General features: G+C 51.5%; 1 protein-coding gene across 1 annotated transcript; it reads left to right on the top strand.

Moving 5' to 3' along the window:
• Positions 1-20,628: 20,628 nt before the first annotated feature.
• TENT4A (terminal nucleotidyltransferase 4A) lies at positions 20,629-63,288 on the top strand (the record flags this gene model as incomplete). Its single annotated transcript, XM_082835923.1, has 13 exons — positions 20,629-21,341; positions 46,778-46,901; positions 47,694-47,740; positions 48,616-48,736; positions 51,078-51,185; positions 52,179-52,307; positions 54,876-55,089; positions 56,993-57,119; positions 58,076-58,176; positions 58,767-58,939; positions 59,389-59,547; positions 61,412-61,576; positions 63,094-63,288. 13 exons carry the CDS (start codon positions 20,629-20,631, stop codon positions 63,286-63,288), a joined length of 2,376 nt encoding a protein of 791 aa, XP_082692049.1.
• Between the last annotated feature and the right edge of the window lie 7,375 nt (positions 63,289-70,663).

The raw sequence follows: 70,663 nt of genomic DNA, 5'->3' as shown, positions 1-70,663 counted from the left end.
TATTTCTTTATAATTCTCTTGCCTTTTTTTGCTTGGCTTGTCACAAACGGAAGACCTACCATATAATGATGAATGTGTACCAATGGACACCCTTGTCTCATTCCTGATTTTATGGGGGGAGTTTCAATATTTTATCATTAAGAGGTTTACTTCAAGGTTTTTGTTGATGTTTCTTATTAAAGATGGCCCATTATATTCCTGGTTTTCAAGAGTTTAGTTTTTTGGGGATTTTTTGTAATCATGAATGGGTGTTAAATCTCATAAAATGCTTTTTTTCCCTGAATCTATCTAGATGATCATATGCTTTTTCTTCTTTTTATGCTAATGTGGTAAACTAGGTAGATTGATTTCAAATGTTAAACCTTCTATTGTAATCACCCCAAACTTGACCTGACGTATCATCATGTTTATATATTGCTAAATTTTGGCTCTGGGTCCAACTTGTGCTCCTGACTCCTGGTCCTGCTGAGAAACCGTGTCCCCAGGCCACCACCAGGCAATTGGTTGTAGACCTGTACAGACGGCTGTACTCAGAGGCAGCACCTCCCTTGAGGCAGAAGTATCCCTGGCCCTCACCAAGGACTCGCCCTTTGTGGTTTCACTTTGGAAGCAAGACCTGCAAGCCCCCGTATGTCCACCAGCTTCAGATGAGCTGGTGAGTGACCGCTTCTCAGATCCTTCATCCCCCTTCAGTGCCCGAGCCTCTCCCACACCTGTCAGCCCTGGGTCCTAAAATAAGTCCCTCATTCTCATAATGCTCACAGTGGCTCTGTTATCCTGACAGAATGCTGACTCACCAGCGAGAAGAAGCGGATTGAATGGAGCACAGGGGTGTCATTTTACATTGTTAGATTATACAGTTCAGAACAAATATATAACTTTAATGACTCTTCAGTGACCAAACAACAGAGCTTAAAAAAGGCAACAACTATTTAGAACTACAAAACAGAAATGGATAGAAACACAACTTTATGCTATAGAAATGTGAAAACTGATGTTTTGCTAGAAAGATGCAGATAACTCAAATGGATTCAATAAGAAATAGAAAGCCAGCAAAGAACTCTGGAAATTTTAAAAGTCTTCAGTACATTGCTGTCACAAGATAATTTTACAAATCATTGTCATGAAATCCTTAAGGAACAAATGTCACTATTTAAACTACGTATGAGTCTCACAGATGCAAAAACTTTAATAAAATATTAATGTCTAGTGGTCTATTCCAGTAATAATCCACCATGTCTAAGTAAGATTTAACATAAATTAAGTTGTTCTACAATTCTTTTTTTTTTTCTTTGTCTGCGTTGGATCTTCGTTGCTGTGCACGGGCTTTCTCTAGTTGCAGCGAGCGGGAGCTACTCTTCATTGTGGTGTGTGGGCTTCTCATTGCAGTGGCTTCTCTTGTTGTGGAGCATGGCCTCTAGGTGTGTGAACTTCAGTAGTTGCAGCATGCAGGCTCAGTAGTTGTGGTGCACGGGCTTAGTTACTCCGTGGCACGTGGGATCTTCCCGGACCAGGGCTTGAAGCCCTCTCCCCTGCACTGGCGGGTGGATTCTTAACCACTGCACCGTGAGGGAAGTCCTTGTTCTATAATTCTTGAATGAATAAATAGGTCAAAGTAGAAAGGCTTTGGGCTTCCCTGGTGGCGCAGTGGTTGAGAGTCCGCCTGCCGATGCAGGGGACGCGGCTTCGTGCCCCCGGGAAGATCCCACAGGCCACGGAGCGGCTGGGCCCGTGAGCCACGGCCGCTGAGCCTGTGCGTCCGGAGCCGGTGCTCCGCAACGGTAGAGGCCACAGCAGTGAGAGGCCCGCGTATCACACACACACACACACACAAAAGTGGAAAGGCTTTATGATTTTTTGATAAATATAAAAAAGGTGTTTGATAATATTCATTTCTGAATTAAAAAAAAAAAGCTTCTAGAGCCAGAATGCCATTTTCTTAAAAATCTAAAAACCTATTGGAAATAAGCAGGTAAATTTATTTAGCAGTGAAAAAATATGGGCACTCCCATTAAAATCAAGAAAAGAAAAATGCCTACAATCACTGTTATGGTTAATCATTCATTTGAAAATTTTAGACAATGAAATAAGATGAAAAAAACACGAAGCTGCATATTGCAAAGTAGGAGACAATGTTATCTCATTTTACAGGCAATTTGACTGTCTGCCTGAAAAGCCCAAGGGAATCAACTTATTAAAACTGTTTTAATTAATGACAAACTCAAACTGAGTGGTGGTTAGCAATCCAATACACAGAGATCAATATCTTTCTGAAATAGCAGGAATAGCAGTAAAGTTAAAAAATCATCTACATATTTTCAATAAAAAAAATAAAGATGCTAGTAAACACAGAATGTGCAGAGTCCCTGTCAAGTCGCTACTAGCACTTTACTTCAAGACATAAAATTCTTTTTTTTTTTTTTTTGCCCGCCTTGCATCATGAGGGATCTTAGTTCCCCAACCAGGGATAGAAACTGCACCTCCTGCGTTGGAACATTGGAAGCACAGAGTCTTAACCACTGGACCGCCAGGGAAGTCCCAAGATATAAGATTCTTGAATAAGTGAAGAGACATAACATTCTTCAGGGTGGGAAGACTTACATTAATTCTTATATATATTTAATACAATGTAATAGAATTGATTTATAGGATCTAAAAATGTAATATAATTTAATACATTTGAATTTATAGAACTCTATTGGGTCTTTTTTTGACCTTGACAAAATTATTCTAAGATTTACCTGGAACAATACCTTTACTGAAACATACAAGATAATTTGTTTCTTGTAAAGTAACATAAAACTTTGGAGAGGAACCGCCCCTCTTACCAGACATTAGACATACCAATGTACAATCTAATAATTAAAATGGTAATTTTCTGGTTTAAGAATGGACAGACTAATTATCAATACAGAAAGAAACTTTAGAAACATACTCAAGTGTTTGTAGAAATGTAGTATGTCACAATCAGAGTAGTCAGAGAAATATTGGATTGTTTTTGTTTTTGCTTTTGTTTTTGCGGTACGCGGGCCTCTCACTGTTGTGGCCTCTTCACGTTGCGGAGCACAGGCTCCGGACGCGCAGGCTTAGCGGCCACGGCTCACGGGCCCAGCCGCTCCGCGGCATGTGGGATCTTCCCAGACCGGGGAACGAACCTGTGTCCCCTGTATCGGCAGGCAGACTCTCAACCACTGAGCCACCAGGGAAGCCCAGAAATATTGGATTGAATGACTAATTATTTGGAAAAACTAAATCAGATTTCCTATCTCACAGTTTACACACAAATCAATTCAAATGCATTAAAGTTTTAAATGTGAAATATAAACGCATATATTTATTTCCATTGTGTATGCATAATATAAACGCATACATATATGGTGGAAATAAATATATGTATTTGAATGGGTGAAGAAATTCTAAGTGTGACTCACAGTCAGAAAAAGTATTTTATGAATTGTTTATCCCTTCACTGTGGTTGGTCATTATTCTCAAAATATTATACTAACCCATTGAACCCTTGTTTTATTTTCATGATCCACCAGTTGAAATCAGTATACGTGTTCTTCTCTCGAATTACTTTTTCATAAAAAATTCACAAATGTAGAAGATATTTTTCAGTACTGGGCTTAACTTTACCATAAGTATTTTTTCTCCCATGAAATTATATGTCACATTTTAGACGTCAGGAGACTGGGTTCTAAGGGGTCACAATTTGGATTTAAACATGTCTAGCTTTCAAAAATTTTAACTAGCAGCTGTAAGTAATGTGCCAGTGTTGGCAATAATTCTTTACAGCAATTTAAAATTTTTGAATTCTGGAAATGTCTTTGTCTCCACAGCATGTTTGTTTTGCTTTAGACATTTTGCAAACAAGATGGTTTTGGAATAAAACTTTCTAACTCCCCTGGAAAAAAAAATGATTTTATCATTTTATTGTTTAGACATGAAATGCGTTCACCTGTCTGTTACTACACAGGCCTTTATTAAGTAATGACCTAATTACAGGATTTGTGCATATATTTTCTATGACACTTCAAATTTTCACAAACTCATTCTTAGAAATTAGTGGTAAAGAAACGAGGTCAAAGTTTCTCCCATCTCCCTCCAATAGCTGTGTGCCTGGTGGAAAACACACGCTCTGGTCTGTGTCTCTAAAACATGCTGAGTGCATTGTCCTGAAAAAGAGCCAGCTTCTTTAGGAAAAAACTTAGCCAAGATCACTTGCTAACTTTATGATAAAATGTAGTGTTTCATTATAAAGCACATATTCTGTTTCAAAAGGATGGGAAGCAAATTTTTAAAAAAAATTTTATTGTTGTATAGTTGATTTATAATATTGTGTTAGTTTCAGCTGTACAGCACAATGATTCAGTTATATATATATATATATATATATATATATATATATTCTTTTTCAGATTCTTTTCCCTTATAGGTTATTACAAAATATTAAGTATAGTTCCCTGTGCTATACAGTAGGTCCTTGTTGGTTATCTATTTTATATGTAATAGTGTGTATCTGTTAATCCCAAACTCCTATTTATCCCTCCCCCACTCCCCTTTGCCCTTTGGGTAAACGTAAGTTTGTTTTCTATGTCTGTGTGTCTCTTCCTGTTTTGGAAATAAGTTCATTTGTATCTTTTTTGGGTTTTTTTGTTTGTTTTAGATTCCACATATAAGTGATATCGTATATTTATCTATGTCTGGCTTCTGGAAGTGAATTTTAGAAATATTATTTGATTGAGCTAAGGATGAAAACAAAATAAATTGAATATCTCCCTCTACTCTGGGACAATTTTTTGGAATTTTAGCACCCAGATAATCCATGTCAGCAATTGTGCTGAGTTCACTGAATCCTACAAGCGACCCGTTTCAATCTTTTGATTTTTGCTTAATAAGAGCTTATGTTTTCAAACCAGTGTGGAAAAACTTCTCTCTTGTCCACTAAGTTGAGGTCTTCCGGATAGTGGGCAGCTCAGAGCCTGGCACCCTGATGTGCGGTGATTACTCCTTAAATACTTACAGATTCCCCCTTTTGCTGCCTGGAGCACTTGCAGATGAATGGTGTCTGTCTTCTGTTAATTTGAAACTTTTGTAGTTCTTTTAAAAGTTCTGTACCCAATTGCGGTTAAGGACATTTCCTCCCCTGTGATACTGGGTTATCCCAGGCAGTGTCAGAAGGACCTGTGCCTGTCCCGTGAGTTACAAAGGAGCAGAGAAGCAGCTGGAAACACGTCACGCCTGCGTGGATTGAGCGCCTCCTGCCGGCCAGCTGAGGGGCTGGGGCCAGTGCAGGGCTCAGATGCTCAGGAGGTAAGACTCCTGCTGTGATGAAGCCTATGGTCCACCTGGGACACCAGGTAAAAGGGTGAAAAATCAAGGGATCCCACAGTTGCCAGATTCCAGGCAGTGGGAGAAGCCCATCACTCCTTTTCAAAATCACTACAGTAACGTTCAGAATGACTGTAAATCTCCACTTCCTGATTCCATCACTTTGAGTTAATGTGGCCAGGAAAGCCTTGCAAAGGTTTTGGCTGGACCTGGGTCTGGGAGGTTTGAGTTGTACTGGGAGAGGGAAAGATGAGGTTGAGAGAAACTTCCAGAAAATTGGTGCACCTTGAACGCAGGTCAAAGACAAGAAAGACTGCGGCTCGCTAAGCTCAGGGGCTGTGAGCAAAGAACTCTGAGACCCTGGGCACCAGCAAGTGGCAGAGTGCCTGGCGGGAAGCTGGTCTGGAGGTTGAGGTCCGGTTGGGAGGATCTTGAATGTCGGTTGCTTTATTCAGTTGACAACTGTGTATGGGACACCCCGCTGAGCTGTGCCAAAGGGTGCGCAGGTTGGCACTGTCCCTGTCCCCAGCCGGGGTAGCAGAAGGGGACGTCACCAAGGTCACGTCACTCTGACATGGCTCATGGCCCATCTCCTGTGCACAGAGTCGGTCACACTGAAACTTTCTACCCAGAACTTTGACCTCCTTTTCCCAGGCATTTGCCTTTTGCTCACGGGGGGTGGGACCTTCCCCAGGACTGAGGAAGGTGTTTGACCTCGAGTCCTCATTCTGACTTTCTGATGGGAGGATGATCCCTGCGGTATTCCCTGCTGTCCATCCTGTACCCATCCCATGGGGGCAAAAGGACTCCACATAGGTCTGTTCAGTCATTGCATAATGAATGCACAAGTGGACGAATTTATCTACAGAAGAACCGAGAAAGACACGGCCACAAAGACAAAGCAAAGCTTTGACAGTTGAAATGGTTTCGTTCTTGTTTCCAAACATCTTGAGGTCAGAACATCCACTAGTCTTAAATATTTTTAAGATAAAAAGAAATGGACTTGTTAATGGCTGTTTTTAAACTTAGCCAGACTGAGGCAATGAACAGCCCTGCATTTATTAGCCCAGAGTCTGCAAATTCCAGCGCCACCTTGGAACACAGAAGCATTGTCTATGAGTGGGGTGGACCACTGGTGAGATGTGGAGCGTGCAAGGTGACATCCTCTGTCCAGAGGTGGTATTGGATCTCCATTATCCCTGATTGTTCTCCGTCCTCTGTCAGAGGATCATGCATCCCATCCTCTCCCTTGGGCGTGGTTTCAGCCAGTGGGGTGTGACTTGATGTGGCATCGCCACATCCCAGCAGAATCCCGAGAGCCAAGGTGCGGCTTGGCTATGTCTTCCTTTTCCCTCGCCGTGTGCCTGAGTTGGGGACTGATCCTCCGGCCAGGGTCCCTGAATGAAGAAAGTATGATGTGGAACAGTGCTGGGAGGTGCTGCCGAAGTGTGCCGTGTTATTCCTAGAAGCCACTGAGACGGGGGCTGGGGGTTGTTACTGCAGCATAAACGAGCAAAGCTGACTAATCAAGTGAATTTTATTTTATTTTATTCATTTTATGGTATTTTATGGCCACGCTGCTCAGCTTGCGGGATCTTGGTCCCCTGACCAGGGATCCGGCAGTGAGAGCGCTGAGTCCTGACCACTGGAAGGACAGGGAATTCCAGCGATTTATATTTTAAAACGTTGAACAACATAGTGTAGGCCAAAGGGAGCGTGTATCAGGCCAGCGTGTTCTTTGCAGCTCGATGCCCACACCCTCCCCTCCAGGAAGGCTAAAGTGACTTCCGGTGATGCTGGCCCATCTCTACCTTAGGGCACGGTCCTCCTTCAAAGCGTCTGTGCCAGGACAGGCAAATGCATCATGCAGAGCCCCCCAGGCTGGAGCACCCTCCTTCCAGCCCCCTTGTGTAGGGGTATTTGATAACCCTGCCCACTCCCTTCAAATCCCAAACTCTTGAAATGCAACTGTAAGTCCAGAGCAGGAGTCCGGCCCAAAAATACTTCCCATAGAATGACCATGTTCTCTCTGAGCTGCACTAAAGCACCTCATGGCTAAAATTAAACACTCCTCCAATTCAAGAGAATTAATAAATGGAAAACGACAATGATTAGCATCCTGTCCTATACATTTTTTTTTTTTTTTCCCCAGTATGTGGGCCTCTCACTGTTGTGGCCTCTCCTGTTGCGGAGCACAGGCTCCGGACACGCAGGCTCAGCGGCCATGGCTCACGGGCCCAGCCGCTCCGCAGCATGTGGGATCCTCCCGGACCAGGGCACGAACCCGTGTCCCCTGCATCGGCAGGTGGACTCTCAACCACTGCGGCACCAGGGAAGCCCAATACATTTTTTAAACCACGGTACTTGTCATCGTTTCTTTGCTGGGGGTGAAACCCATGCCTTTTTCACAACTTGTGGTCTGTTAAGGAAGCACTGCGGCATCGTGTACTGGTTTGAAACTTCAGAAACGGATTCATTTGATTACTCCCTCATTTTCGGGCAGGAGGGTGCCCTGTGCTTTAGGGAAGGTGACCGTCCTGTGTCCTGTGACCGTCCACCTCCCATTTTCTTTCATGAAGGGCTGTGGCCCTTCGTGATGGGGGACTCCAGCCATGATCCTGTCATGGCTCAAGTTCAGAAGGAAGGCGACGTTAGGATGAGAATGTTTTTCTCAACAAGTAGCGGGTTGCTGGACGAGGAGATCCCCAGCACTGCCTGCATCTGCCCTCCTGGCAGCATGGAATTCACCAGAAACGCCTCTGCCGACAAGTCTCCGGGCCCAGCTGTGCCTTCACCTCCAGCACTGCTTGGCTGGGCCCGCGAGGCCTCACAGTCAGGAGAAGAGAACCCGCAGGTCTGTAACTTTCTATGTTTAGGCCTCGGTGGACCTAAGCCAGTTACCCGAGGGTATGTAGTAATTGCTGAAATATTATATTGAATACGGCCTTGAAAAGTGACAACACACATCTTAAATCTACTCAGAAATTTGAACAGGTTTAAAACGCCATGCAGCGAATTCGCACAGTGACACGAGCTGCCTCGCCCTGTGCCATCAGGCTGGTCCCATCCCCCCTTGGCTGCCCTGCCAACCACACCCACGGGGCTGAGCTCACCCATCGGCACTACAGGCCAGCAGTGAAGCTCCCTCCCAGACACGCCTCTTCAGCCCAGCTTCTCTTCCAAACACAGCACTTATGTGGCCAACCGCCTCCTGGGTATCTCCCCAGGACGTCAGGCAGGGACATCTCAAACCTAACGTTTCCAAAAGGGATGCTTCTTGCTTTCCCTGTGTCTCCATCTGGGAAAGGAAGGCTCTCAACTGCCCAGGCCACCAACCCGGGCGGACCCTTTACACTTCCCTCTGCCTCACTCCTCAGTCAATCCTAATAATTCTACCTTCAAATTCCATGCTGGATCTGCCCACTGGTCCCCGTCAGCCCCCAACATCCTGGGACCAGCGCCCGTATCTCTTCCGTGGAGCTGCCGTGGCGCCAGACTGGTTCCCTGCCTGGATTCCTCCCTCTGCCCGGTTGCCCGTCACAGAGCATGCGGGGCGACCTGCTGGGGGTGTAGGCGCCGTCTCCATGGCTGGGCCCAGAATCCTGTCGCCCTGGCCTGTGAGGAAGGACACGTGTCTGTGGGTCCTGAGGCCCCTCTCGTCTCTAGCTATTAAATGTCATATACAGGAGATCTTGACTCAAGCGATGGTTTAGCAATGACTGGAAATAGGGATGCTTCCATTCCACCCGTCCAAGTCCTGGTTTGTACAATAGAACAAAACAGACAGCCAGAGGGTTTGTCTGGGACTGAAGAGAAATAGAAAAATGAATGAGTTCTTCAGACCTGCAGAGCAATAAACTCTTCTCTTCCATCACCAGGGATGTTGGATCCTGACCGAGAGCCGAAAGCAGGGAGCATGGCCTTTGACTGCATCTTCCCCTCAGTTAGAGGAGGAGATAACTAGGAAACTAAGGATGCCAGGAAAATTCTAGCTTCTTTAAGAATCTCCGCGAAATAACATTGCGAACACACATGTAGCACCTGTGCTCTGTGCCAGTCACTCCGGTAAGCACTTCACATGTATGACTCTTTTAATCTGCACACAATCCTACGCATAGGTTACAACTATTGTCCCCATTCTGCAGATGAGCAAATCAGGGCCACCAAGGTTAATCAGCTTGCCCAAGGCCTAGCCGTCAGGAAATGGCAGAGTGTTTGCAAAGTGAGCTGGCTCCACAGCCCCTGTTCTTAACCAGAGAAACAGATCTGGGTTTAAGAATGGGCTGTATGCCCCATTACAGTCCTAAAGCACAGGGAAGTTTCAGCAGACTCCGTGAGCCAGAGCGTCTGGGTTTACTTGCCTACGACTGCCTCCCTGTATGGAGCCGTAGCTTACGAACGCCAGGGGCTGTGGCAGTGACGTCTGGACCTGGCTGCCAGTGACCTCTGTCAGGGGCGGGGACAGAGCCCCTGGTGACTTCAGCTGCGGGAAGTGTCTGAGACTCTGGTGTGTAAAATAAACACTCAGTGGGTGCTTCTGGTTGTAAAGGCTTCTCCAGGGAGTGGGAGAAACAACGAAGCCAAGGGGCCTCTACTCGCTAAGAATGAGATACTGAAAAACGAGAGTTTTCCGGTTTCACATGCAGGTTGTCCTTTACATCGTAGATTTACATGCATTTATATCCATATTTCTCCTCCAATGGGATGCAGGGCACACAGTAAAACAGGAGGTGCCTGTTAAGTGTTCTGCGGTGCTTTTAGGATCGCCCTGGTCAGACTCGTCGTTAGGGCCGGGCTCCCGTGTTCTCCGTCAGCGGGTCTGTCCTCAGGCTCCTCGCTGGAAACCTGGAAGCTCTCCGGCTCTTCCCTCGTCCCTTCCTCCAGGTGGAATCAATTACAGGGCCGAGGGTTTTACCTCTGAAAAGTATTCTATGGCAGAGTCAGTGCCGTGTGTTTACCAGACCCGTTTCCTTTCGGTTTGGGGCTCTCGGCTCGACTACACTTTCTAGACTCCCTCCGATTAGGTGGGTCCGTGAGCCTGAGTTCTGGCCACTGGGATGTGGGCCGAAGATGCGCCGGCCACCCCAGGCCTGGCCCCAAACCTCCTGCAGGACCCGCCATCCTGCTTCTTCCCTCTCCTGCCGGCCCACTGCCGAGAACCAGCGGAGCCTGCCAGGAGCCAGGGAACCGCTGCACTCCTGAATTAGGCAGCCTGCATCCTTGAGGGACCCCGTGAAGTCCCTCCCCTCCCGACACCCAGGCCCCATCAGGCCCAGCTGGATGGGGATGTGAATGAGAGAGAAACTCACTACGTCCTTCCGCTGCGATCTGAGGGTGTTTCTTACACCATCTACAGCTACTGACCCGAACTAGTTTATCTTCTCCTAAATATTCCTGTGCAAACCTAATACTGTGCCCATTACTGACTTTCTAGTTCTCTCCCCAGGCCACGTTCTCCTCACCTCTGTCCCTCGTGCATCACAATTCCATCTCCTAAGGCAGAGTGAGCCTCTTAAAACACAGCTCAGACCCTGTCACTCCTCAGTGCAAATCTTTTCATGGGGACTCCGATAGCCTCCAAAGTGCTGCAGCGTGGAATATGGTCTTCCCAGGCCTGGCCTTGGTCTACAGCGCCAGCCTCGTGTTAGATTTCTGTGGCCATCCCCTGGGCCCGGATGCAGGGACGGCAGACGTGTCTGTCCTCGGGGCTGTTTCTCTCCCCAGGCCTGGAACATCCTTCGTCTGCCTGCCTCTACCTCCCTCTGCTGGCTTACTTCTCTGCATCCCGCAGGATCCTCTGGCAACTCCTGCTCCAGGCTCCCTTTTTCTGTATCCCTCTCAACAACCTGCACGCCATGCATATCACTGTGTTTCCTCCACCCAGAGCATGTGGTTCAGAGACGGTGCTGGTCATCTTTGTGCCTGACACACAGCAGAGGCTCAGCAGCTACCCCTGAGACCTGACAATCACAAGTGTCTGCAGACGTTGCCAGATGTCTCCTGGGAGGCAAAATCCACCCCACTTGAGGAGCCCTGCCTTTGAGTCAGGCGGGAGAAGGGACCATCTGCTGATCCTGACAAGAAATCAGAGGGCACGTTATCTCGGTGGGGTCACCCCGGTCAATGTTGACCTGAACCTGGATTTTATCAAAACAAGCTCTCAAGGGACCAAATTCAGAAGAGACTGGGGTGGCAGACACTGGGCTTACACAGTACCCACTGCCTGCTTCTTCTGGGCTAACAGACCCCGGTCTTTGTCAACACGGCCATACGCCCAGCACAAGCAATGTCTCACGATTAGTCTAGGCCTTTCTTGATCATTCTGTGTCTCAATATAATTTCCCAGCTTTTCTTGCAGTTAAGGGTGGCCTTATAACTGGTTCTAGTCCACGAGATATAAGGCAAAATCTAGTTTCTTTTTAGAAATTTCTGCTTTTCTGATAAAAAGGGCCGCAAGCAGGAGACACCTCCCTGCTTCACCTCCCTCCATCCTTGACTGTGAACATGACAAGTGGGCCTGGGGCAGCCCTGGAGCAAAGGCCAGGGGAGCCACGGGCGGGTCAGCTCGGACATCCTCGGACACTGAACCACCCTGCCAGGGGTGCTTTTTCTTCTGACTCTTAGTTATGGGAGAAAAAGAACTCTTTGTTTTCATGTAAGACCCTGCAGTGGGTTGAATAGTATCTTTCCCCTGACCCCCAAATTAATGTCCACCTAGATTCTCAGAATATGACCTCATTTGGAAATAGGGTCTTTGCGGTTGTAATTAGTTAAGGATCTTGAGATGAAATGATACTGAATTTAGGGTGGGCCCTAAATCCAGTGACTGGTGTCCTTATAAGAAGAGGAGAGAGCACGGGGCGACTCACAGGAAGAGGGCTGCGTGGAAAGACAGAGGCAGAGAAGGAAACAATGCAGCCACAAGCCACGGGACCCCAGGAGCCACAGGAACTAGAGGAAGCAGGGAGCGCGGCCCTGCCGACACCTTGATTTTGGGCTTCTGGCCTCCTCAACTATTAGGGAGTGGATTACACTTGTTTTAAACCTCCATGTTCGTGGTGATTTGTTACAGGCAGACCCAGGAAAGAAATACAGCCACTGTTAGTGAAGTTTTCTGCTGCTTTAAATGAAACTATTCTTTAAAAATTTTTTTTTTAATTTTTTTTATTGAAGTATAGTTGATATACAATGTTGTGTTAATTTCTGCTGTACAGCAAAGTGACTCAGTTTTATTTATATATACATACACACACATTCTTTTTCATATTTTTTTCCATTATGGTTTATCACAGGATATTGAATATAGTTCCCTGTGCTAGACAGTAAGACCTTGTTGTCCATCCATTCTATATGTAATAGTTTGCAGCTGTTAACCCCAAACTCCCAATCCCTCCCTCCCCCCCCATTGGCAACCACAAGTCTGCTCTCTATGCCTGTGAGTTTGTTTCTGTTTCACAGATAAGTTCATTTGCGTCATATTTTAGGTTCCACATAAAAGTGATATCACATGATATTTGTCTTTCTTTGTCTGGCTTACTTCACTTAGTATGATAATCTCTAGGTCCATCCATGTTGTTGCAAATGGCATTATTTCGTTCTTTTTTATGGCTGAGTAGTATTCCATTGTCTATATGTACCACATCGTCTTTATCCATTTAGATGAAACTATTCTCAATGAATACACTAAGACATGGATGGAAAAACCAACTTAAAAACCACACTGGGAGATTTAATTTCCAGGGTGCTTGTTTGAAGACAAGGGAAGGAGAGGAGCAGGTCAGCTGTTGTTCTAGGGAAAATGAAGCTGGTTTCTTTCATGTCTAGGTGGAGCCTTTAAAAAAAATTGGCTCCAAATATTTACCACTGATCTATTTTTTATTATTTATCATAGAGACATTAAAATGGTGGAGAACAACATTCATGGAATACACTTCATTTATCTTACATTGTGAGGAAGTTAGATTTTCCACATAAAATGATTTGCAGAAAACTGAGGCTTACCACTTTTTATGCTCACACACTTCTAATATTGTCAATTATACATTTATTTAGTGTTAATTTTGAAGCATTCTGAAACATATATTTTCTGTTTTCTCAAAACCAAAATTTTTTCAATATGCTTGAACTTACGTATAAAGTTTTAAAAATTCAACCTCATTTCTTTCTTTATTTTACTTTTAAGGAAAAATTGTGCATATTTAAGGTGTACAGCATGGTGACTGGATACACCTGTACATAGTAAAATAATTGCTACAGCCAAGCTGACATATTCGTCTTACCTTAGGTTTTTTAGGTGGAGCCTTTTGAAAATCTCCCTGCCCCCCTCAAATCTCATGGTGAAGGACCATGTGTGTCCACCAGGGTCAGGGTGTCCATCCTGGGACAAGAGAGAGTCACAGCATGATTATGGGGCTCCCTGTTTATAGATTCCCTACAGACCATTTCCCAAATTCTGTTACATATGCCTTCCACAGGAATACTCCTTCCGTATTCCGTTATGTCATATTTGCGTGACATACTGAAGTTAATTCTTATGGGGTCTAACTGCCAGGACTTGCTCTGCTGAGCCCCCCACTCCAGTCGACCCGATTGGGCCAGAAGATTAGAAGTCTGGGTTTCAGGAAAGCCTCAGAGTCCTCACCCGGGGTTGTGAGGAGTTAGACCGGACGATCTGCATGGCATCTTCTGCGTCTCAGGTGGGAAGGGGCGTCTTGGGACGGCTGTGCTGTTGAAATGTGGTGACCCGCCCTGGTGGAATAATGGACAGAGGGTCTTAGGTGATGCTCATCAAAGGCACTTGAGGGACACAGATCCACCTCCGCCGTTGTCACACTTGCCAAAAAAGACCGAAGCCGAATGTGATCAAGACTCTAGATCCAACAGACCAATTTACAGAAAAGAGAGATGACAGGGAACACGTTAGATGTTACCACAGGGAGATATAACTGCAAGATCCAGACCGTGGGACAAAGGAACCAAATTCCTCAACAACAGACGGTAACCCCCTCAACCCTTGCAGGAGAAAAGAGAAAAAGATGAGGGAGAAATCATAGATTAAAAACCTGGGAAGATTCAAATCAACCATTGCAATATATAGAACTTTGTGGAAAAAACAACCTATTAAAATTTTTGTAAGATAATCAAAGATATTCATTATATTATGGATCAGACGTTTGATGATATCAAGACATTATTATTACTACCTTGATGGGACAATATCATAGTTTTGTTCTAAAGCAAGTGTGCTTATAACTTAGAAATACCTACTGAAATATGATGGATGAAATGATATATTAGCTGGGATTTGCTTCAACGTATTTGGAAGGGAAGAAAGTGGGTGAGGATATGAGTAAACACAGTTGACCACAAGTTGATAATTACTGGATCTGGGTAATGGGTGTACAGGGGCTCACTATATAGATTCTCTCTACTGTTGTATAAATCTGAAAATTTCCATAATTAATGATAAGAGGAAGGTCATTTATTATACCAAAATGCTCACTTCCAAGATTTCCTTTTTTTAAAAAAAAATATTGAAGTATAGTTGACTTCCAATGTTGTGTTAGTTTCTGCTGTACAGCAAAGTGATTCCATTTTATATATATATATATATATATATATATATATATATATATATATATATATTCTAGATTTCCTTTAATGAGTGGCCCCAGTGCTTGCAACTTTCAAAAAGTCCAGCACTCACCTTTGCAGGAATATAGCTCTTTGAAGGAAACCTCTGCTCACGAACACAGAATCACTAGGGCACAGCACAGGTGGATCGCTCTCTCGCTTTCTCTCACCTCTTTTTTCTCCATCATATTATTTGCCTCCCAGGGACCAGAGATTACCCATAAGCTACATGTAACCCACTGACTATTCGAGTCTGGCTCTCACTGTATGGTGGCATTTTCTGAATTAAATTGCTGTATCAAGGTGATTTCTGCAGCAAAGTGTGACCCGTCCAGAAAATGCCTCAACTAGTGAGGGTGGTCATCGCCTCGGGCCAAGGGGTCTGCAGAGGGAGGCTGTGCTGTGGCTTATTCTGTTGCTCAGTGAGGCAGCCAAGGGCATCTTCTTTCTATCATTCTGCTCGGCCCCCAGAGCGTTGGTCTCCTCTCTTTACTGGCCTCAGCGTGGCTGCAGCAGTGCCAGGCATCCTATATAACTGTGTCCAGCGGTGAAGAGGGGAGTTTCCTCTTGGATGTCTCTTTTATGTTCACCTTGAAGACTTTCCCAGGAGTGTCCAGCAGCCTTTCCCACAGGTCCTGTCCTCTAGGACAGAGTCATGTGTCGTGCTTATATTGGTGCTGGCAGGGAGAATGAGACCCCCAGGAGTGACGTAGACGCGGCACGATTCAGCCTCTGATCCAAGGAAGGTGGGCCCTTCCTGTGTACCTGGCCATGCTGACACCTGGGCAGAAAGGGGGCTCTGCCTGCTACAACAGAGGGGGGGCAGCAGGGCCAAAGGACTTGAGTGGGCAACCAGCAGCACCTGCCTACAGGTTGACATTTCAAAACAGGACATCTCAGGCTCACGTCTGCATTTCCAGTTTCCTGTGAGAAAGGCCATCTCTGGTACCTTGGGTGAGTCCTGTATTCCTGCCAGCTGGAGAGCAGCATCTGTGGTCCTTTACGGCAGGCAGGTGCTCTCCAGGGCCCCTCGTTCCCACCATTGCTCATTCATGTCACTCTGGGCCCTAATTATTCCCTTCATAGCATCCCATGACCCTTGAAATGTGACTTCAGCTCTTCTATCAAGGGGCGAAGGCTACTTTTCCACCCCTTAAATCTTGCCAAGGCCTTGTCACCTGCTTGGGCTCATAGAAATGGGAGGAAGTGAAGGCATGCCAGTCTGGCCTCGTGCATGCCCGTTTGCTTTCTTGAAATCCTATTCAGCCACCCTGAGAATGAGCTGGGGCCAGCCTGAGAGGTAATGAGAGACACATGGGCCAGTCAACCCTGGTGTGCCAACTGCTAGCCAGCCAACTGCCAGCCCTGTGCGTGTGGCCACTCTAGGTCAGCCAGCCTTTGGGGTACCCTCTAGCTGACTGAAGCATCTAAGTCACCTTAAGCCAATTTCAGCCGTGTCTGACCCAGATCAGCAGAACCACTCAGCTGGTCCACAGACTTGTGAGCTATACCAAACACTTATTTTAAGCTACTGAGTTTGGGGGTGGTTTGTTACTCAGCAGTAGCTAACACACACACACACACACACACACACACACGCTGATTTTTTTGTCAGTTACTTATATTACCTAGTCAGTTCCTGTGAGCAATTGAGTTTGGAAATCTTGGATTATGCAGAAGTTTTCAAGCTTTACTGTGCTTAAGAATTGTTCAGGGAATTTACTTAAAATACTGATTCCTGGGTTTCACTTCTAGAAAGTTTCAGTAGATTGGATGAGCCCCAGATCCCTGCATTTTAACCAGCATGTCTGATTCTGGTACAGAAAGCCCATGAAACACACTTTGGAAACCATTTGTTCGTGAGAACACTAAAACCATAATGTAATCTCAAATATCACCTCTCCTTTAATATCAGGAGAGCGAGAGAAGAGTGGGTTTTGGTCAAAAAGGGTAAATGTTGGGCTTACTGTGAAAATTGATAAGCAAAGAGAAAGACCTCCCCTGCCCAGAGTCTCAGAGACTGCATTTTGCCCTCAGTGTTGTTTCTTGATTTACATAAAGAAATATACTGCTTCTAATTTACATAAAAGATTTCTGATCAAATGCATAAATATCAAAATCTGGATATAATTACAAGAAGTTGACTGGTGGCTGACGAATCAAACTAAGGGGGATTAGCTAGAGGCAAAGACAGAGTGGGAGGTCATGGGGGGGAGGTTGAAATGTTGAAAACAAGTAAACAACGACAACCGGTGTACTAGTTCCTGGAAGCTCGGCAAGGCAACTTCCTGCTTTCATTCCCATTGGGTCGGTTAGGTGAACATTGGTCACCCCACCAGCGTTCACTGAGGACCTGTAATGTGCCAGACACCGTCCTTGAGTTGGCACCCAGCAGATAAAAATTCTTCTCCTTGTGGAGCTTATATTCCAATGGGGTGAGGGGACACAGACGACAAACAAGGTAAACAAAATTTAGATTAGATGGTATAGTGGGTTGAATTGTGTCCGCCCCCCACACCAAAAAAAAAAAAGAGATACGTTCAAGCTCTAACCCTGGGTACCAGTAGAATGTAACTGTATTTGGAAATAGGGTCTTTGCAGATGTAGTCAAGTTAAGATGAAGTCAACAGCGTGAGTCCCAACCCAATGTAAATGGTATCTTTATAGGAAGAGAAGAGACACACACACGGAGAAAACTCCATGCACCGATGGAGGCAGAGATTGGAGTGATGTACCTACAAGCCGAGGAACACCAAGAATTGCTGGCAACACCAGAAATTAAGAGTAAGGTTCTCCCACAGAGCCCTCAGAGAAAGCACGGCCCTGGCAACACCTTGATTTCAGACTTTCAGCCTCCAGGATTGTGAGGGAATAAATTTCTGTTGTTTTAAGCCATCTGGTTTGTGGTATTTTGTTATGTGGCCCTAGGAAACTAACGGAGATAAATGCTAAGAAAAATAATGCAGGGTAGGGTAGCAGGGAGTGTTGAAGGCTAGCTTTGTAGTTTAAACAGAGCCACTTAGAAGTCCTCACTAAGACCTGAGAGTGGGGAGGGACATCTCGGGGAAGAGCATACCAGGCAGATGTAACAGCAAGTGCAAAGGCCCTGAGGTAGGAGTGTGCCCACTGGCTTGTGACTTGATCAGGCTAGGATAGGGCACCAGACAATGCAGGGACTTGTAGATCACAGTAAGGTTGAGTGAGAAAGAAAGCCACCAGAGGGTTTTGAGCAGAAAAGTGGCATGATCTTATTATTATTATTTTTTAAGTCCACATTCGTTTTTTGAAGGATCACTCAAGTGGCTGTAGGGAGACAATGCCAAAGGGCTAAGAATGGAATAGGGGAAACCAGCTAGAAGGCACTGTTTAAAATAGGCTAAAAATATTGGTGGCTTGAAGGGGGGTGTAGGTAGGGGGTAGGGTGGACTGAGGGTAGCTGTAGGGCTTTGGCTGTTTCCGAAGGTGAAGCCAAGAGGGCGTATTGGTTATGGAGACAGAGGAGGCTGGGATGACTCCAGGGGTTTTGGCCTGAGGCACTGGAAGCAAGGAGTTCCAGAATGGCGCCTAACTTGCTTGTGTGCGATTTTCTGTAGTGTATTTTACTGGACATGTTCTAATACTTGATCATAATTTCCACATGTACAATATACAGGTACTGAAAAACGTCTGAACTCAAAGAGCCACTTTTATCAAGTAACATCATCTGGCAAAAAACCTTAGTATGCAACACACGGACTTTTCATGTCGGTACAAGGTTTGAGGCGTCAAGCACTTGGTAACGTCGACTCACCTCTGACACAGACGAGGAACGGACCATTTGAAATTCGCCTCGTTCCCACATATTTAACAGGAATGGCGCCCAGGCGCTGTGGGAGTGAGGCACACAGCCTCAGGTCCCTGGCTCGGTGCCGTGAAGTCGCCTGGCCCGGGAACGCATTCCCCGGACTCAGACCAGGACGCGCGGGGGCGGGGCTGGCCGCGGTCCGCGGGGTCCGGGGCAGGCAGTCTGGGCTGCCATGGCAAAGGCAGGCTTGCTTTGAATCTCACAGACTGCGTGGTTAGCTTTGTATTCCAAACAATACTATTGTCAGACCCGGCTCAGAGCATCCTCTGGACACGGGGAACTCAAAGAGCAGACAGCTGGGCAATTCTCCAATGCATCCTGCGAACCTGTGCCAGCTCGAACAGCCAAGGCCACGCGTCCGACACCCACGTACACGGGCTGTTTCTCTGATGGGCAGCACTGCCAAGCTTGCCTCGGGAAATCGCTCCAGTGAGCTAAGCTGAAAGTTTTAACACCCGTTTCTGCATAGAAAGTCATTTTTAAATGAAACTAAAAAAGCCTGTGAGGAAACAGGCAGATTAGGGCTCTGCCAGGGCACCCCTGGGCCCCGCTCCTGGCAGCCGCTCAGGGGCCAGTGCCGGCCGGGCGCAGGGTGTAAGACCTGCTCCGCCGGGAGGACGCCGGCGAGTACTTGTGAGGGCGCCGACACGAGGGACCGCAGCGTGACCGGCGGCACGCAGGGCCCTGATGGACGGGATGGGGCTTCGGGCATCTCTGTCCTTTCCCTGGAGCAGCGACGGGACCGAAGTGGGGGCTGTCAGTTCCCTACGCAGGTCTGGAAGGTCGGCCAGCGGAGGGCGAGGACCCCGCACGGGGGTGCGGAACGTCCACCGGCAGCGCCGGCCTCCCGTCCCTGCGCACGCGCGGCGCGGCTAGGCGGCTGCCGGTACCCCAAGGCCAGCGCGCATGTCTCCACGCCTCAGCCTTGCGCGGCGGAGGGAGGTGGGGCTGTCGGCCGCTGCCGGGCCGAGGACTGCGCGCCGCCTCGCGGCTTCTCCGTGCCCCACCGCAGCCCAGTTTGGTCTAGAAAGGCCCACGAAACCGCCGCCGTCGCCGCCCCCCTCCAGCCCCTCCCTGTCGCGTATCCTTCCGTCGCGGTGCCCCCCGCGCCCCCCCGTTCCCCCCCGGCCCTCGCCGAGGAGAACCCCAGTACGCAGGCGCGGTAACCAAGGCGGCGGTGTCTAGTGAGGATTTGAAATCAGCCGCGCGTGCGCACTGGCGTTCCGGTCCCGGCAAGGGCGGCCGCGCTTCCTCCCCGCCAGCCCCCGCCCCGCTCCCTCCCCGCCCCTCATTGGAGCGGAGGCGGCGGCGCCCCCTCCTTCCCCCGCGCCCTGTCGCCGCCGAGAGTGTCTTTTCGCCGCCGCCGCCGCCGCTGCAGGAACGCGGAGCGAGCGGCGCAAGGGTGACCGAGGGCCGGGCGCACGGCGGCGGCCCTCCCGCGGGTCCCGGGCTGCGCGGCGCCTGGGCCCGCCCCCTCGGCCCTGCCGCCCGCCCCCTCCGATGGCCTCTCCCGCCGGCCCGAGTGGAACGCCGCCGCCGCGGCCCCCGCGTCCGCCCCGCGCCGCGTGAAGGGAGCCCGACAGGCCTGAGCAGCCCGCCGCGGCCTGCCCGGGCCCCTCCAGGTCGCCGCGAGCCGGGACCCCGACGGGAGCCGCCGCCCGCGAGCCGGCCTGAGCCGCGGCGCAGGCCCGCCCGCCCGTCCGTCCGCCCGGCCGCGCGCGGCCCGTCCGTCCGTCCGTGCGCGGCGCGGCCGGGGCTCGGGGCGCGGCGGGGGCGGGGCCGGGGCGGACGGGCGCGCGGGCCCGCGGGGCGGCGCGTGGATGGATCCGCGCGTGGCCTGGATCCAGCCCGAGCAGAAGGGGCCAGCCAATGCCCTGTGGATGCAGATCTGGGAGACCTCGCAGGGCGTGGGCCGCGGCGGCTCGGGCTTCGCGTCCTACTTCTGCCTCAACTCGCCGGCACTGGACACGGCAGCCGCGGCGGGGACGGCCGGGCTGGGCGGCGGCGGCCTGGCGGGGCCCGCGCTGCCCGCCGCGTCGCCCCCGCCGCCCGCGCCTGGCCCCGCCGCGCTGCCCCCCGCACTGCTGACGGCGCTCGGGCCCGCGGCTGAGGGCGCCCGGCGCCTGCACAAGTCGCCGTCTCTGTCGTCGTCGTCGTCGTCCTCGTCCAACGCCGAGTCGGGCACGGAGAGCCCCGGTTGCTCCTCGTCGTCCTCCAGCAGCGCCTCGCTCGGCCGGGCGGGAGGAGGCCGCGGTGGCGCCTTCTTCCACTTCGCCGACGGTCCTTCGACCGGCCCCGGCGCGGCCAACGGGCACCCCGGGCCGCGCGGCCCCGCGCCCGCCGGCTCCCCGCCGCAGCACCAGTTCCACCCGGGCCGCCGGAAACGCGAGAACAAGGCCAGCACGTACGGCCTCAACTACCTGCTGTCCGGCAGCCGCGCGGCCGCGCTGAGCGGAGGAGGCGGCCCCGGGCCCCAGGCGCCGCGGCCCGGCACGCCGTGGAAGAGCCGCGCGTACAGCCCGGGTATCCAGGGGTGAGTGCGCGCGGCGCGGCGCGGGGACCGGGGGCGGGGGGGGGGCGCGGCGCCCGCCCGTGGGGATCCCGGCCCGGCCGGGCGCGCCACCCCGCCGCGCGGCTCCCCGGGCAGCACCGCGGGAGCTCGGAGGTCCCCATCCGGGCTCCCGAGGCTGGATGTTGGAGGCCAACGTCCGACTCCCTGGGAGGTTGTTATTTCCATTTTAAACTTCTCTTAACAAACGAGTGAAATGTCCGGATTCTTGCACTAACAGTGTAGGAGAGGGACTGTTGAGTCCGCTTTGTGCAGATGTTTTCCTTTTCTCCCTGGCGAAACTGGAAAGGAGGTCGCCTAACTTTCTCTCCATCTCCTCCCACCCCACCCCGACAGGTTAGGGACCTTCTGTCAAAGTGGGGTGCAGAAAGGTGTGGAGTTTGTTACCTTGCAGAGAATTATAGTATTGCCAGGAACTTGAATTAAGTGGAAGGTAAACATTGGTTAAATGTTAACTTTGTTTCTCCGCGGAAATACATTTGAAAGAGGATTAGGTTTTTTGTAACGATACAATTTAACCAACAGCGAATTTAAAAATTACATTTTCGGGAGGGGGTTTCAATGTTACGGTTTAATTTTGTGCCGAAAGTGACAAATAGCATCATCTGCATTTTTTTTTAAACAAGTTAGTATCATTCAAAGAAAGTAAAAAAAAACGTTTGTAGCAAATACTTATTCTCTGGAAAGCGTCACTTTCCACATCAGCCTAAAGGGGATTAGAAGTTCCTTTTAGGGTTAGTGCAATTACAGACGCAAGGACTGATGAAAAAGGTGTGTGTGTGTGTGTGTGTGTGTGTGAAAAGGGGTGTGTGTGTGTGTGTGTGTGTGTGTGAAAAGGGGTGTGTGTGTGTGTGTGTGTGTGTGTGTGTGTGTGTGTGTGTGGGGTGGTGGAGCAGTCCCAGGTGACGCTGCTCAGGTGTGAGTGCTACTTACCCAGCCTTCTTACCTTCCTGTGCTTTACTGAGCACTGGAAACAAGATATCTGTATGTAGGTTTTATGTTGGTATTTCAGGACTTAAATCATAAACTCTCCTTGTACAATCTCATGCTGACTTAAAGGGCATCTAATGATTTTCCTGGGTGTTAGGATTGGAAAACATTAGAGGCTTAGAAATTCCTCAATTGCTTGGTATTGAAATTATCTCTTCAAGTAACTTTTTATTTTCATAGGTCTGTTTATTCTGCTTTGAAGTGTGTTGTAAAACGCTTAAGTTGATGCTACTTTAGAGAGTGTATGATACACAGTAATAGCTGCGTTCTGCAACTCGTTTCACCTGGTGTGGGTTGGAAACATTACTTTCTTAAATTCCTTGAAGCATTGAGCATGCACTCAGCCCCAGGGAGGAGCCCAGACTCCTCTTCCCTCTCTTTCTACAGTTCTTACTTGTAGAACTTTCTAAGAAGAGGTGGTGGGGACACAGTTTCTTCCTTTCTTCTTTTCTTTCTTTCATTTATTTATTTTTTGGGCCGTGTTGGGTCTTCGTTGCTACACGCGGGCTTTCTCTAATTGTGGCGAGCGGGGGCTACTCTTCGTTGTGGTGTGCTGGCTTCTCATTGCAGTGGCTCCTCTTGTTGTGGAGCACGGGCTCTAGGCACGCGGGCTTCAGTAGTTGCAGCACGCTGGCTCAGTAGTTGTGGCTCGCGGGCTCTAGAGCGCAGGCTCAGTAGTTGGTGGTGCACGGGCTTAGTTGCTCCGCGGCATGTGGGAGCTTCCCCAACCAGGGCTCGAACCCATGTCCCCTGCATTGGCAGGCGGATTCTTAACCACTGTGCCACCAGGGAAGTCCCGGACACAGTTTCTTGATGTATGGCGTTAAACGTAAGAGTTCTTTGGGGGACCTGTAGGTTTCCAGCCTGTCTTGTAACTGGAATTGACTCTGTGTCTTAGCACTTGGAAAACAGAAGGCGCGTGGTCTTTGCTTGTAGAGCATTTTTGGGCCCAGACCGTCTGGAGTCCCGCTTCTTCCTCTCATGAGCTGCCAGCAGTGCCAGTGTGATACCCCTGTGCAAACTCCTCAGGCTCTGGAAGCTGTTTCCTCACCCATAGTTTCTAGTACGCCTCAGTACATAGGTTGCTGTCGCTTTCCTTAATAAATGAGCCTACTACCTGCCAGGTGCTGCCCTGGGATCTGGGGGTGGGGTCGGCATGGGAGACACAGCCTCAGGACCCTGACTTGGAAACCTGAGTCCGGGTTGCCCGCACCTAGGGCCCATGAGCCCTGCCTGTCCAGTCTCTCTCTGCCTGTCCTCCTCACTGTCATGTGGCCTGTCGTCATCTCTAGTGAGGTTGCTCATGAACCCCGAGGTGGTCATCACGCCTTCTTGCCCCCCTTGGACCGTTCCCGGCATGGCCAGTGGGCTTTTCTCCTCTGGCAGCAGCTTGGGTCAGGTCCCACCCCTGGGCACCTCCCTCGCCCCCCTTAGGTTAGAGGCAAAGCCTGATACCCGGCCTGCTTCCCGGGTGCTGCTCCTCTGGGCCCTGCCTGGGGTCTCCACTCCCTCTCTGTCAGGGTCCCCCGCCTCCACCCCCATCAGCCTGTTAGAAGTCGGCTCTAAGTTGTGTAGGGCTGAAGAGTGGGCTCCGAAGCGGCCAGGAGTTCTGTGTTTCGGCCCACCTAAATAGGCGGGCTGTGTTGGCCGCCCTTCCTTGCCCGCCTCTATGGGTGGCCCTGGGCCTGTCCACTCTCTGCCATCCCTGCCTAGAGGAGGAGTCTGCTAGGATTGCCTGTCACTTGCCTGGAAGGGTGAATACCCTACGCTTGGTTCGCTGCTCTGAATCCTAGCGGACTGCCCATCTAGAAGGGCGGAGCGGAGGAAGAGTGCCCCGGAGGGAGGCGTCGTCCTTCGTGAAAAGACATTGCCACGGGCCTGCTGGGCTTCTCCAACTGACTTTTTGGTATCAAGAGATAGCTGTGTCTGGAACTTTCTTTAGGCTTCCAGCCTACCCAGAGTGATGAGGAAGGCCACCAGAAGGTCCCTCACTTGTGGCTTAGACAGGGAAAGAACTGAGGATAAGAGATCGCCTAGGCGAGCGAGCAGAAAAAAATCTTGTTGATGAGATGTTGCTCAGCTCATCTAGTCTCAGGACAGCATTTCTGGAAAGACAGTGTCTGCAGTCCTCAAGAAAGGGTAAGCAGTTGCTGGTGGGGGGGGGGGTGTGAGTAGCGTCAGCTGAACCCCACTGGGCCTTTGCCTGGTAGCCCATGTAGCAGCTGGCACCATCCCTTCTTTATTGGGGGGGTTTCTGCCCTTGGGAACTTTGCCTGGCGGCCGCCTTGTAAGGTAGCCAACCTGTTTGCATCCTAAGACGAAGAAAAAGCAGGTGAAAGTGCACAGGAATTAGTGCGAGAACCTTCAGAGTGGAGAAGGTCAAATTCTTGTTTTGGAGCTGCCGCTGGTTCTAGTTCTTAGTCAGTTTCCTTGGTTGAGCTCTCAGTCTTGAGACTGACCCTGAGCATGTGTCCCGGCCTCTGGCTGCCGCCACTCTCTCTGGCCCTTGTCTCCTGACCCAGCAGTACTTTGTGACTTTGCCTGGGTCAGTCTCAACAGCTTCAGAAACCTTCCCAGATCAAAGGTAAAGAGAAGTCCTGCATAAGTGAGAGTGGGAGCGTGGACCTCAGATACTCTGCCGCATCCTTCCTGGTGCCTGCAGACCCCCAGGAAGGAGATCCTGGAATGGGAGAGAACCCAGCGCCCTGGCGGATGCCTGCAGTCCGGGCCCTGCCCTGGCTTCTGTTCAGCGTTTGTCCTCTGAGGCCTGCCCGCAGTGTGCAGAGTCACACGCAGCACCCTCCCTGCAGGTCCCTTGACAGTATTTCATTTTTTTAACTTCTTCTGTTCCTTCAGAGAAAATTCACTTAGCCTGAAGTTTGTGAGAAGCCGACAGATGTTGTTTCGGGGAGAGGCCAGCGTGCCCTGCTGGGCCCCGGCCTGGGTTCTTTCTAACTCCACACATGTTCTCTTTTCCTCTTTCTCCTGAGTCAGTGCCTGGAGAAGATTCAGGATCCCTCCTCTCTCCCTCTGTGCCTCCAGCCTGACGTGGCACTACCTACAGTCCAACGAATGGTCTCCCACGGCTCGTCCTTAGGGGACCAGTGGGAGGGCACAGGTGAAGGGCCAGCAGGACCCGCCATGGACCATGGCTGTCACCACTCTTGTTGCCTTTGTCTCATTCTCATGTCTTCCTACAGACGTCCGGGGATGCACAGGAATGGTTATTGTGAGATGGTGGCACACGTGGGCCTTGTTTTCTGAGTGTTTATCCTTGGAGGCCCCGAGGGTGACGCGCTGGGCACGAGTTTGCTGCTGCACTGACCGTTCATGAAATTAGCTCCTGCTCGGACACTCTTCCCTGCGTGAAAGTTGCATCCTTGTCCCTGCCCCTCGTGCCACGGCCAGTCTCTCTGCAAAGTGAAATTGAAAATCCAGCACAAGATGGTGGCTGTGACAGTCGGGGAAAGTGATGCCTGGGTGCTGGTAAAGGAGGACGGGCAAAGCTAGCATAGCTGACGCTCGGAGACGGGGCTGCCGAGAGGGGGAGGGGGAGGGGCGGGACGGAGCTCTGGAAGTGGAGGGTCAGGATGTGAGGAGTCCTCTGAAAAGTGGGCCCTCGAATGATCTTGTAAAGAATGGCCTCCCGACTGCTCCTGCTGTGGAGGTCAGGGTGGGATAAAGCGGACGTCCTGCTGCTGTGAGCTCTGGATGGAAAAGCAGTGCCAAGGCAGTGCCATTGTGGCCTCTTAGATGTGACACGTGGTTGTGACTTGATTGCTCCTAAACGTATTTTTAAGTGTTTTAAAGTAAACAAGTTTTTCAGAATTTAAGATCTGTTTTTCAAAGTGAAGTCTCAGACCTTCTTTTGGTCGCTGTTTAATATGAAATTTTGGCCCCCATTTTAAATGGATTCATGTAAATAGAAGGAGAGATAACAGTCATCCTTGGAAAATAAGGATTTGTGCCCCACGGTTAGGTCATTATGGTTTAAGATTTGGGTTTTGGGTTGTGAAGTAGAAGAGGGTTGTAGTAAACAAACAAAAACCTGTGATGTTCAGATTCAGAAACTTGATTTTGATGGTACAGCCAGAAGGCAGGGTCACCGGGGAGGGGTGACTGAATCTCTCACTGGAGTCATAGGAGGTTGTCATAAGCCACGGCGTCACCTGGAAATTGCCACTGGCCAGCACAGCTGTGCAGAGGCCTGCCTAGAAGACTCTGGTCAGCTTGTCAGGGATTTCTCCTCTCAGAAGGCTGCTGAGTGGGTGTGGCACCCGAGGAAGGGCAGGTGGGTGGTCTCGGTAGTCGAGACAGGTGCCCCAGACATCTGCCCCCAGTACGAACGAGCCTCCCAGTGAGGTGCTCACCGGTGCCTCTCCCCAGTGACTTGGGATTTGCACTAAAAAGGAAATATCTTATGCTAGGATTTCCGTGCTGCACTGGTTTGCTGCTGCTGTGTAACAAATGTCCACAGGCTCAGTGGCTTTACAGCAGCGCTCATTGATGTCTCACAGGTTCTGTGGGTCAGAGGCTGGCGCCGGGGGCTGCGTTCTCTGCGCAGGCACCCCGCTGGCTGAAGTCTCGGGGCTGCCCACTGTGCTCTCTGCTGGGGCTCAGGGTCCTCCTGTGAGCTCACTCCTGTCATTGGCATGATTCCATTCCTTGCAGTTCCAGGACTGAGGCCGCTGATTTCTTGCTGGATGCCCGCTGGGGCCTCTCTCGCTTCTTTAAGCCACCTGCATCCTTTTTGGCTCGAGGCCCTTCCATCTTCAAACCCACCTCAGGGCTTTGAATCTCTAGATGGCGCTGCCAGCTGAAGGAAGCCTTCTGCATTAAGGACTCATGGAGTTGGGTCAGGTCCACCCAAGTGACTGTCTGTGTTTAGGGCACGTAGTCATACAGCATAATCACAGGAGCAGTGACAATTACATCACGGCCGCAGGTGCCGGGGGTCAGGGTACAGAATCTTCTGGGGGCCGCCTGCTGCGCGTGCAGGTGTTCTCTCATATGTAGACTTCTGTGCTGTGGGAACACAGGTTGTGTTTTTCTCTTCCAACATTTCTCTCCTTTGACTGGACTCCAGCCCATCACGATGACTCTTGCAGATTGTCTGTCCTCTGGCTTGGTTGTCACCCCTGAACTCAGGGACAGCCAGAGTGATCATAGCTGCGAGTGCCTTTCTGTGCCTTTCTCACGTGGACTGTTCTTAAAATATGTCATCTGAGAAGAGGTTATGTGAAAGCCATGGGGATGAACATACGGAAATTACAGTGATTGAAAAGTCCCATTTGTGAGGTATCCTGCACTGGTCAGCTTAGGAAAGGTGCCATTCCTGTGCTGGGGGAGGAAGGTCGGTGACTCACCCAAGTCGCCTCCGTAGTCAGTACATGGATCCCCACAGTCCATCCTTGCTTTGCAGAAGACCCTGCAGCGCAGGTTAATGGGAGTGGTGTCCTGCCCAGAAGCCCCGCCTCAGAGCTCTGTCCCTTTCTGTGGAGTCACCACTACTCTTAAAAACTGACCCCTGCTCTGCTGGGTCTCTTGGGGGGAGGATGGGCTGCGGCCTAGCCTGCATTCCCAGTGCCAAGCATGCACCAAGCCGCTGCTGAGTAAGTGTCTGGTGAGTGAGTGAATGAAAGAAGGAAAGGAAGAGAGAAGGACGCTGGCAGCTTAGAGGGGCAAGTGAGGTGCGGCCAGTCTGCAGAGTTTAAATAAACCAAATGCTAAAAATAACTTTTGCTGTTTGTCTTAGAATTTCTGCAGACTTGATTGCCAACTCTGAAGTTATTTAAATGCAGAATGAAGTGAAATCTCTTGCAATGTATCTGCCTGCCTCCCTGAAGAGTGCGGTTAAATCAGTTTTATGCCTTGTGACAGAATGTAAAAACAAAGCATTCAACAAATATTCTATTCTCCGTTAGAAAGGCATCTCCATTTAGTTCCAACTGGTCTTTTTCTTACTATAAAATTAATACCTGACATGAAAAGTTAGAAAACTTGGTACCTGGTGAGCGTCCTGTCACCTGTTCGCACGCACGTGGCCTGGGCTTCCAAGGCCTGTGTTCCCTTTGCTGGTGGGAGGGGACGGAGGCTGGGCCCCGCCCTGGCCAGCGAGGCTCGGCTCTGAAGTTTGTCCTTCTCTGCACCGACAGGGTGGACTTGACTGAGGGCTCTGAGGTTCCCCCTGGTGGGGAGTGGCTTTGATGATCAGCACCGTGCCTTTTTATTGTGGGTTTGTGCTCTTTTTTAGTTCCCAAATCAGCTGCTCCGAACAATCATTTAAGCTCTCTGTGGTTTGAGATCAGAGTTAATTTCCTGAGTGATAACACGTGGATGTAGGTAGTTTATATCTTTTCATGTTTGAAAGAGATTTCAGGTGATCTTAACGTTTCTGGAATCCTGGGAATCTGAAGGAATGGCTAGAATGCTAGTAGTTAAAGGGAAATGAAAAATCGAACTACTTGTGCGTTTTTTTTTCTTCCATCCCTTTAGCATCGGGAAGCATGTGCGAGGCCTTGAGCTTGCCGGCTAGCCTGCATCTCGGGCAGCCTGGCTCCCGGGTCTGGACATGGCTGTCTTCAATGAGGGTTCTCACTTCTGAGCCTCAGCGTCCCACCCGTGGAGCAGGGCCTGCGCCATTGCCCTTGCAGGGCTTATTAGAGAAAGGAGACGTGGGCTCGCTGTGTGAGTGGTCACGTGGGGGAATTAGGAGGGCTGCTCCTTTCCTTTTCTCCTCTCTTCTCTAAAGAAATGGAAACCAAACTACTTGTTGCCAACCGGATACGGACAACTTTCCCTCTCAGGCCAAAACTTTTCTCTTGGAGAGACTGCTGAAGACTTGCAGTTGGTGTCTTCAGGGCAGGCAGCGGGCACAGCTGGAGACAGACCCACCTGATGCGTGGAAATGCTTTCTCCTTTTGAGCCAAGGCAAACTTTTCTATTTTTAAAAATTTAAACAATGCCTGAGTCGTGTGTCCTCTAGGTTTTTAAGTAAGAATCTTGTCTTCCCAGAGCTTTCAGGGTTTTCCTGATGTATTTATCAGGTATGTGTGTGCTGCCCTGTGTAACTTGCTTAGAGTTGTTTGGGATTTTGGTCTTGTTCTCTGCAGAGTGGAAGGAGTGGATGTTATCCTATTTCTCTGAGCTCTTTGCAGCTTTTAGCACATGTTCTGTGTATAGTGCAGGAAGCAAAAGTGAGGGCCTGGGAAGGTCAGAACTAGAACAACACCATCTGTGGAACATTCTGTGAGGATGGGGGGGGCTCTAGTTCTGTGCTGCCCAGTATAGTAGTCGCCGGCCACGTGTGACCACTGAGCACTTGAAAGTGACTGATGGGACTGAGGAACTGGAGTTTAATTGTTTTTAATTTTAGTTGAAATTTAAATGGTCTTATGTTTGGACAGCACCGAACTGCAGTAACTTTAGATTCCTTACTTGACTCAGTAACTGCTGCCTGAATAAATCCAAACTCCAACAGCAGCGAAAGCTGCGCTACTCAGCGAGTCGCCACTACAAAGCTCCAGAAATTGTTTCTGCGTTTCTAGTGTAAATCCTTCTCAGAGGGCTGCTGTTTCAGTAACACATGAAGTATAAAATGGGTTCCTACGGCTCGGGGTGTCTGGTCCAGCAGGCAGGTGGTGGTTCTCTGCACCTGTGCACACGGGCTAATGACATAATCCAGCCTCTTCCCACCGGGCAGTGTCCTTGGGCAGCAGCAGCAGAGCACAGGGACTCCAGCATGGGGTCGGCCCTCTGCATGAGGTTCCTCCCTGAGTTCTCAGAGCAGGCCCATGAAACGGGTAGTTTTTCTTGCTTTGGAGACAGAAAAGCAAAGCCTAGACAGGCTAATGTGATCTGGCCAAAGGGGCTGCATGTGGAAATGTCAGTCTAGCTCTGACATTGGGGAGCTGCAAACAGTTCTTAAGTGAAGAGCTTAAACGAAGTTCCTGAAACGACGGAGCCGCCCCCAAGACGTGGGAATGGAAACTAGCAGCTTGCTCTGCAGACCTGGCTTTCGTGTGTCTGCTGAGGGCCATTTGCTTTTCTGCCTTCCTAGAGAGAGCACACTGGGGGAGGGGGCCTAGGTCCTCCCATAAGGACTTTGCCAGTCAGGTGACCAATGACAGAGATGCGAGAGATGGGTGGGGGAGCGCTGGGGGAGGCCCCGGGGACCAGAAGCCCATCCTGCTGCTGTAGTACAAGGAGTTCCTGCTTCCCCCAGACGTCCGAAGCTGCCTGGGGGCAGTCGTGGTGGAGGCAGCAGGGCTCCTGCCATCTGGGTTATTCTTAGAAGTTACACTTTATGAAAAACGAAGCATCCGATGAATCGTTGGCTTGTGTTTTTCTGGAAGACAGTGGAAAGGCCGAGAAACAGGACTGGCGAGCGTTTGCCGACTTCCTCCTTGGTGTCAGGCGCTGCCTTCGCTGCAGATCCTGCTTTCTCCCAATTCCCCCGGACAGTAACTCGTTTTAAGTCTTGGTAGATGAAGAAGCATCTCGCCCAGGGTGCTACTAGAAGGTAAAAGAACGGGCTCCTCAGCGCAGGCCTGCTTGACAAGAAAGCCCCTGTGTTCACTGGTGCCTCCCAGGAAGGGGTTGGTGCCCCCAGAGAAAGAGCCAGAAGCAGGAACTTGGTGAACTGGCGGGGGGTGGGGGGGCTTAGCGCCACACAGTAAGGAGGATTTTGGTTACTGGCGTCTTTTCTAAACGTAAGCAAACGGATCAAAAAATTGAAGTATAACTCTGAAATGACTGAAATAGAAAAGAGGCTTGTGAAATGCAAAGAAATTCTGAAGTGTTGTTAGAAATTATCTCCTGTAAAAACGTGGGTGAGGAATCTGTCTAAAGAGTCGGTGCCTCTCTCGAAGACTGCCTCACAAGAGACAGACGAACAAAACCTAAGGACAATATGATGGATAGAAATAAGAGTATAGAACTGAGACCAAATTCCAAAGAATGGGGACCTGTGAGAATTGTCATAGGCTAAGGCCTGGAATGAAGGAAAACTTGCAAAATTGGTAAGAGTAAAAAGGGCCTCTTGGGATCAGAGTAAGCCCCTAGGAAGTAAGTAAAAAGCTGGGCTGGGAAGACGGCTCAGTGTTCCGGAGCCTTCCGTAGCAGCTGGATGCTTCACCTTTTCCTCTGCTCCCATCAGGTGAATGGTCCTCAGTACTTGTCATGGTGTGAATCGTCGCTGGCCCTACTGAGCCCTCGCCCCTCCCAGGAGAGGGAGGGGCTCTTGTCTCCTTACTGTGTAGGAGAGGGTGGTGTAGGAGAGGGTGTGAGGCTCACACTGCCCATAGGTGCAGAGCTGGCACGGGAGCACAGGCAGTCTGATGCCACAGCCCGTCTTCTTAACTGCTGGACCCTCGGAGCAAAGAGGGGATTGTCCAAAGAGGAATAACAATAGGAAGAAAACACTTGCTTACGTTGAGTTCCAGTCTCTAGGTCAAGAGAAATGACTACTGGCTTCTCAGGAGGGGTAGCACATGACATCATGAAGCTCCGCCCCATCCCTGTACATCTCTCGGGCACCCCGCAGATGGACCCAAGAGGAATCTGAGTAGCTTCCTGCAGAGCCAGCAGCAGACCCTGGTCTATCACCCCGTGGCTCTCCAGTGGCTCCTTTATGAACCGGTGACAGCACGGCTTCGCGTGACACCGTGCCTCTATGGTTCTGTTTGCTCGTCGCTTTAAAATGAGAGACTGATTTGGACTGTGCTTTATGCTGATTTTTAAATAATGATATTTTTATAAAACAGATTTGTGTGTATTTTTCGGTAAAAAGCAGAAAGCTTTAAAAATCACTCAACCCCACCACCCAGAAATAACCACGGACCCATTAGGTGACTGCCATTGTAGACATCTCTCTAAGCCCTGTATGGACGGACACATGCATTGATCAACAGAAATACTTCTATTACAATTTATGTTCTCCTTAAATACAATTTACTAAATTATTAATTTTGCTTGAAAGCGAAAGTAATGTTCAACTTCAAAAAGAAATAATAGTTTCTAAGAGATGTTGCTGAGACTAAGAATATAAAGAAGATTAAAAACCTTATGTGGCTAAGTGCAAAGAAAAGTTAAAGTTTTAATGAAATCACTTCAGTTTGTCTGCTGCCATGTAGGTTAGCGATGTTAGCCCTTGCTATGGACTGAGTTGTCTCCACTCAGATCGTAGGTTGAAGCCACAATGTGGTGGCATTAGGAGGTGTGGCCTTTGGGAGGTGATGGATTTAGATGAGGTCATGGGTGGGGCCTCATGATGGGATTAGTGCCCTTATGAGAAAGACCAGAGAGTTCACTCGTTCTCTCTCCACCATGTGAGGGCACATTGGGAAGTCGGCAGTCTGCGAGCCAGGAAGAGGGCCCTCCCCATAACCCGGCCTTGCTGGCACCTGGATCTTGAACTTCCAGCTTCCAGAACTGTGAGACATAAATGTCTGTTGTTCAAGGCGCCCAGTCTGTGGTATCCCTTTGCAGCAGCCCAAGCAGACTAAGACAACCCTTTATGTAGCCTCCCAGCTCCTGATTTGCATTATGTTGTTTGTCTGCCACCATGAGTTAGGCATTTGTATTTTGTTCTGCAATTATGATCCCTACCATTTGTTGAGCTCTTACTGAGTGCTAGACCCCATTATAAATACTTTGTCTGTATTCATTAAATCCTCCTGACAGTGCCACGTGAGGGGGCACCATCAGCATCCTCATGTTTCACATGAGGAGAGTGAAGCCCAGAGCAGCTGAGGGTCCCGCAGGGTTTCGTAGCGGATCCTGCCATCCTGCCTTGGCCCTGAACACTACAGTTTGCAGTCGATTAGTCTGGGTTCTGTCTTTGCGCAGACTTCATGCTGTGTGCCAGGCTCTCACCGGGACGCCGGCAGCATTCCACGTTCTGATGGACATCTTCGGCAGGGCTCCAAGGGCCGTACTGCCTGGCCCCGCTGCGGGATGGGCTCTGTGCACAGCCCTTCACTCCACTCTGACCGGCCTGGCCTGGTAGCCCTCAGCCCGCTCCACGGGTCCATGCGGCCCTGCTGCGTTCCGTCTGTGCTGCGTGCTGGGAGTCGAGTTTGTACAGGAGAGCTCATGAGCTCCGTGTTCCCTGAAGCCTGCTGGGTGCCTGGAGAACGGGGTCCCCGCTTCACGACCTTGGCATGCTCCCTGATGTCTCTGGCTGCGAATGTTGTCAGAGATCTGGGGCGGAACTGATCCCGCTTCAGGGAGGTGGTTTCTTCTGGATGCCCGCCTGGTCGCGCCTTCCTCTTGTGCTCACCTGGTCCTTTCCGCAGCGTTGTCCCTGCATCAGCCCTTCCTGGACCGCAACTGCCCTTCCACCCGCAGGCTGGGCGCTGCCTTGACCTCAGGGGCTGGTCCCCTGTCGGGCCTTTGGCGCGGCCCTGGTTTCATCTTCCACCTTTTCCACGTGGACGGCTTGACTCTCTTTTCCTCTCTGTCCGTCTTCCTTAAACGGGCCCTTCTCAGGTGTTGGCACAGTGGCTTCGCTGTCCTCTCCTGCAGCTCCTTGCCCTCTTTTCACCCTGTGTTTACGACCACGTTCTCACTGAGGTTTTCTGTAGCACGAAGCGTGGGAGTGGGTTTTCCTGATCCCGGCTGGCGTCTGATCCCACACTGGGGTCCTTGTTCTCATGATGTCCTGGGCCCCTTTCTCTTCCTCTTTGTTTGCTGTGCCACGTTCATGGGTTGCCATCTCTGCTGATGCGACCTGAGGGTGTTCTGAGCCCTCCGACATCCCCTAGAACTTTCCCTCTCAGGTCAGGCTGCAGGTTTGAGGGGCTGCTGCATCTTTGGCCGACCTTCTGGGACCCGTCGGCCCCCATGTGGAGAGTCGAGTCTTGGGGCGAGTCCGTGGGCCACCTTGTTGGGGGCCTGAAGTCTGTTCCCTGAATTAGTTCAGCCTCTTAGGGCCCAGCTCATCTGGCCCGGTCCTTTCATGGACTCGGGGTCCTCAGAAGCCTGGTGTCGTGTGCTCTGAAGTCAGCCCGGGGAACAGAAGACCCTCGCTGCTGGTGTGTCAGACTCAGGCTCCCCCTGTCCTCTAGGCCCTGCTGACTTCCTCTCAGGGCCTCCAGGTTCGTCCCCTGATCTTTGCACATCTGGCTGCCTCTTGCCCTTCTGTCTTGGCTCCAGTATCAGCTCTTTGGGAGGCCGTCCCTGACCATACGATTTAAAGTAGCCATAAAGACAGCCGTGGCCACCATTTGGAATCTCTGCGTAGTGTGCTTATACTTGGGGTTGATCTTGGTTATTTACTTTGCTCCCTTCTCCGTGCCTCTAACCCAGCTCAGCAAGCATGGGGGACTTACTGATTCTGTCTTGCTCACTCTATAGCCTGTGTCAGAGCACCACCTGGTCCGTCGTGGGTTGGCAGTAAATAACTGTGCAGTGATGACTTGCGTCTGCTTTCTGTACTTCAATATTGACTTAAACCTTTGGATCCGTTAAGTTCTTTGCTTTGCCCTCCCTTCCTCCCTGCCTTTCTATTTTTGCTAGTTTTCCAGCGCTGTTGTGTTGTCCTTTTTCTTAACATTTTTTTCTGGTCATCATGGTGGGGTCTTGGGAGGTTGATGTGTGCTCTTCCTGCCATCTTGAGCCAGAAACCTGGAGCCTGGCCTGTCTCCTGAGACTTGAAGAGGTAGACATGCCTAGTTCATGCTGAGCAGAATTGGTACAAATGATTTACGGCCTCCTTTACACTGGGTGGAGACACTCCTGCTGATTGAATGAAAAGTAAACATTTGATAATTAAAAGTTATGTTTTTATTTTTCTAATACTGTAGATCAAGCTTTGATATATATGCAAATATTGGATACAGGGACGTTAAGTAGCTTTAATTATAGCAGACGCTCAGATATGCTGACACTCGGGCGTGTGGGGAGACCTGGCTTTCGTGTGGCCATGCGCACTGGCACCTGGCGATGACGAGCGCCCACTCTGGTCACATCTGCAGGCCGCACGGGACTGGACACAGGCTTAACGAGTGCTTTGCCACTCTTGGTGACGTGGAAGGTGATTGGCATGCCCTCCGTCAGGTGCGTTACACACATGGGCTTTCCTGTCCTGAGGGTCATTGGGATGACTTATCCCGCCAGGACAGTGTCTTGGGGAGAGGCTGTGCACGTCTCGCATCACCTGGCCTCACCGTCTAGCATCATCTAGCATCACCACCGAGGGGTCAGGGCCAGGGAGGGAGCAGCTAGTGCCGTGGAAGTGGAGCTGAGGCCCCAGAAGTCTGCAGGAGGCAGATGGGAGGGGCAGTTGATGGGGTGTGGAGGCTCCGGGGCGCACTCTGAGCAGTGTGAGCACAGACACACTGTAGAGGTTTGTGCCAGGAAGTTTCACACCAGACGTGAGGCTCAGGCTGGTTGTCCAGCCTCTGAGCATCTGTAAAACGGGAGGTGGTGGTGGTTCTCAGGATCATCCTCGTGAAGCGTGTCGTACGCTGACTAGACAGAGCAGGCAGGTGGTACGTGTCATTTACTTAGCATCATCATAAGAATACTGGTAGGATAGTACCACTAATGAATTTTAAGTTTCTAAGTCTGAATATAGCCTCAGAATCCTACTCAACACAGCTGTCTGACAGCAGTGCCGTCAATGGGCGCTGGGACAGTGGGGAAGCCCGTTAGCTGTCCCTGGTGTGGTGTGGCCAGAGAGGGTTGGGGTATTTGAGAGAACACCCCCTTCCTCACAGGTCTCTGGGTTCAGTCATCTACATCTGCAGAGGTTTTTCTGGGATTGTAGGCTAGCTTTTTCAGGAGCCCTGTCTTTTGAGGGGGGCGTGTATGCTAAACCAGTGACTTGGGGTGGCACTAGAACCAGAACTTTAGGGGTGAAGGGGCCTTTAGCCTTGCTGCACCTTGGAGCTCAGCAGAGTCACACGAGTAGTTCCTTGGCCCCCAGGGTGCCGGGCATGGGCCGAGCCAAAGGGAAAGCCCACGCGGGTTTGGCCTTAATGTAAAGGCCAAAGACAGCCAGTCTCAAAGAAGACTTAAGCACAGCGATGTCTGCCCTTTGATCTTTGGAGTAAAGTCAGTGTCAGTAAAGCTGACGTGATGACACTTTTTCTTGGCTATGATTATAAAAGCACTAAAGTACTTACTGAAGAAACTTGGAAAATACAGAAAGGAAACTACCCATAATTTTCCTGTTGTTAACACTTTTCTGTTCTTAACAAAGCATATGTCTCTCTTATTTTTAATGCTACTTTAAATGTGTCTTCTTTTTTTTTTTTTTTTTTTACGGTACACGGGCCTCTCACTGTTGTGGCCTCTCCCGTTGCAGAGCACAGGCTCTGGACGCGCAGGCTCAGCGGCCATGGCTCACGGGCCCAGACGCTCCGTGGCATGTGGGACCCTCCCGGACCGGGGCACGAACCCGCGTCCCCTGCCTCGGCAGGCGGACTCTCAACCACTGCGCCACCAGGGAAGCCCTAAATGTGCCATTTTTGTATGTTTGTTTAAATCTAACTCTAGATAAGTGATTCCTCCTGTCTTAAAAAGCTCTTTTAGGGCTTCCCTGGTGGCGCAGTGGTTGAGAGTCCGCCTGCCGAGGCAGGGGACGCGGGTTCGTGCCCCGGTCCGGGAGGGTCCCACATGCCGCGGAGCGGCTGGGCCCGTGAGCCATGGCCGCTGAGCCTGCGCGTCCGGAGCCTGTGCACCGCAGTGGGAGAGGCCGCAACAGTGAGAGGCCCGCAAAAAAAAAAAAAAAAAAAACTCTTTTAAACAATTTTTAAAGATGGAATTGATGTATATTATTTCCTAAATAACTAGGGAGAGATGTTTACAACTTTTCACTTTTTGTAGACAGCCCGTAGTGCATATGTCTGCATGCTTCTGTATGTTGGGCCACTTCCTGAGTGTGGCTTCACAGCCCTGTGGCTGAACGTCAAGATCGAGAGCGGCACAGCTCTGGGTTTGAGTCCTGGTCGTGGAATCTTGGGCCATTTACCATCTGTCTAATGAATAGTTTTCTTAAAATCTGTAAAATCTTAAAATCTGTAAAATGGAGAAAATATTGAATAATACTTGCCTCAAGGACTATTTGGGAGACTAAGGAAAATGCTGGTAATATGGATGGTATTGTGTAGTATCTCAGGGTAGTCATCTTTTCAGGCTCTCACACATACTGCTTCCCAAAAGATTATCCAGCTCACCTTCACGAGGGTAAGCATCTCTGGAAATTAGGACAGAGGATATAGCTGTTTTCATCTCAAAAATGATCCAGCTACTTGAGCTAGCGAGCAAGGCCAGGCCATCCTGCTTTCAGACTTGGCGGTTCCCTCCGAGCACCGTGGCCTGCAGGGGTCTGTGCTGTGGCTGTCCGGCGAGGCTGCGTGGCCGGTGGCCTGAAGCAGTGCACGGGGCCCAGCCAAGTGCCTTCTTGGCACCCCTGTGTCCCAGCGGCCCTCCCGGCTGTGAGCTCCTCCAGGTTGGGGGTCCTGGAGTGCACTGTGGGTTCCGTAGGACACCAATGTTGGGGGGCTGAGGCCCACTGGTCGTTCTTGCCCATGATGGGTTGAGGACGTACCGCGTAAGTGGGGTGCTTCCCTCTAGGTTGCTCCAGCTGTCCCGGCTCTTTTGTGGATCTGAGCCCTTTCTTTCCTGGGCTGGCCGTGACCTGGGCCGGGTGCAGTAGTGCCCCCAGCCCGGCTCCCGCTGCCGCCTCTTGTCTGTCACTCAGCTCTCAGGCCCCTCCCTGTGCAGCAGCTTCTCCGAGGGCCTCCCTCTCCTGTTAACATTTTAGAGGCTCTTTAGAGGCTCTCTCCCTCTAGAGAAGGAGCTGTGCACAGGTGGGGCGCTGCAGGAGCGGAGAGAGGCTGAGGTGCAGACCCCGCGGGCAGGCTGATGGGGGCGCTGGAAGGAACGCTCTGGAAACACACAGGCTTTCTGCTTTGCAGTTTCAGTCAGCTTCCTCACACTTTTGAGCTTAGATTATAAACAACCTTTGAAGGTCTGATTCAAGACTTTCTAAATAGTGGTACAGACATTAACTGGCCTGTAACATAATTAAAAATAAATAAAATGATTTATAATTAGCTCATTAACTGTGTCAGGAAATGGGAGTTTTAAAAAGGATCATCTGGGCTTCCCTGGTGGCGCAGTGGTTGAGTGTCCGCCTGCCGATGCAGGGGACGCGGGTTCGTGCCCCGGTCCAGGAAGATCCCACATGCCGCGGAGCGGCCGGGCCCGTGAGCCATGGCCGCTGAGCCTGCGTGTCCGGAGCCTGTGCTCTGCAACGGGAGAGGCCACAACAGTGAGAGGCCCGCGTACCGCAAAAAAAAAAAAAAAAAAAAAAAAAAGGATCGTCCATCCCCAAAATAGAAGTGATTCAGTCACTCGCTGCAGGTCTCACTGGTCGCTGCCCAGCAGAGCCCTTCTTTGCAGCTGGTGGAGAGGCAGCTGCAAACTCGGGCCGCCTGGGCCCCCGGGGCGCTCGGACTCCGCTGTCTTAGTGTAAGTGCATCCATGTGGGCTTGAAAATCTACTGTAAAACTCCAGTAGTTATAACTCCAAATACTTTCCCCAAGCTGTTGCTTTTGGCAAAAATGCAGACAGTGAGCACTGTGGAGCTGAGGGGAGGGAGTTCCAGCTTCTGAGAAACCGCTGGCTTTTCAAGGCTTTTGAGGGTTTTAAGAAGACTTGGAAGGAGTGGGAGAGGGAGAGAATAAATTAACAGTTGAAGTGAGTTTCTAGTGTTTTCTGTGGCATTTTACATTGTAATCAAAAAGCTTGGTTTTCCACAAGCACTTGGAGTTGAGCAGGTTCCTGGAGGGTGTGGAGGGGAGGCGTGACTCAGGGCAGCAGTAGGGCGGGGCCCTGGGGATGGTGGGCTGGGAGAGTTGGATGAGTTAATACTTGAGAGCACAGCTCTTACCTCCAGGACTGGGTGCTGACACGTCTCGTAACCACGTTGGAGGAGCTTGCGTTCATTCATCTGGCTCTTCTGTTCTTTAAAGCAGTGAATGAAATCTGACCTCTGACCATGGCTTTCCTTAGAAAAAGCTGTGGGGATTTCAGATCTAGGGGAACAGGCAACCCTCTGTGCTTCCCCCTTGCAGACCCGCGTCAGTAACTGCTTGGCTTGCTGGCTTTGCCCCTTTTCTGTCCACACTGTTTTATTTTAAATGTACTTCACTGTCCTCGCTTCTGGTCCCTTGTGTCATCGTGTCTCTTTCCTGCTGTAGTGCATCTGCCTGTCCTCCTTGTTTGCGTACAGAGACGTCACCGTGGAACAAGCTGCAGGTGGCGCTGGGCTGGGAATGGGAGAGGGAGCAGCTGTGCCTGGGGCTGGACACCGAGGCTCCCAGGCCAGGAGGCAGGGAAAAGCCGGCAGTGGGTGCCCCCTGCAGAACCAGCCAGCCTTCCCAGCTTCCGTTCAGATTTAGACAGAGTCGGGGACCCTGCAACCCTGCCAGCCCAGCTTCTGAAAACGAATATCATCCTCCTGAAATGGGTCATCTCTTTTCATGAATAGCTTTATTAGCTATGAAAGTAGATAGTTTGGCTCTCTAACTTAACAATCCATCTTTTGCTCTTTAAAAAAGCTCATTGAGTTGGATTTCATAAATGTTCACAGCAACCGTATACCAGCTGCTGAGATAGATACGGAAACATTGCTGATCTTGATAAGTCGGGACCAAAAGCAAAAATTAATTTGGGACATGTACTAAAAATTGAAAAGTCAGTCATTACCTTTTGAATGGGTTTGGCCTCTTACAAGAGAGCGATTGTAAATGAGAAATGTCTTTTTTCATTTTCAGTGAACTTTATTTTCTAGTATCTAGATTAAAAGCATGCTTGGTAATAATGTTCAGAAGTTTGTTTTCCAGTAGTTTCATGATGAAAACTAAAATGCACTGAAAACTCTGGTCTCACCATTTTCATCTTTCTTAAAATAGCCAGGAAGTGAATCAGTTCAGGCCTTGCTCCACTGCATTGTATCAATTTGAGATTCTTCCAGATTGACTCTCAGAGTTGCGTGTGGTCTGTATGGGCCAGTAGCCAAGGCTAGAGTGTCTCAGAATCCACTGCTCGGAGAAAAGACATCGGGCGCGCGGCGCTTTCCTGCCTCCGCTGCCCGCAGGGTTCCTTTTGCACACAGACAGCAGACCTTTCCCACCGTGCCCCACCTGATGAGACCACTTAAGAGGCTCAAGCCACCACCACACAAAGCCATCCAGAGCGCCGCTCCTTGCCGGCCTGATCCCTTCAGGGCCCACGGTGGTGTGGGCACTCGGGTCCTCAGCTTAGGATGAGGGCTGCGTTGTGCGGAGGTTTCCAGAGTTTGCTCTCGGCCTCGTGGCTGCAAAGTGGCCGCACGGGCCTCACATGCCAGTGGGTCCTCTCTGTTGCTCTTGCTGCCCTCTCCCCACAAGATGCCTTGTGGTCAGCTTCTGATTCCCATATTTCTTTGGATTTGAGGTGCTGTTACTTGCAAAAACCCAACCCATTCGAAGTTGTCTTTTTCTTACAGGGCAGAAATATTGGCTTGGCCAAAAAGTTCGTTCGGTATTAAGTAAGAGACGCCTTTTTCATTTTCACCAAGAACTTTATTGAACAACATATTCATTAACCGAGCGAACTTTGTGGCCAGCCCCATATAAACTTCATCTAAACTTCCTGCAGATCAGCCAACCTAAAGAGATGCACTGTTATGAAATGTACTATGAAGAAAGAAAAATATTTAGTTGTGCATTGATTTGATGCTCAGCCATTGATTGAAAGATGTATCCCAATTTTAGACATGTTGAAATGTTAAGGAAAAAAGAGTACATTTTCGTGATGATGAAAGAATAGCCTTGCTCAATTCCACAATTACATCAGTTACTTTGGAAAATGCTCTAATCAGGCACCATTGTTACAAACATCTTGTCGGGCTCTTAAATCCTAGTTTCGTAAATGGAGCAGTGAGTATGTGTTTAAATTATATCAAGAACTATAATGCTTGCTTTTGACAGACATGGCTCTTATTTGTCCACATTTAGCCCTAAGATTCTAAAACGTTTACTTAGAGAACCTTTGAGAGCCCCAGGACCAGGGTGTGTTTTTATCCCTTGTCTCCCGTTGGAAGGTGTGTGGGCAGGGTGCACTCTCCCCAGGCCCCCAGGCGAGGCCTGTGCCCCCTGGGGAAGCCGCCCCTCATTCCTGGACGGTGGCGTCTCACGGGATGGAAGGAGTGAGGGTTGCAGAGACGACGTGCGGTCCTGGTGCCGCCTGCTCTGCCTGTGTTGAGTGTAGCCTTGCTCGGCCATCGGGGTGGAGATGAGGGAGCGGCGGCCAGGACTGCAGCCACGAGCCCCACGTGCTGTTGGGACTGAATTAAGTGAAGCTACAACCTGAGGCCCTCAGTCGCAGCAGCCACGCCTCAGGTGCCCGGTAGCCGCTTGCAGAACGTTGTGTTGTCACAGGAGTCCTGTCCGCAGCCTGTGCCTCCCCACTCTGCATGGATTTTAGGGCCTGGCAGAGGTGTCGGCACCAGGTACACTGAGGGGCTTGGAAACCTCGCTGCTGTTTAGGGGCAGGATGGGAAGAGTGGCGTCAGGGCTTAGAAGCCTGACCGACTTGATGTTCTTTTCTTTAAATTAAGCGATCAATATTCACTGTTAAAATTAGGCGATGAATACAAGCAAAAAGAATTTAAAAATTACAAGTAATCTTGTCATCTGGAAATACAGTTGACTTTTTTTTGTGTTGTATTTAATGTTGTTTCCAAATGTTAAATATAATCAGTGGTATAATGAGCATCCTCTCGGGCAGTTGTTTTCCCTCTAAAATGTATCATCTTTTCTCCTTTTCACTTTTAAATTTATACATATGATGAGTACATTCTTGTAAAAACCCAGAATTCCAGCAGCGCCCGCGTGTGGAGTAGGAGGTGGCCATTCTCACCAGCTCATCCGTCACCTGCAGGAGGAGGCCTGGCCGCCTTGGCACGTGGCCTCTTAAACCTTCTCCTGAGTTACGTGCATGCAGGGCATGTCTGTCACCTGTCTGTCACGGAGCCTCCCCTTGCTCTTCTTGGTGGGCGGACGGCGCCCGTCCTGACCCACGGCCCTGCCGCGAGCGTGTGTTGGGGGGTCCGGAGCCCAGGTGTCCAGGCGTGGGGTTCTGGGCTCAGCGAGGGATGCCTTTCTCTTGAGATACGTTGTCAGCTGATCCCAGAGCGTGAGGTCCAGCCCGAGAGAGGCCTGGTCTTTCTGAACAAGTCCTTCCTGCTTCTGACATGTGCACTTGACGTTCGCTTTTTAATTTGTTTACACTCCGCATGTCTTTTGTTAGAATTTCTTGGTAATTATTTGACTCTCTCAGTCTTTGCGTTGCGATTGTCATTTTTGTGTTGGAGTCTGGAAAGGCCTCCTTCAAGTTCGAGATAGCTGATGATTTCCCTTGCTTTTTTCCCCTGACTTCTTCTATTTGATGTTTTCATTTAGTAATTTAACTCTGCGTCTGTGTTATGTTTTCAAATGTAGAACAAGGCAGGAAGCTAACTTCATTGGTTTTCCGCTGCTGTGTCAGGATTAGGCTTGGCTACAAAGAGTGAAAGTAACAGAGTGGTGGTGCCCTGATCCCAGGGGACCAGCCCACCTTCTCCCTCTGCTGCTTTTCTCAGCCTTGCGGGGATCACGGTTCTGGAGGCCGGCCACAGGCCAGCACGCTGGGACTAGGGAAGGGGAAGGGGAAAGGGCTGTGGGAGCTCTCCCCTTAGGAAACCCTCCGAGAAGGTCTCCCCAGGGCCTTCTGCTGGGGCCTGGCAGATGCTCCCTGGCCTCGTAAGCGGCCTGGGCCCTCCAGGCGATCGTTGTTCCTGCTGGTTTTGAGATACCACCTCTCTGACCTATGATGGAGGAATTTTTCCATGGTGGTCACAGCATAGAAATTTCCTTGGAAGATTTGGAGGCTGAAAGCTAGTGGGGTGACGTGAGCTCTAGGAGATGCGGTGACTAAATTGTGAGCCATGGAGGAGACTTGGGTGTGGTTTTAGGTAGACGTCTTGTCATCTGTGAACTTCCTCTGAGGTTCTGATATGTGAGAAGAGTAACTGTCCTCGTTTTCAAGTAGAAAAGATCAAAACTTTTCACAGACATAATTCAGCAAAGCACTTTGGAGAACCAAACGCGTGTGTATGTTCAGTGCCGGAGGCGATGGCTGCACACGCGGCCGCTGGCACTTACTGTGAAAGTGTGTTGTCCTAACCATCGTGGGTCGTTTCTTAAAGTGAGGAAGCTACTTGTAATGTGGTACTGAATAAATAATCCCAGCTGTTTTATTTATCACTGTTTACATTTTTTTAAAAGGACAGTTGGCCATTTAAGTAATTTCTGCTGACAAAGCAAGGTATCCGGTACAGGGGTAAACTGTTTCTTGGATGTTGATTTTTGATGACATTGTACAGGGAAGGTAGATCTTAAGTGACAAAGTCATCAGCAAAATATGCATTTTATCATAACTTGATTCATCCCACACATACTGGTTGAATGCTCACCGTAAGCAAGCGATGTTCGGCGCTGAGATCAGGCCCCTGGAGGTCACCTTCCCTGGACAGAGCCTGGCCGCGGGGCCGGGTCACCACACCGGCTGGAGGGCGGGGCGCTGCTTCTCCCGCCTGCAGGCTCTGTTGGGCTGCCCCAACCCACACCTGCACTGCCTGCCCCACCCTTCCCAGCCCTCCGTGCTTCCCCTCTCCTCTCTGCGTTCCTTCCACCAAGAGCCTGAGCCGGAGGAGCAGCTGCAGGGCTCTCTGGATCTGCCCGGGCCTCACGATGGTTGTTAGACCTGCTCGTGTCCTTCTGCTGCACCAGTGGTGCATCACCCTCCAGAGCCACGCGGTCCTCAGGTGGCCCCAGCGGTCGCGCAGTGCCTCCCGGTCCCTGCTTGCCTCGAGTAAGAGCCTGCAGGGGCCGGGCCAGAGCCACCCTGTCCAACCAGGCCGCCAGCAGGATCCCTTCCATTCCCAGAAGGCAGAGCAAAAATACTCTTCCTAATATTTGTTACAGCCGTTGCTAATTTTTAGATGCAGTTTAATACAAATTTCAGGTAGGCGTTTCATTAGTGTATCTTATTGGTGGAACCCAACTCTGAAATCAGGAGGCGTGTGCTCTGCTGGCACTCCGCTCTGGGATGTGGGCACACCGTGGCCTCGTTACTCATCTCTCCTGAATCAGGAGGGGAGGCGTGCTTGCCTGTCACAGAGAAGGAGCGCCCTTCTCAGTGACAGGCAAGTCAACAGAACATCTGACGAGACTGACACTGTCACACTGGGCCGTGTCCGTGCCTCCTGGGAAGCTGACGGGCGACTTTTCATGTTGTTCTTTCACATGTGACAGTTCTCTCCACCCTGCAGGCGCAGACTGGCAGTGACATTTTGGCAAATCGGAATGGCCTGTTTCCTAGATGGTTTAATGTGTTACATTTGTGGGGTGTGGATAGGGTTTTGCCACACCAGGTTTGCTGTCCTTCTTCCGTGTCTCTGGGCCAGTTGCTTAGGTGCTCTAGGCCCATATCCTTATCTAACGTCTCTATGCTTCTGTACTCCTGGTGTTAGCAGAGCAGCGCTGAGCTGCAGGAGAGCGTGTGCTCTTAGTGCTTTGATGGACTGACTTCTCAGCGAGGTGACGGCTGGTCCAGTGGCACATGCTGTTGCCCCGAGGAGCCCTGTGCTGTCTCCTGACAGCTGCCCGGTGACAGTGTTACTGTCACTTGTTAACAGGGGGAGGTCCCCGGTGTGGTCACTAACGTGACACATCTGGTCCTGCTGACGACATTGCCGAGCGCTGGGAACCATCGGCCACGCCGCCGACGTGACGTGCCTGCTGAGCTGCTGGAAGAGATGCAGTTAAAGGCTTTAGGATGTAGTTGGCGCTGGGTAGTTGTTGAGATGTTAGAAGCTCGACCTGGTAAATCGTGGAGTTGGGTAGATATTTTGGAAAAATTATTGCATTTTAATGTTGCATGACTTTCTACCTTTTTGGGCTTACTAAAAACGGGACTCATGGCTGAATCAGCAGCATGCTTGGGGTGAAGTTTTGCGTGATTTTTTTAAAAAAAATTAAACGTGATAACGTCAGGGGTCCAATCAGTGATGGCCTCACTGACCTTGCAGATGCACTGTGAACAAGCGTGTCGGGCGTTTATTTCCTGTGTGTGTCCCATGTGTGCTGTCAGCGGCTTCGAGTAGCTTTTAAACTGAGTGTCAGGATGGTCACTTCAAGTGAGTAGTGGGGGTGGCAGTCCTGAAGGTGAGAGAGTGAGGTTGGCCTCAAACAAGAGCCGAGGGCAGGTGAGATGTTAGACATCCTGTCCTTACCTTTGTCGTTTGGCGCTGGAAGGTCCTGTTAAGTGTTGTCTGCTGTCGGGTGGACTGTCTTGCTAGCTGTTGAGCTAACTAACATGATAGTATTATTGAACAAATTTCGTTTTGTCTTCTCTTTTCCACGCTAATAATCAAACTTAGAACGGAAGCAGCTAGCTTTGACTTGACGTAACTCCTAGGATCGCGTTATTTGCTTGCCCGTCTTTAAATCCCTGACAGTAACCGAGGGTGGCCTGTGCTTCCTTCCTGGGTCTGCGGCCCAGATCCTCGGGTGAGACTTAACTCCCCGTCGCTGCCGCCGGGGACTGGCAGAGACGTGAGTTTGGGGGCAGGGGTGTGAGGCAGCTTCTGGAGCCCGCTCCTTTCTCCTGAAACCATTGCTGTTTAGACCTTTGTTAGGAAAGACCGAGAGGGAGAGAGGGCCGAGCTGACTCGTGTCCCTGCACACCTTGGTGCTGGCCTCCTTGCGGGAATCGTGAGGGGGCTGCTCCAGTGCTGAGTTGAGTGGGGCTTTCTGCCCGAGAGATGTGGTCGTGGGCCCTGGGTGCGGGGTCTAGGGTGTTGTCTGCTGGTGGGCCAGGCAGACCTGGCTGTCGAGACTTGGGGCCGCCAGGCTCCCGAGGACACACGTCTTCCTGGCCTGGCCTGTCTCAGACCCTTTAGTGAGGGTGCCCATGGGTGCAGAGCACAACCCGGACAGGGTGAGAAACCCACTGGGTTTCCCTGCGCTGCCTCAGGTGGGATCACCCTCCATCTTTCACGGATGGAGTTCTCTCAGTTCGTTCATGTAAAGTCCCTGAAATGTTTCTTTTGAATAAGCCTTTAAATGCCAATTGAAAGTTTTGATATTTATATCAACAAAATTTGCTTGTGTTACTCTGTGGTGCTAAACCGTACCGTGGAATTTCATCCACCACAGAGTGTTCATTTCATTATATACTTTCAGAGGAAACAAGAAACTGGATTTTAAGTGGCCAGAAATATATTTTAGTGTCATGCTGCTCTAACAGCAGAATGAGAAGTGTGGTTAAGCTTAATTGTAACTCTAGTTTGTTTCTCTTTTGTCCACTAGACTTCATGAGGAAATAATTGACTTTTATAACTTCATGTCCCCTTGTCCTGAAGAAGCAGCCATGAGAAGAGAGGTGGTGAAAAGGATCGAAACTGTGGTTAAAGATCTTTGGCCGACGGCTGATGTGGGTATACCCTTTGCACTTCTGTGTCGCTACAAGTTCATGTCAGCACCCTGTGGCCGCCTGTGTCTGTGGATCAGTGCAGACGTGGCCAAGGCCATGCTTCCAGGTTCCAGGGGGTCCTGAGATGGGTGGCCGCCCTTACCGAGGAGCTGGTTAGAGACGCACGCGCCCTGCCCCTGCCCAGTCAGAAACCCTGGGCCTGCCCAGGTGGGATCTCTGCCGAACTTTGGTGGTTCTGACACCTTCAAGTATGAGGACCATCGGCCCGAGGGAATTCCTTTTTGGAACAGTGTGGTTATTCTTCCTGGTTTAAGTTTACCTTAAGATGAGAAGTTTTACCTCTTCCCTGCGTCACGCATCCTAGCGTGTGTTCCGTTTTGTGAAACTACACACTACTTTTCCAGAGAGCGAACGCGTGTACGTTGAGATGCGGTCCGTGGGCACTTGGAGTGCGGGGCCAGTGGGAGACGGCCCTCTGGCCGGCCCCGGGCTTCCCCTCCAGGGCACAGCGACACACGGCACTTCTGGCTTTGCACTTCGGTGCCCTGGGACAGAGCCCTGCCCTGTGCCTTCCCCGGGCTTGAGCCGCGGGGCTCTCAGCAGGCCCTGGCTTTGTGGGCTGTGGGCGAGGCCAGGAATTGTTACGCCCGTTGGTGCTGAGTTGTTGAAGATTCCTTTCCGGGTCTAGAGGAGTTTGTTTGACCGCTGGGCCCTCGCAGCGTTGCTGCGTGAGAAGGGGCGGGGCAGGGCCGTCCGCGTGGCCGCGTCTGAGACGCTCCCTCTCTGTTGCAGGTGCAGATATTTGGCAGCTTCAGCACGGGCCTCTATCTTCCCACCAGGTGAGGCCCAGCTGCACCGCCGCGCGGAGGACCAGGGTTGGGTCTGCATAGCCGGGTGGGTGTCTGCACGCGTGTTAAGGCTAAAGTAGGTTCCTTGCATTCAAAGCTAAGGCTAGAGACGCGCGCGAAAGGAAGAGACGGTGGAGCACGGAGGGGAGATTGCAGGAAATAAAAATTTAATGACCGTTATGGTAACTGACTGCTTTGCATTCTTCCTCTTGCACTTAATGTGGTGGGATGCAGAGCGCTGGCTCCTAGGAGCGGGGGGAAGTGAGAGCCGTGGGAGCAAGTGCGGTAGAAGACGGTCTGAGACTTTTGGATTTGTTTTTGAAAAGTTCATCTTATGTTTTAATGAAGATTCAAGCAAACTTCTACTTGAACAGTATTTTGTAAGGATTTTTATTGGATAGAAAAACGTCAAAGAAGTTTGCATTCTAAAGCCGTTCTCCAGTGTACCCTTGTCAAGGACGCTTCAGTATCTTAGTTTTATGTGCATCGTCTTATTAAAAGCTTATATTCTCCCAAGCCACTGTTAACGCTTGGAGGCTAAAGAGGCCACAGTCTCAGGATTTGGGTTGGCGTTGGCAGGGCCAGCGGGGAGCTGGACAGATTCGAGGTGTCCAGGAGCCCGGGCCAGTGCAGCCGTGAGGGCCTCGGTTGCCTCGGGGTGCGGGAGACTCGGTCAGCGTTTGCTTTCTGCCTCTGTTACGAGAGGCTCGTCAGCTGCGCTCTCTCACCGAGTGGGAGGGGCTTCCCGGCACGCCGTCTGCCTCTCGGAGGACCTGCGGGCCTGTGCCGGGGCGCGGGTCTGCCGGCCATGTGTGCCGCTGTGTGGGGAGGCGAGCAGGGCTCACACTCGCTTTTCTCCCACCCAGCGACATCGACTTAGTGGTCTTTGGAAAATGGGAGCGCCCTCCGCTGCAGCTGTTGGAGCAGGCCCTGCGGAAACACAGCGTGGCCGAGCCGGGCTCCATCAAGGTCCTCGACAAGGCGACGGTAAGCGCGGGTTCTGGGCCCCGGGCCGGTGCAGGGGCTCTGCGCGCCTGCAGGCAGCCTGCGTCCCGTGGGGTTAGCTGATGTGGCCAGCGGTTTCTGGCTGCGTGTTTGAAGACTTCCCTACTTGTAGTGTAAACGCGCTTGTATTTTTTTGTGGTTAGGAGTTGAAGCTGAGAATGTTTAGACACCATCTGAAGTACAAGTTGTGAGAGCACCAAACTGTTCCTGCTCTAAAATGCATGATGGGGTCGTCTCTTGTGAGGCCGCGTAAAGAAAAGATATTAATACCCGAAACGAGACAGATTCAGACGCTGCCTTTTGTGGAGAATGTGGCAGAATGATTAGACTGTGGCATTTATCACGTAGAAAAGGATTACCATTTGCCAAGTTATACTTCAGAGAGAGAAGCTTGCCTGTTCCTTTCATCGTTCCAAAATTGTACACACGTGAAAACTGTGCTTCTCTCGGGAGAAGATGGAAGATGAGGCGGCTTTGGAAGCGCGGGCCCAGGTTCACCCTGGTCCAGGGCCGCCGACAGCCCAGGAGCTCCGTGTTACCTGCCTGTTGTGTGCAGGTTATCAGAGTCTTGGCTCTGCCCTTCTGTGGGTCTACCGTTTGTCCCGTCGTGTTGGCCCCTCGAGAGTGCACGGTGGGTGGCCGGTGGTCTCTGACCAGGTGTCCTTGTTTAGGTGTAGAGCAGCTGAGGAGGCTCAGCCTGAATGTCTTGGGTTCCAGAACTTTCTGGAGGACAGACCATGTGCTGAATAGATGCTGCAGGAGCTGCATGGTCAGGTGGCCTCATTGCTGTCACACACCTCCTCAGCTGCTGGAGGCCCGTCGTAGGCCTCCACGAGTGTCAGCTGTTGCCAGGCAGCCCTCTCTGCCGGGCAGCCTCACCGGCATCTCATCACGGGCCCTGAGCCCAGCGTGAGAGCTGTGTTTAAGGTGGAAACTGGTCTATTTTGAACAACCACCACAAAATAAGTATTGCAGTGTTACTACTAATCTCCAGAATCTGGGGCTTCAACACATGAGCGAGGGTGGGGGCGGGGAGAGAGAGAGGGAGAGAGAGAGAGGGAGGGAGGGAGGGAGGGAGGGAGAGAGGGAGGGAGAGGGAGAGAGAGAGAGAGAGAGTGTGTGTGTGTGTGTGTGTGTGTGTGTGTGTGTGTGCGTGTGTGTGTGTGTGTGTGTGTGTGTGTAAGGCAGGAGGGTGCCAGGAGTGATTTGGGGAGAAAAGTCTGTGTGTATAGAAGAGACTTCATAGCTGTGTCCAGAGGTGCCGGGGAAGATGCTGGCTCCTGAGGAGTTTACCACGTCCGGGAGGTGTGGGCCCTTGACCACAGGCTCCTTCTGAAGCAGTTTTGATCAGTTCTTTGGGAAAGTGTTTTGTCTCTTCTGCCTCCTTGGACCTCGCCCTGCCTGGTGGTGGAGGTGATCTCCAGGAGAGACTGTCACCACCCGCTGGCCTGTCCCTCTTACACGTGTCCTGGGCAGTTTGCCCCCAGGTGTATATGTTTTAGAGCCCAGAGCAGGTGTGCACTGAAGAGCGTGTTCCTCTGTTGACTTCCGGACATTTTAAGCCTTTCGTGAGACCCCGATTGTTTTGGCGGAGGGAATGTCCTTTTTTGTTCCTTAGAGGCTGCCTTTTTTCCTGGAAGACACAGTTTTGTGTGGGGCAGGTGTGGTCTGGTTGCTTGGCAGCTTTTATGAGGCCGGTTTTGGGTGCCTTTTGGTGATGATTCTTGTTACTGAGAGCATTTAGAGAATAGCCTTTTACATGATTTTCAGGGGAAAAAAATGTTTTTAAGTTAAATTGTCTTAAAGAATGAAAACCCACAATAGAGTTGTTTGGAAAAACAATATTAGTACAAAATATAATTTAAAAAACAGCTTTGAAGTTACTTTGAACGCTTTCAGAAATTCTAGCAAATGTGATTTGGGGACCAAAAGCTCTGCCCATCCCCAGGCGCTCATGGGGGGACAGGGCCTTAGCTGGCTTCCCCTCGCGGTAGGCAGGCTTGGGGAGCGCAGGTCCTGCAGAGAGCCCGTGGTTGATGCTCGGTCACCAGCGAGGCGCCGGGTCAGGCCGGCAGGGCGGCAGAGATGAGCGCTAGCTGTTGTCGGATGGGTGGGCGGCCTTGGGGGCTCATGGGGTTGATGCTGGGAAAGTCCCTTTTCTTCTCATCTTTACAATCTGGGGTTCATGATCTCTAAGCCCCTTCTGTGTATAAGGAGAAAAACCCTCTGTACAACTTGGGAAACATCTGATGCCTGACCGTGGAAGACGTTGCCTATTAAAGCACAGTTTTCTGTTTTCTAAAGCACAATTAAATCCTTGCAGGTGCCGATAATAAAACTCACAGACCAGGAGACGGAAGTTAAAGTCGACATCAGCTTTAACATGGAGACTGGGGTCCGGGCAGCAGAGTTCATCAAGAATTACATGAAGGTGCTGTCTCAGCAAGTTAGCACCGTAAAAACCAGGGGGTGATAATCTTTAATGACAAAGACTGTAGCAGTTGAATTTATCCTGCAGTACTATTTCTAGAGACACTTCGAAACTACAGAGCTGTTTTGCAGATTTGCCTTCCTTGGCTAACCATTTCATACACTCGAGCATTATTTTAGAGCACTTTGTTGAAATATTCTTTCTGGTTATTACAAACTGACCATCCCTGTAGCTCAGCGTGCCTGATTGCAAGTTGAGTACATCATAGTGGAGTGTATGTAGATTTGCTTACTTTGGGTGGGCTTAGTGCCTAAGGATGGGACGCATTCACTGGACTCTGACCAGGTGTGTGGTGCAGTTAAATGGAGAGTCCTTCCCTCCTGTTGCCGTGGAGGTGGCGAGGCGACCCCAGCCCCATCATCTGGACCCTGCCTCTGCCCACAGTTTCGGGACCACGTGCTCCCCTTCCCTCTGCACCATCCCGCTTGCCTGAAGGGTCATTTCTACCCCAGCAGAGCAGGAAAAGCAGCAGGAGCTTCCACATCCCTCCACCCACTTCTCAGCCCTTCTGCCCTCCACCCTTCGCCCTGCGTTTGGCGATGCTGCCTTCTGCTGGCCTCCTGCTGCCCCCCTTGCCCCTCTCACGGGTGCTTCTGAGTGCTGGCGTTTGCGCACTGCCGCACACCCACCCGCAGAGCCCTGGGAGGAGAGGCTCATTCTCTCCCCAGCCCCACTGGGCTTGGGGTCTCCATGCAGGCTCCCCACCTCACCCCTGCTGAGCCATAAGCTGGGGGGCGGGCCCAGCGTGGCCCTGACGAGCCCCTCACATAATTCATTCTCAGGCCCCTACGGTGTGAGGATGATTGGCCTCGAGCCTTCCGAGGGGCAAGAGGATGAAGGGAGCTTCCTGTCTGCCATGTGGAATTTGCTGGGTGAGAAGTTTTCAAAGCTACAGGATCTAACCAGATGATGTTTTTCTTTTGGAATTTGCAGAAATATTCATTGCTGCCTTACTTGATTTTAGTACTGAAACAGTTCCTCCTGCAGAGGGACCTGAATGAAGTTTTTACAGGTGGAATTAGCTCGTACAGCCTAATTTTAATGGCCATCAGCTTTCTGCAGGTGAGTGTGCTTTCTCGCGAGAGAACCCCTGACCCTGAGGCTTCCGTGGGAGTGCCCTTCCTTGACGCTCTTACCGGCTGCTTCATGGGTCCCAGCTCCTCGCTGTCCCTTCGGTATTCTGTTTGGTGTGGTAGAAATTGACTTCTAGTCTTCATCATAAAACTCTGTTTTGATCAATACTATTTCCTTTGCTCCTTCGTAGCTTATTTTTGTATCCGATTTAACTGTTGGAGGGAGGGCTTATCTCGTTCTGTCAATCGGGTGTATATTGATCTAACCTTGAAGAAACACTCTTTATATTTAGAAAAATTTCATGCCTTGAGGGACAGTGAAACACTATTTTTCTCGGTTCTTGACTATGATTTATACTGCAAAATTTGTCTCAGAAAAATAGTTGGCTACCACAGAAGGTAAAAAAATACTGAAGAGGGCTTTTTTTTCTGAGTGATGAAAAGTCAGTATTTTGTCTTTAATTATCTGTTGTGCTTATTTTGTTGAGTACCATGGAAAAATCAATCAAGAGAGAACCTCCCTAAGTATTAAATGCTGTGATAAACTATACTTATACTACTTTTTAGACATATATTCTCTAAGTTAACGGAGACATGAATTGCCCCGTTTAAATTTACTGGAATGAAGGACTGCGCCTGTGTTCTAGCTGCACAGCACCGTCCTCCATATTTATCAGCAGGTTTACATTTGTGGTTTTATGTCCAGAATTTGGTCATTTTTCTCAGTGTCATTAGTACAGCTGACAGTAGGATTGCTGGTCACAGCGCCTTTCACCATGTTGATTTCCTTGGCATGTTTTTGCAGAGGTGCTGTAAGAACAGTGAAAAATGGAGTTCCGCGCCCATTTTCTTACCGTTCTAATGACACTGCCTTGGCCTCCCCTTTCACCTTGGAGATGCTGCCCTTGTAGCCGTTCTTCCCGAGTTTTCGGACATTATTTTTTTTTTTTACGGTACGCAGGCCTCTCACTGTCGTGGCCTCTCCCGTTGCGGAGCACAGGCTCCGGACGCGCAGGCTTAGCGGCCATGGCTCACGGGCCCAGCCGCTCTGCGGCATGTGGGATCTTCCCGGACCGGGTCACGAACCCGTGTCCCCTGCATCGGCAGGCGGACTCTCAACCACTGCGCCACCAGGGAAGCCCCGGACATTATTTTGAACAGAGCATGACGTTGTGCGCTTAATTTATCTCCTCCTGTTTTCCTGATTGAAACTCTTCCAGTACCCTTGTAACGGACCACTGCCCACGTCTGTGGTGCTGGGCTCCTCGTCTGAAGTGACCATGGAGGCCGCACCTGGCGGGGGCGGGGTTGCCGCTATCCCCTGCCCGTCCCTTGGTGCCTTGCCCGCCCTGCCTCAAAGCCGTGACTGCTGTAGCGTCTGTGTTCATTTCACGGCTCATTGAGGTCAGGAGGCCCAGCCTTGCCCCGGGTGGGCTCTCAGCTGGATGATTTTTGACTAAGGCCAGGAAAATAAGGAAGGGAGAAGGTAAGGCAGAAGTAAGAGTGCAGCATTGTGCCTTTGTAAGGTCTTCCGAACCCTGAAAACACCTGCAGGCTTTAGAAACCGTATTTCCTTGAGGAGCCCTGTGCTATAAGCATTTTCAGCCCTTGTGCTTCTGCTGGGACTCGGACTTCTACGTCCTTTGGGACTTGACCGTCCTTTCCTGATTGCTGCTGTGCAGTGTGACTTGCTGTGTGAGGGCAGTGCTGTCTGCTCGGTCCAGCAGCATGGCCATGTGTGCTTACGGGGCGCTGGCAGTGTGGCTATAGCAGACCAGCAAACTGAATGTTTAATTTGTTTGTTTTAATTCGTTTAAATATAAATACTCACGTACGGCTCGTGGCCGTCACAGTGGGCAGCGCAGGTCCCTGTTGCTCACATTCGTGAGCCTCTTAAATTAGTGACACACGGGTGGGGTCAGTAGACAGGGGCTTGGAGCTTCAGAATAAATCCATCACCTGCTTCAAGAAAGCGTGGTGTGGAGCCGAGGCTGACGCGTACCCGTATGCCCGGGCAGGGATGTGAGTTTGCTGTAAATATCAGGATGCGGTGCTGATGCGGTGCTGACTACCATACACAGTTAACAATAACCGTTTCACGTTGCCCTGTGGTACTGTTCAGTCTCGCACTGCCCCCTGTTGGCTGTATTTCAGAACAATGGAATTGAGATTAGAATCCGTGAAAGCGCCTCCACCATCTAGTGACTCTAAATTGTGCAGAACATGGTCCACTTATTTATCAGTGTTGGGGAATTTGCGGTCCATCAGATGTCTGTGTAGGAAGTAGCTATGTGGGTTACAGATGTCAGAGAATTAAAGTATAATATAGAGATTCAGGGGAGAAACTTTTATTTCTTTTGAGCACTCGATTGGCAAAAGATATCCAGGCTCTGTTGGCGCCTCGTGGCTGCCTCTGCGAGTGTCCTCACGGTGCTGGTGGGCAAGCGAGGGCCACCGGCTGTGTGCATCCTTGGCAGGCTAGCCGAGGCCGCCTCGCGCAGCTGTCCCTAGAGAGTGACCAGAATCCGAACAAACCGTGGATGCCTTGCTTTTACAGTTGCATCCAAGAATTGATGCCCGGAGAGCTGATGAAAACCTTGGAATGCTTCTTGTAGAATTTTTTGAACTCTACGGAAGAAATTTTAATTACTTGAAAACTGGTATTAGAATAAAAGAAGGAGGTGCCTATATCGCCAAAGAGGAGATCATGAAAGCCATGACCAGCGGGTACAGGCCGTCGATGCTGTGCATTGAGGACCCCCTGCTGCCTGGTAAGGACCCTCGCCTTGCACTCGCCCCAGCATGGAGGCATCGCGCGCCAGCCGGGTGTGGAGGGGCATCCACAGGCCCCCGCCCCCCCCCCCCCCCACACACACACACTGAGCCGAGGGCATGTGATCTGATGTGGGTTCCTGCTGTACTGACAGAGTCAATGGTGGCACGTTCAGAATTCATTCTTAATGCTTCTAATTAACGTACTGTAAAGTTGCAACTTTGTTTACTTTCTGTAATCAGAAGAACATAGAAAGTGAGAATTAAGAAAAAAATTTATTTTTTCTGAATAGAAAAGTGTTACGTATCCATCATAAACCATCTGCTTCCCGGAAGTTTGTCACATAGAAAAGTGAAGTATGCCCTAATCCCCTCCCTTTCGATGTGTTTTTCTCCAGTTTTCCATACGTGGATATTAACATTGATTGTTGCCTCCTTATTAATTGAATGGCGTCACATAATACCAACAGACTGCAGCTTGTCATTTATTTAAACAATGCACGCGAGACCCTTTTCCTCTGTGCATGGGGAGTGTTCGTTGTAAGGGCTTCCTCCTTGCAGACCCCGAGGCAGGTTAGGATGCTTTACACCCACACCTTTGGTGACCGTCTTTTAAATCTTTGCCGATCTGATGAGACCGTGCAGTACACGTTGTGACGTACCTTACAGTTCTTTAATGATGAGTGAGGTTAAACACGTGGTTACCATCAATTGCACAAAATGTTTATCGAGCATTTATTAGGTGACACAGTGTACTTACTGTTGGTGATCAAGTCAGTGACAGACAAGTGACAGGAAGGGTGGTGGAGGTTAGCTCCAGGCCCACTGCCCTTTGTGTTACTTTTGTGTGAGCTCATGTGCTTTGCCCATCTGTCTGCTGGCCTGTCCTCACTGACGTTGTAAGGTCCTCTGTGCGTCAGGGGAGCCTCTCTTTGCTGACGCGCTGTACTTCTGTCTCTTGTGTCTGTATCTGGTATGTTTTATTGTTTTGCTCCTGTATATGTTTTCCAACATCCTCAAATTTATGATTTCTGTTTTGTGTTGTGGCTTCTGGGGTATGAAATTTATTTCTTAAAAGTCTTTTGAAAGACGCTCCTCTGTGATCTGTAAGTGCTGTAGTCCACACAGGTGCTTACCCCTCAGCCCAGCAGGACAGGTTTCTCTCACCGGTTTGTCTGTTTGGATCAGTTAAATGGCAGGCAATTCCTTGGTCTTCAGTGTTTGCTGAAATATAACTGAAAAATGAAAACCCACACAGTTACTGGGTTACATTATTATTAAACCTGGAAAGGAGGCAGTTCCAGTACTTAAGGATATATCTCCTAAAAAACACCCTCACCTGAATTGTGAAGGGCGAGTTACGTGTAAAAATTAAACTTGGAAACCCTGCCATTCTTAACAAGAGCCGCTCCTTGCCTGTGGCTCTTGCCGACTTCAGTGGCGGCTTCGTCTTTATTTGCCATCCACCCAAGAGTTCGGCCCGGCACCTTCTGTCCTCGAGGGTTTGCTCCTTCAGGCCCCCTCGGTGCTGACAGGTGCGGGGCTCAGGCTGACCTGTCCTCTCGGGCAGGCCCTGGCCGTCTGGTTAAGGTTGTGCCTTGGCTCCATTGCGCTTCCTGCCATCCGGGGGGTGACCCTACCGTTTGAGGAGCTGTCACTCCGTCTCCATGGATGACGGCTCCTTTAACGGACATGGATCCTGATCTGATGGTGAGAGGGGCCCTCGGGCTGCAATGCCCCCAGCTGCCCACGGTGGTGGGCGCTGTGCACATCCTGGCGCCCGATCCAGCTGTGCTGAGGGGTCTGGAGGGTGTTTCAGGGCTGGGAGCCTGTGTGGGAAAGGCTCACGCGAGAGGACCACGCGGCTGGGTAGCAGCTCCCACGGCAACCTTTCTGTTTCAGGGAACGACGTGGGCCGGAGCTCCTACGGGGCCATGCAAGTGAAGCAGGTGTTCGACTACGCCTACATCGTTCTCAGCCACGCCGTGTCGCCGCTCGCCAGGTCCTATCCCAACAGAGATTCCGAAAGGTAGCCCTGTCCTGGGTGCCGCAGCCTCTGCAGCACCGGTGCCCTGGCCTCTGTCGTTTGTTGACGGGTGTGCCACCCTATCTTGGGAGAACTGGGAAATACTGGTAAAGGAAGGCCTTTCAGGAGTTCAGGATGGTCATCGTGCTCAAGGGTGGAAAATTTTTTATTTAGGGAGTTAACATTTTCTCAGGGTGTTAGTTTTGGGGAGCTCATTTCTGGCTTTTAAAGCTGTGGCACGTGGTGCTTTTTCTCAGGCCGTCTTCAAAATGTGGGTGCTCAGCTCCGAGGGACACGTCTGCCCCCCGCCCCGGCCCCTTCCTGCACACTTGTCCCCCATTCCCCGTTTTGAGTGTGCACTCTCGTGGTGTATGCTTTGATTGGCGATGAGCAATATTTCTTTCTGAGCCCAGATGCTGCTGCTGTGGTGGAGGTGGAGGGACTTGGAGGGCGAGGAGAGGGGAGTTGAGAGGAAGGCTGAGGTGATGGTCACCAGTGGTCACCGCAGCAGGACCGCCACCTCCATCCTCGGCAGGTGATGGAGACAGTGGCCTCTGAGGCCTGGCCCCAGCGGTGGTTGCACAGGGCTCTGCGGCCTCAGTCCACTCAGCGTTTGCAGGCAGAGCTTTGGGCCCGTGCTGGGCTCTCGCTGTCTCGCCCGAGTGCTGGGAAACGGGACCCCTGTGGTCACTGGGGCTGGGGAAGGCGGGCTTCCCTACTCGGCCCCGGGCTTCAGCCGTCTTTTGTAGATAGACGTAGGTCCAAGGATTTCTGCCTAAGAGCACCCATTTTTTCTGTCCTGTGATTGCAAAGTATGTTTGGGCTCAAACCCCGGAAGTCATACAGATTTGTAAAATTATTTCAGCTCTTTGCCCGCCTTTCGCTTAGTGAGGTTCTGTGTTAAAATGTAAAGTAGCTGCTGGGAAGGACTGTTGACTGCCCGTGTCCTCCTGCTGCAGCACCTTAGGGAGGATCATCAAGGTGACCCAGGAGGTGATCGACTACCGGGCGTGGATCAAGGAGAAGTGGGGCGGCCGGGCCCACGTGCCGCCAGACGCCGGTGAGAGGCCAGCCCAGGGCCGTTGCTGCGCCGCCTGACCCGTCGGTGCAGCAGTGTCTCTTTGTCCCTTGGTGGTAAACTGTTCACTCCAGGGGCACCTCGCTTTCTGTGAGAGTTTCATTTAAAACTGTTAAGGTTAGGCCAGTGCTGTACAGTAGAAATAATGGGTGTGCCACACGTGCAGTTCTAAAGCTCCTAGTAACTGCATTGCCAGCGTGGAAAGAAGCAGGTGAAATTAATTTTGATAATATATTTTATTCAACTTCTAGTGTTCAGAATATTAACATTTGCACAGGTAGTCAATATACAGAGTTACTGAGATTCTTTTTTCGGTACTGTGCCCTTGAAATCCAGTGTGTTTTTATACCTAGAGCACATCGTGATCAGGGTTTGTGCAATTTCCAGATGAAACTGTACATCCACGTTGTTCCAGGCCTATTTAAATGTTCTCCAGTAACTGAAATGTAATTTTAAAAATCAATCGAAACGAAGTAAATTAGAAATGCGGTTTGTCAGGCCCCTGAGCAGAGTTTAAGGCGCGGCGGGGCCCTCGGGCTGAGGTGCGTGACAGCTCTGTCTTCCCTCCATAGACGACAGGATTAAGACCACCGAGCGGACGGGCACGTGCGAGGGGGAGCAGCCTCCGCGCCGGGACCCCGAGTCGCCCTGCGGCCCACGCCTGGCCCTGTCCCTGCCCAGCCCCCAGCTCCTGTCCTCCGGCTCGTCTGCCTCCTCTGTGTCCTCGCTCTCCGGAAGCGACATCGTGAGTGTTTCTGCTGGGAGTGTGTGTGTGTGTGTGTGTGTGTGTGAAAAACGCCCGCAGCAGTGAGTTTAAACTCTACCCCCCTCGCTTTATCGCTTGCTCTGTGTGCCTGAGGCCACCCCGCGTGCGCGCCCAGCGGTCCCTGCTGTGCCTAGAGCCTCAGGTGGCGGGCATGTGGCCCCTCGGGAGTGGTGGGCCCGCACAGCGCGGCTGCCGTGGGTCGTGTCTCACCCACTTACTGGGAGATGAGACCTTGCAGTCTGGGCTCTTCTGCATCTCCTTTACGTTCTTCTTCGCTTACATTCTTCTGCCCAGGTCTTATGACTCGGGGGAAGCCTGGGCAGACTGGGGCTGCCCACATCCCAGGACCCTGGGGGCTCACCCTTGGCCGCTCCCGTCGATGTTAGGGGCACGGGCCTCGGGTGCAGCCATCCTCTTGTCACCCCCAGGATTCGGACACGCCCCCCTGCCCGACGCCCAGCGTGCGCCAGTTCAGCCTCCAGGTGCCTGCCCCTCTGCCGGCCAGCCTGCCTGCCGCCCTGCCCGTGCCGAGCGGCAGACCTCAGTCGGCCACGCCCAGGACGCTGGTCATGGCAACTAACACCCAGGTACGTGGCTGGTGACAGCCCCGGGACCAGCTCCCAGCTGCTGCCTGCGCTGTAGGACTGGCTGATACGGTAGAACTTAGAGAAGCAACTTTCAAAGTCTCTGGAAGTTCCACTTCCGTCTTGTCGGAAATTCTCATCTTCTGTGGGTGGATAGGATGTAATTGTTGTTCAAGGGACGTCCGTGCAGTTGAGGCCCGCCAGGCCCTGTGTTTGCAGCGAGGGGACTCTTGGTTCCCGGGCACCGAGGTGGCTTTTCTGCAAGCGTGGGGCCACCTCCCTGGGGCCATGCTGAGAGAGGGACTCCGCTGCCGTCCCTGGGCAGAGACGGACACTGTCCTTGCTCTCCCCTAGATTCTCAGTGTTTACACTCTTACTAAGTTTTGATATAAACTTTGACTTCTCCACATTATCCATTAGGCAGTATTTATAGGTTTTTTTTTTTTTCTATTTGAATATGTCCTCTTTTAAAAAATTTAGACAAAATTAGAGCGTTAATTTTAAATATTTTAAATTTGTACCTGCTTCCCAAATATACATCAATTACACGTATATAAAGCCCGTCCCGTTAATTGACTTCTAAAGTAGAACCCGTTTCCACAGTGTGGGGTATAATCTGAGTAAAGCAACGCGGATGCGTGCGAACGTATTGCCGGGTTCCTCTGCGTTGCTTGGCTCTCCATCCAGCAGGGCGTTCTCGGGACACGCCTCAGGCCGCGGGGACTGAGGGCAGCGGGCCCAGGATGCGTGGAGGCGGCCATCAGCATAGCACCCCCAGAAACCTTCAGTTGCTGCGTAAGCGTGAAATGAAGAGGCAGGTGCCTGCGCTGTGAAAGTAAACTGCCACAGATGATGAACTTGGCTCTAACCTTTCCTTGGGCTCAGCTCCCTCGAGAGCTGCGTGCCGATCCGTGCTGCCCGTGCTCTCCCTCCAGGATGCTGGGGATGTCGGGGGGATGGTCAGGGCCACATGCTGTGCCGGGTCCCATCTGTCACCCGCACGGACAGTGAGTGAGGCAGAAGCTAAGGTCATTCAAGTTTTAAGATGAGGCTCAAAGCCCACTTTCTCATTGTATTCCCAGACTTCAAACATTACTTCCAGTGGGGTAACTAAGGGAAATCCCACTTGAAAACCTCACGTGTACAGTCTCCCCTGCCCACTCGGGGTGCAGTGGGGACTTAGAGCTGGGGCCGCAGAGCCCCCACGGAGGAGAGGCCGCGGGTGTGCTCAGGCCCCGGCGTGGGGGGGGAGGAGGTGTGAGGAAGGGGCACTGTGTGTGCCCTGCAGCCCCCGAGCGCACCCCTGAGGCCCCAGCTCCTGCTGCAGCCGCTGCCCCGGTGGCCACGGTCACGCTCCAGAGGTCTTTGGGGCAAATGCATCCACTTCTAAGACGAGAGCAGTGAGGTTGTTGAAAGTGAGTGGAGGGGCTCCCACCAGCACCTCTGCCCCGTGACGGGCCAGTGATGCAAAGACGGAAGCGTTGGGGACTCTGACGAGAGCGGGGAGGGTGTCCACCCCGTCTGTGGGCCTTCGCTCGGGCCAGCCTCACGCCTGTCATCTGCCTTGCTGAGGGCTCTTTCTGGAGACCAGGGGGCACAGGTATTTTGATGACTGTAATGTTTTTGAATTGTTTGGTCTTCAATGAATATTAAAACCTCACGACTTGGGTGACTGGACATACTTCACATCGTCGTTGCTGTTTCAGAGTATAGAATATGTCCGATTCAAAATAAGATGTTGTAGTCGGGCACAAGCTAAGGGGCCTGTTTGCAAATGGCACCCTCGTCGGCGCCCATGGTAGGGACGGGCTGGTTTAGCCTGTGTTGCGTTGGTGCCTCACGGACGTCTCTGCTCGTTCTCTCCCAGACCAGGTTTACTATACCTCCACCAACGCTCGGGGTGGCCCCCGTGCCCTGTAGACCAGCTGGCATCGAAGGAGCTCCAGCGCTGAAAGCTGTCCACCACGTGTCTTCCCCGGCCGTCCCATCTGCGCCGCCCAACGCGCTCTCCAGCCCTCACCTGTATCACAAGGTATGAGTCCTGTCCGCCCGGGTCCTGGGTTCCCACCAAGCAGGTTTGTGATAGCCCGGTGCTTAATGCTTTCTCCACGAGAGGGAATTCCACAGAGATTCTTTTTTTTTTTTTTCTTCTCTGATCATTCAGCTTCATGTTTGCTTTCCCTTGTAACAAACAAAACTTTACAAGTGTTAAGAAATTATTTCAAAATTTCGTATAGTTTAATTCATCACGCATCTCTTTTTTCTATTGAATTTGTTAGCATAAAAATTATGTTTGAAGTGAAGAATATTTTGATTTCCCATTTTTCTGTTAATTTACACGCTAAAAGAACTTTGGTTTTCAAGAAGCAGATGATGAAACCAGGAACGATCACGCCGTGAGCAGTGTTGTCTTCCCACAGTTGCACTCCCTCCCTGTTCTTTGCCGTGGGTGCCCTGGGCAGAGGGCCTGGCAGGGCCTGCGTGCGATTGGTTTTCTAGTGACCGGGGTGGGGTGGTCCCTGTGAATGCATTTGTCCATTGCCCTGTGGCTGCTCTAAGTCCAGATCCCACACATTAGAAACTTGGTATCAGGAAGACAGGTCGTTGTTAAGGTGCCAGGATGTTGGAAAGAACCATGACCGTGTCCAGGCATGGGGGTCGGGGTGCGAGGCCCGAAGGCCAACGCGCCCAGGCTGACGGCGCTTGTCCACCTCCGCGCTGGTCAGCGCTCTCTGTTGCTTGTCTAATCACATTTGCCAGTAAGTTTTGATCCCTGAGGGTTGGCTCTTTGGACCTATGTCACTGAGTCCTGCTTACCTTTTTCATTTAGAGTTAAGTAATAGAACGTTCCTTCCTGGATTTATCGCTACCTGGCTTGCTACGCTGATCTGTTAGAAATACTCAGGATGAAATTACAACTTTGCAGAGGGCAAAAGTGCTCTTCCTTAATAATAGCATTTTGGCTTTCCTTCTTAACCCCCTTCTGCTGGTTTTGCTCTGGAACCTTCCTGAGACCAGCCATGTCTTCCCTGGTCTGCTGTGCGTGGGGCTAGGCGGCCTGGGAGCAGCCTGCACACACCCCACTGACACGGAACCCGCTCGTGTGTTTCCAGAATGTCATGGTCGAAGTCTGGGGGAGAAAGTGAGAGGGACCCTCTTATCTCTGTGGACACGTAGAAGCAGCTAGAAGTGAGGTTCCGGACGTATTTGGATATGAACACGTGTGGTTTGAAACAGGCCCACAGTTCTCGTGTTGACAAAGCTCTGGGTCAGGGGTAGTTCCCCGTGTCTGGAGGTAGCAACAGGAGTCCCTGTGAGGCGTGAGCGGAGGCTCGCTGTCCGTCCCGTCGCGTCTGGGGTCACGTGCACACACGCAGCGGGCCACCGTGCGCAGCCTGCAGCCCTGCCCGCGGGCCCGCCGCCCTTCAGACCCCCCAGCGGGGTCGTGTCTCCTTCTCGCTCGGGCTCCCAGCCCACGGAGGCGGCGGGTCTCCACGTGGGCCCTGTCCAGGATGGCCTCCAACCCTGTGTCCCTCTTGGTCCCCTCAGCAGCACAGCGGCATGAAACTGTCCATGAAGGGCTCCCACAGCCACGGCCAAGGCGGCAGCTACAGTGCGGTGGGCAGCGGAGGGGTGCGGCCTCCCGTGGGCAACCGGGGGCACCACCAGTATAACCGCGCCGGCTGGAGGAGGAGAAAACACACACACACGAGGGACAGCCTGCCCGTCAGTCTCAGCAGATAATACTCCTGGTGGCGCCACCCGGCCCACACCTCCCAGACTGGAGCCGGGTGGCCTCGGCGCCCCCGGGACCTGAGACCAGCACCCAGCACGCCAGCCGGGCCCCCGGCGCCCTCGGCTGCTCGCTCTGCATGTTCCTTGTGCGGCGGCCACGTCCGTCATGAAGAACGGCTCCCGTGCTCGTCTGTGGAGCCTCACTGGACGTGGACGCTGCCTTCTGCCTTCCCAGGAGTCTCCCTTCAGTGCTGGACCAGGAGCTGCGGGGACGGACGGGGCCTTGGCCTTTCTCGGTACCGTGTCTGTCCTTTGCGTTGGTACTTCATTCCACGTTGTCAGAGCAACGGAGATCGAACCCCGTTATTTGTTGGGAGGTCATCCTTGTTTTACTGCCCTCACATTTTGTTTCAAATTTCAGAACTGTTTTTCTATGTAAATATTGGAAATTTATGATTTGTGCAATAACTCAGATATTTTTTATTTAATTTCATATTTTCACATAAGTTATATTTAAGGGAGAAGGGAATTTTTTTAAACGAGCTTAGATCCTTTCCCGAGTTGCATTTTCTAAGTTGGGTTCATCCTGTCGGCTGGTTGTCTGATGAGCGTTGTTACGAACACCGCGAACGAGGGGCTTGGGGTTTATTTTTATGTTCCTTCTTTTGGTCAGACGTGAGGCCTCTCAGTTCGTGGTGAAGGAGCTGAGTCTCCCCCTCACCCGCGCCCCCCAGCGGGTTTCCGAAGGGGTTTGGCTCCGAAGCCTTCTGACCAGCTGCCCGCCGGCTCTGCCGTCCGGCCTGTCTGTTGTCTTGCTCTGACCGTGGAGTTTTAATGTTTTGGGTTTGGTTCTTTTAAACTAGACAACAGACCCAGCATTTAGAGTGCCAGAGTGTATAACTTTCTATGGGGAGGAAAGGTTGTCACATGATGAAATCTTAAGCAAATGTGAACTTTGAAACGCCTCAGTTTTAGTAACATAGCCTGTAAATGATGGGTCTGGTGAACAGCGTCACGGACAATGGTACCCAGTTTTAGGAATGTGGAGAAAGGAATTATGTTGATTCCATTGTGGAATCTGTAGCAGTATGCATTCGTTCTGTTAAGAGCAAATATAGGAGAAGCACTTGAGCTGCTCAGTGCGCTGTGGAGGGGTTTTTAACACATCACAGGAGAGCACAGCCCAGTGTCGGGCCCCGGAGCGGCTGGCGCCCGGCTTGAGAAGCATACAGGTATACTATGCAAGTGTATTCTGCCATGACAGCCACTGTCTTTGTTACCCATTTTTGAACACTAATATACCCATCCTGCCTCACCCTGAGTTTTTGGAGCACCACAGGTGTCCTGGGAGTTAGGTGCCTCTTCTAGGTCATCCGACTCCCATTTTTAAAATGGGAGTCCTGGCCCTGCTGACGCTACAGGTGGGATGGTCTTTGAAGTCCACTAGCAGAGAAGGTTGGGACGAGAAGCTTACTGCCGTGACCCCAGTGACATGCAGAAGCGGGGCGTCCTCAAGTGGGGTCTGAGTGTAGAGAGCTTCACTGCATCTGCGGGCCCCCTGGAAGCAGGACTGGCCCCTGTGCGTTGAGAGTGGCCAGCCGCGCCTGCAGGGCTCCCTGGGAGGCTCCCAGAGCCGAGCAGCACACTTTGTCTGCAGTTCTTGATGATCGGAGGTTATCAAAAGTATTTAAAGATATTTAAATCATGAACCTATTGATAAAGAAATATTTATAAAAACTGATCCGTAGGCCTGTACTAATCTCTACGCGTTAGCAATATTGACTGTAACCCTCCTCCAAGGAAACGCTGCAGGGGACCGCGGGGTACCGTGGGAGCGCCCTCGGGTGTGCCTCGGGACCCTCAGTCCCTGACCCGGGCGCCAGGCTCCAGCCCCGTCACGGTGAACCAATGAATTGGCCCGGCTGCCTGTGGCCACACGCCACGGGCCTGACAACAGGATATCATGTTTCGATTTTTTGTGTGTGTGGACAACAATGTGGAAGCTAAAATTGACATATTTTTATGTAAAGTTTTTCTATTCTTTGATTTTTAATAAACTTTGGAAACCAGGAGGTGTCCTGTTTGAGTGTGTCTTTCCTTGCGGGGTTTATGTTATGTTATGGCTCCTGCAGTTTATGTCCTTGACCTCTCTAAGTTCGGAGGGTGGGCCGTCGTGTTACCACTGGTTCGGTGAACTCAGAACCTGGTGAGGTTGCCGGCTGAGCGCAGGAGAACCAGACCCGCCACAGGCTAGGCTGGCAGGGTGCGCCAAAGCCACTTAAATGCTGCTCTTTGTGCGCGGTGTGACACTGTACTGACTTCCCGACGACTCACCTGTTTCTTCCACGGCTCTCTGAGGTCAACGTTATCATCACTTCAGAATAACGCATTTTAAACCACCGAACATCACGGTGCAGCTTAACGTAGCTGATGATTAGGATTTATAAGGAAATGTATAACAGTTCTTACCAGCGAGTGACCGAGCCGCTTGTCCCGGGCTGCGAGGCCCGCGAGTGGGGTGCTCCAGGACCCGGTTGGTAGAGCCTGGCGTGCCGTAAAGCTGGTGTCACGGGTCCAGTGCTCCTTCGGGTCCTTCCACCTTCCGAGGGTGCCCTGGGCAGGTGCTGTCTGGAGATGCCAGGCCTGCTCCTCAGGCACCCATGTTCCAGTGAGGTCGCAGAAGACCTCCGAGAGCAGCCGACGCCACGTGGCCTCAGCAGGGCAGGATGCCGTGGCTGGAGGTGAAGAGTGACGGGTGTGTTTTTCTTAACAGGACCGCCTGGGGCGGCCTGGAGCCCGGGGCCTGAGTGGCGCCAGGGAGCTGGGTGCATCAGGGGCACAGCAGGAGGCCTGATGGCCGAGGCGGGGTGCAGGAGCTAGATAGGAGGGCGGTGGGCTGGGCGAGCTCCTGGAGGCCGCGAGGGGAGGTGGGAGGCTCTCCGTGCCACTGTGGCCACCTCTGGAGGATGGTGCTGGGATGGTCTAGGCGAGAGAGGACGGCTGCTCGGGGCACTGGACGGGCTGCAGTGCGGGTTTAGGATCCGGGGTCGGCCTGGAGGTGGAGCTGGTAAGGCCGCCTGGTGGACGGGGTGATGGGCGGGGGGCGGGGGTCGCCCTTGGCCGCCTCGGGGTTTCTGCCCACAGCTCTCCGCAGGAGCTCGGGTGGTGTGACCGCAGATACTTGAGGCCTCCCCGAGGAGCAGGGGCTGAACAGGCCAGTTGCACCAGGAGCCTGGAACCCGGGGGCGTGGAGACTGCGGTTACCTGAAGTGTAAGCAGGGCCTCGGGGAGCTCAGAGGGGAGGCGGTACCTGTGTTGTCCCGGCGGGGCCCTGCGTCCTCCCGGGACTTGGCGAGCCAGCGTCGGCTGTCGTGAGGGTCCCACTGCAGCTCGGCCTCAGTGTGACCCTCTGCCCGTCCAGCACGTTGTCTCAGGGCCCATCAGCGCTGACTCCCAGGCTTCCAGATAAACCCCTCGCGGCCACGTCTCCAGGACTTCCCTTTTCATTTATTTATTTGTTTGTTTGTTTGAGATTCGTGGCTTGTGGGATCTTAGTTCCCTGAGCAGGGATTGAACCTGGGCCCTCGGCAGTGAAAGCGTGGAGCCCTAACCACTGGACCACCAGGGAATTCCCTCCAGGATTTCCTCTTCGAGTTGCTGCAGGGTTTCTCGTGCCCTGTCTTATCCCCGTTCGAGGTGCCTGGCACGTGGGCCCCAGACAGCCTGTGTGCACGGTGGCGGTGACATTGGTAATCCAGACACACGTACACGTTTTTGTTTCAGTCACCTTGTGATGATTTTTTAAAACGTATTCTTTATTTTTCTAGTGAAGTATAGTTGACTTACGATATTAGTTTCAGGTGTGCAGCATAGTATTTCAGTATTTTTGTAGCTTATCCTCCATTTAAAGTTATTATGAAATATTGGCTACATTCACCCCCTGTGATGATTTGATGAAACTTTGAGGAGGGTGTGATGTTTATCGTTACACTTCAGAACTTGCAAAGCTCTTGCCAATCTTTAGGCGACTTAGATGACCAGAGCAAGCTGATTACAGTGGATAGTGGCTACCATGAAGCACAGAACCCCAAACACCCCACCCTTGGGGCTACTTCCCATTGGTTAAGAGCGACTCAAGAATAGGTTTCATTACTTTGTTTCCTTGGCTGCGTGCGGGCAGGGCAGTTCCCCTGCAGTTGATGAGGAAGGCAACCTGGCCACACCGGCTGGTGTCATTCGCTGTCAGTCTCCCAGCATCACAGGGTCCTGGAGAAGGACCAATTCGTGATTCACAGGCCCCAGAGTGGGCAAGATGGATAAACCCGGTGTTCGTTAGTGGGGTTTTCAGAAGGTAGGGTGAGTTCTGCTTTCATTGGAGCCGCGTGCCAGCCCGGAGCGCCTCAAGGTCTCCCGTGATCCCCCGAGAGACTGCTGACTTCAGGCTGAACCCCTTCGCCTCACACTGGTGTTGAGGGCCAGCCGGAAGCCCCCTGGGTTGATGTGTTCAAATGGTTATGAGAAAACCACCTGGACTTGGTTTTCATGGCCAGTGTTTATGTCGTAAGATAGTGGCCCTCATAAAGACGGATTCTGGAACGTGCGCTCTCATCCCACCCTCTGGTCCTTTCGGCTCCTTCCTGACGGACCCCATCTTCCTCTGCCCCGGCGCCTCCTTTCTCATCCAGCTTCAAGCGCACTCAGGCCCTCGTGGTCAGATCCCTCACCGTTGTCTCTCAATTGCATTCTCCCGGCAAGACCCGCACCCCTAGGCCCTTCGCGCAGGGGAAGGAACAGCGGGGGCGGGGGTGGGGGTCCGCTGAGGCCGGGGCCGAGGGCCCCGCAGAGACGAGGCTGACGTTCTAAGTACTTAGTGGGCCCGGATCACCCTGTGACGCCACCAGCGCTGTGGCTTTGCATGCCTCCACGCTGGGCACAGGTGACGTCCCATCCGCAGGTGAGTGAGGGGAGGTGCAGAGGTTAAGGAACTCGGCCAGGATCACTTAACAGTGTGGGGTGAGATGGGACACAACTCCCCGTCCCCTCAGGGCTCAGGTGGTCCTTCCCACTTTCTTAGCGAGGAGGGTCTCGACCCCTACTTGGTTCAAATCCACACCCCACCTCCCTGCTCCCCTCCTTCCCCTCTCAGACATGGCCTTGCCTCCTGGGTCAGAAAGCAAGGCGGGGCCCCAGGGTGCTTGCAGCACCGGCCCTGCTCCTTCGCCGACGTTGTAAATGAACACAGGAAGTGCAGCCCAGCCTTTGCTGGGCCCACTTGTCCTGTCCTCTGTCTCAGACCCCTGCTTCTGTCTCCCACCAGCCTCCAAACCCTTCAGGTCTCCCCCGTCTCCTCCCTCTCTGGAGGCTCCTGGCCTCTTCTGGAACCAGCTGCCTGCATGGCTCTCTCCACCCTCTGCCTCCCCTCTGGGCTCGCATCCCTGCGACTCTGTGAAACCTCGGGGCAACCTCAGCTCTGCTTCTCTTGGGCTGGGCTCCCAGGACGCCCTCACCTCCTTGGCCTCCTCGACGACATTTTCTCCACATTTTCCCGTCTCCCAGCTCTGCCTGACCCTGGCTGGATTCCCCAGGAGCAACTCCCAAGGCCACACTGGTCTCTCCTCCACCTGTGACCTCACCTGCTTCCAGGGTGGCTGCCATCAGCCTTCCTCGATCATCCTACCTCATCCACTGGGCATCTCTTGGCCTCTAAATCTGCTACCTACAACTCCTCAGGACCTAGACCCGTCCCTTCCTTCTCAACCTGACTGCCTGGGACTGCCCTACCCGCCTCACCCTCCCTGCTCTCCCGGACGCCCCGCCCCGGGCCCGCCCTCATCCCCACCCCTCTCCCGGACGCCCCGCCCTGGGCCCGCCCTCTCCTCCCCCTCCCCCGGCCCTCCCCTCCCCCTCTCCCTCTCCTGGACACCACTCCAGGGGTCAGCCTTCAGTCCATTCTCCAACTTCCCTCCACGGAGCACCATCTTTCAAAAACACAACCTCAACCCTGTCCCTGCTTCTCAAATCCCGGCATGTCTCTCCGGGGCCCTCAGGACGGCCTTCCCCAACATCAGGCTTTATAGTACTGAATAGTTCCTTCCCAGTTTTCTCTCTCTGCGTGTACTGCCTGAATTGTTACTGAATTGTTACTTACCTCCTTTTTTTTAACGCAGGTCCATTTATGTAGGAAGGAAAAGATACCCCTTCTTAAGTGGTTTGGGGCTGAGACTTGCAGGTCGTACAAATGCTGCGGGGCTGGCCAGAACACTGTATCCTGTGACCGGAATTGGGAGCTTCTTGGGGTTCTGCACCCCCAAACGCGCCTGGTCCAGAGAGGAACAGGGAGGAAGCCAGTCACCTCTCATTTCCTGTTTGCCTCCTCATTCTCAGTTAGGGGACACTGGCCAGCCCGGGCGCTGGGGCACTGGCTTCACCACAGCCCCGCATAAGTTTCCCTTAGAGCTCGGCCTGAGCCTTCAAGAGCCCTGGACAGTCCTGGCTGGCTGGTAGGACCACCCTGGCTCCCCTGTAGGCGGCCGGGCAGCCCTTTTGAAGAGAAGGCTGCCCTTTCCGATGACCTCTGAACACTTGTCTCTCAAATGGTCTGTACTGAAGGACTTGTGAGTTGTTTATTTTTTAATATCTGGTCAGCCATTACCAATAGTCATGTAAAATACAATAAAAAATGAGTTAGTAGGAAAAGAAAAGTGGAAAAACAAAACCCTGCTTATAAATATACAGATTAAAAGCTCATGTGGTTCGTTACTGGATTCGTCAGACCAAAGCTGTGCTGTCAGGTGTTCGGGTGTCTAAATGTTCCCATCCATGTTCATACCTCCCTATGTGGCCGTGGCTGGGCTTTGGGGACCCAACTGGTCCCTCACCTTGCTCTGAACCGCGGCTCCCACCTGTCCTCAGGTCTCTCCACGGCCCTCCTGGGGAGCATTTATCCTTTGGGAAGGCCCATGACACTTATTTAACACACGACTTGTGGTGTTTCCTTCTTGTGGGTGGCCATCAAGTGCCCACGTTACACCGCTGCTCTTGACAAAAGTGATTGGAAGACCTGTGTGGGTGTCTACATGGAGGCTGGCTGCCTGAGCCCCACCTGTAGGGATCTGAATTAACTGTGTAGATGGAGCCTGTGCCCACCAGCTTTAAGCCTCAGGGGATTCTCCTGTAGGGTCAGGATGAGACCCATTGCCCAGAGCATCATGTGTCCTATTTCTACGACCACCTCACCAAAAGGAATACATGTTACTTTGCCGCCACGTACATATGACTCTACAAGTTAAATGAACCACTGCCCATGTTTACATGTGGGATCGATTCTGTTCTATCCTGCTCTAGCTCATTACAAACAAACAAACAAAAGGGGAAGAGGAGGGGC

This window comes from Leucopleurus acutus (assembly GCF_964270905.1).
Source record: "Leucopleurus acutus genome assembly, chromosome: 3".
Lineage (NCBI taxonomy): Eukaryota > Metazoa > Chordata > Mammalia > Artiodactyla > Delphinidae > Leucopleurus > Leucopleurus acutus.
Note: the sequence above shows the minus strand (reverse complement) of the source record. Positions and strands in the feature narration are given on the sequence as shown.